This window comes from Manis javanica, chromosome 15, assembly GCF_040802235.1.
Source record: "Manis javanica isolate MJ-LG chromosome 15, MJ_LKY, whole genome shotgun sequence".
NCBI lineage: Eukaryota > Metazoa > Chordata > Mammalia > Pholidota > Manidae > Manis > Manis javanica.
Window position 1 is genome coordinate 39,837,160 of NC_133170.1, and position 72,089 is coordinate 39,909,248.

Here is a 72,089-nt window from a genome sequence, read left to right on the forward strand (position 1 = left end):
ACTTTGTGAGTAAATAAGTGAAGTTCTCACTCTGCCCTGACATTAAGTGGGCTTTCTGGAAGCTCTCAGTCTCCAGGTCTTTGTCTTCTTCTAGACAGTACAAGAAGATCCGGAGACATATAATTCAAACAGAGGTAGAATGAGGCTGCCGAAGCCAAATTTTATTTCCAAGCAAACACAGTCTGTGAATCTTAGTTGTTGTGGCTGGAAGCAAGTGAAGTCATCCATTCCATCCAAGAAGAAAGGTCAGAGGGAAAATAGTCATACAAATGCATGTAGAATAGGTATCAGGAGTCAGGTTTCCATAGCTTTGGCTTCCCAGTGATTATTTGCCATATTGGCCCAGCTGGACCAATCTTAGCCTGCCTGGAGGAGACACCATCAGTTGTCTGGTTTTGAATTAGCTTTGGGCAGCTGAGCTACCTGGGGAGGGTTAGGGCTCAGTGCCAAGGGTCTGATTGACGCTCTCTGCAGGCACCTCAGGGCCCTGGCGCCTCTGCTTAATGGGCTGCGTGTCTGTCCTCTTGAAGTTCTGTGGGAGGAAATGGACTCTGAGTTGGTTTCTGTTTTCTCATGAAGTCATCCAGGGGACTGAGGGCGGGGGAATTAAAGCACCGAACTCCTGCAGCATAGCGTTACCCACAGCCACAGTCCAAGTTGCCTGGGCTGACTACAGGACATTTCAGCTGTGAGACCTGAGGTTGGTGGCCGATAGCCTGGCCACCAGCATCTCCATCTCCCACTGCAGGCAGATGAGACATGCTGCTTCCTCCCTGTGGAGGGAGAGGGTTTGGTGGGGAGCTGAGACTATAATGTCCACAGCGTCAGACCTGCCTTGTTTTGGAGTGTTTGTTAGATAAGAAAGTTACTACTGAATTAGAAAACTCCTCAAAGAATTCAAGACTCAGCAGAATCTGATAAATGCTGAGGTTTGATCTTGATGGAGCACTAGGCTGACAATTTGAAGATATCTTAACTTTCTGCAGAGAATAGATTCATGTGCTTTTGAGCACAGCCATGACCAGGGGAAGGGAAGGGGTGAGTCTGAGGCCCCAAGCCTGTCACTAAGGAGGGCTGCCTTCCAGTACAAGGGGCTTGGGAGTCTGTGGTTGATCCCCCAAGCTGAAGATCTGCTCAAGATAGCTTAAGTTCAAAAGAGGAAAATCTAAATAAGATAAAGTTTATCATTCTCTAAAGAAGGCTACTGACATTAGCAGACAGTCATTTCTCTGTTTCTAAGGTCATTTAAAAATTAATTAAAATTTTATGTGTATATATGTATGTATATATGTACACACACATGTATATATAGAAAAGTGCACAAATCTTACCTGTATAGCTTGATGAATTTTCACAAACTAAATACACCTATGTGTGTATCCAGCACCAGAACACAAAAAAGAAGGATTGCCACCAAAAGCCCCACTTACTCCCCTTTTCCACTCACTATCCTGCAAGGCTACCCTGCTATCCTGAACCATAATGCCTAGATTAATTAAAGGCAGCCATTAAGTAGATTTAAAATGTTTCAAAGTCATCTTATCTCAAGATAAAGGTGTCCTGCCTCCTCCTTTTACTGTTATTTATTGTCTTATAATTTTATTTGAATCATATGACTTCCATATGATAATAATCCATGTAACTCAACTGGAATCTCACCCACTCCTTGTGTTCTGCGGAACTAACAAATCTCTCCCCTTCTCCTACTACTAATAGTGGTTAAGACTTCCACACTGTCGCCACATAACAAGCATTGCTCAAATTACTTTACATGAACTGACTTATGTCATCTTCACAACAGGCTGTTGTAGTATTTTTATTATCATCCTCATTTTACAGCTGTGAACTTCAGAGGTGCTCTTACTGCTGCTGCCAATCACCCTGTATTTCCTGGTCTGTCTGCTTTCACACAGTGATTTCACATCCTGTTCTCTCTCCTTAAACTCCAATTCCACCCCCTCCATCCATTCTTAGCTGATGATCTTGCTTCCAACTTCACAGAGAAGAGCTTCCAGGAACTCCACGCACTACGTCTGTCTAACCACCTGCCAGAATCTGCCTTTCCTGCCTGATAATCTAGGTGCGTTATCTGTGCTCCTCTAGAAAGAAATCTCTTTGTCTGTGGAAATTACCAATCATTTTCCTCTACTCAAAGACCTCACCCTCAACTATTTGTCTCTTCTTTTCTACATCGTTCATTTTTCACTCTTACGGATCATTCCCATTCAGACAAAGTGTTATTCTCCCATTTAAAAGATTTTTTTTGGTTATGTTTTCTCTGCTTCCCTCTGCAGCAAAATTTGAAATTCTTTCTAAATTCATAGTATCTAATTCATCTTCACCCATTTTCTCTTAAAGCACTCCCCAGGATTTTGCCTGTAGCACTAAGCACATCAAGGACAACAATGACTATTGTGTTGCTGAGTCAATGCTCGATTCTCAGGGCTCCTGCCCGATGTGTCTGTGGCATCGGGTGCTGCTGGTACTTCCCTCCTCCTGTTCTGGATTCCAGGCCATCACATTCTTGATTTTCCTCCCAAAGAAGAAACCATTCTATCCCCAGGAGTTGCAGGCTTGAAAGTGATTGGGAAGGTTCTGGTTCTGTGAATTTGCAGAATGGAATGCTAACGGCCAGGCTCGGCCTTTCCAGCAACAAGAGCCCCAGCCAGCTTCCTTCAGTTTACCTAATGGAAGGCCTGCTTCACCACCGCCAGCAACAACTTTTCCCAAGACAACAGAATGTAGACTCGGATGAGAACTGACTGTTTTTCTCAGTTGCCTTTCTGAGGCCCTCTCGGCTTTTGTTTTCAGCTACTCACGGAACAAGTGCTGTCTGGTGCCAGATACACATTCTCTGCTTCTTTTCATACACCTTTGCAGGTTCTGCCACTTCTCTCTAGCCTTTTAACACTGGAGTGCCTTAGGGATCCATCCTCGATCCTTTCCTCTTTCTGATCTTATCCAGTCTGTGGCTTTAAACACCACCCGTAGGCCAGCAATTCACACACATATGCACACAGACCAGATCTCTCTCCTAAACTCCAGATCTGCACACACAAATGCCTTCTTGACATCCACACTTGGATGTCTAACACACAGCTTAAACTTAACAGGTATGAAACTGACTTTGCGAGGCCAGGGTAGGAAAACATGCTCATAGTTGTCTTGTGACCGTGGGGAGGGCGGCCATGGAGACAGTGCTGCCGGCACATTGACATGGCAGAGGAGACAAATGAGTCAGTGTTCTTAAAAATATTGTTGGACCCTCTTATTAACCAGCCTGTGGCTGCTCTGATTCTGAGCTCTTGTTTTACAAGGTCATAATTTTATTTAAGTTGGCTTTTCTGTGACTTGTGGTCAAAGTCAGCCTAATTAATTACCTAGCCCAAGCTGGAGGGCAGTTTAATGGAGATCCCAATATTATTTTCCAGGCTGTGTTCCTTAGTCTGCTGCCCATCAAGAGACTAGAGATAATGCAAACACATTAATGACAGGAACATTTAAACATATTACCTGTAGTGGCCACTTCTTTCCTGTTGAGAGAAGGCGCACTTCCCTTTACTTCCTTCACTAACAAAGTGCTGTCAGTTAATGTGATGAGCTCCTCTGAAGGGTATGGCTAGTGTAATCCTGGGTGGGACCTTCATTTATGAATAAGGATTTATTCTAAACTCAGTTTTCAAATGCTCCCAGTCCATTGAGTGAGTGGGACACATTCTAAGTGTCAAAATTAGGGGTTAAGTTCTAAGAATGGGGGCTAGTGATATGATTCAGGACTATAGTATAGCCACTAGAAAAAGACATGGCTAAGAGACTATAAAATGAAAAACTATCTAAGACATAGTGAAAGGAAACGAGTCCAATGCATGGACCCCGGTGTAACTTTTCCAGAAGCAGTTTGAAAATGTGTATCAAAGTCCTTAACAATGTTCATATCTTTTAACTCAGTACAATTTATTGGAATGTACAGCAAGGAAATCCTAATGAAGGGGGATGACATCATATTCACCCTTTATTTTTTTGGTTCCCCTGCTCCTCCATACTCAGCTAAAACCATTCTCAGCTAATTTGACAGGATTTATTGCATGAGAAGCTGAAGATGAAAGCCAAGAGAGCCTCAGAAAGGCAATGGAGAAAAGATTCACCTCTCATCTGCGTCTACATTCTGTTGTCTTGGGAGGAGCTGTTGCTGGCGGTGGTGAAGCAGGCCTTCCATTAGATAAACTGGAGGAAGCTGGCTGGGGCTCTTGTCACTGGAAAGGCTGACCCAGGTGGCATTCTGTTCTGCAATGCCGGGAGGTGGGGCATGGCTGGGTACCAGAGACAGGACAACCTTATTCTTCAAGCAGCCTCCCCACACATGCTCCTTCATGACTCCAGGGGCCTTGAAGTATCCTCTGTGCAGTTTTCTCACAGCCTAGCTGTAATATTCTTGTGTCCGCGTAAGTTCCTACTTCCCCCTCTCAGTTCTGGCAACAGCCTGGGGGCATGTGGGAAGTTCTTGCCACTTGCCTGGGGTGTGTACAACTCATTAAGGCCCTTCACAAGCCTTAAGATTTGGAGTTTTAGGGTCTCTTCCTCAATTTCACTTTCTGTCTCCTTCCTGGGACTCCCCTGGTAGGGTAACACAATGCCAGTGACTGGGACTGACAGAGGTGAGTGTTGAATAAAGACGGCCAAGTGGGAAACATCTGGGAGATCCAGGAACTTCGGCTGGGGAGGTGAAAGGAATAAAAAAAGGACTCACCAATTCCAGCTAAGAAAAGGGAACTCCTGATATATCAGGAAAGGCATCTTTTTCCACTAGGTCCCAAAGGAGGTGTGTGGAAGACACTGGACATCTGTGGATTGGGCAGAGCTTCCAAACCAGCTGATTCACCCTTCTTGGCAGTATTGTCCAGATTCCCCCATGTGGTAAAGCAGCAGACATGATGGCTGCCACAAAGTTATGCTGGGCAGTACTGAAACCCCTCCTCTCAAACATGCCAGGTTTCTGCCGGGAATCATAAAATTACTAAGTAATAGGAATCCTTTCCCTGCCTGGCCAACATCTCAATCTACCACAGAACTCACAACTTGGTATTTATACAACATCACCAGGATTTTTCTCCCTAGGAGATTCTCCCCCACAAATTTAACTCACATGCTCTCTGCAGGATCATCAGTGAGTCCCAGAAATGGGATTTGAAGAAAAGTATGTAGCGCTGCAAATAAATTGTCTCCAGAATTTGGAGACAGTCAGGAAAAGAGGAGACTCTTAGAGAGGAACTAGTATAAATTAATATAAATGGAGGAAAGTGACTTCTTCAGAAGACTTCAGAAGGATGTAGGATACAGCCTTATCAATTTAAAGACTTTCAGAGTTGGAAGGAATAAAGTCCATGAAAGCACCTGGTACCTCATAGGTTCTCAACAAATGCTACCGGCACTATTTCGGTCTCTAGTCCAAAATGCATCTGAGGTGTAAACCACTTTGGACCTGCTAGAATCGTCTTTACTTACACTGAACATAAATATTTTTCTCTGTACTTTCCTCTTATTGTCTTCTATCTATTCCTGGAGACTTTATAGAACAAGCCTATCTCTTTGCAAGGTGACATACTTTCAAACATTTGAAGGGGGCCATTTTATTTCCCAAATATTCTCTTTAATATAAAAGTCTCCAGGGTCCTCAACCATCCTGCTAATGACCTGCTTTTGAGGTCTTCATGATCTTACTCTCTCCCTCTGATTACACACATTTGTTTCCCCTGAAATGTGACCATGAGTTGGATACCACGCTGTGGAAGAGTGTTAAACAGCACAGACAAAATGGGACTGTCACAGGTCTCATTGCTATTTGTGCAAGCTGGCATACGATTTGCTCCACTGTCTAGTTTGTTTTCAGAAATTATGTCATAATGATAACTCATACTATGTTGGCTATCCTTGAACATCTTCTTAGATTTTTTAAACCATTTTTTCCCTTCTAGAAGTGGAGATTGCTAATTGTTCACCAAAAGCTATTTCCTCTGCTTCTGTAGTAGTTGGATACATACCTATAGAGATTATATGTCCCAGCCTCCTTTGCAGTTAGGTGTGGTCATGTGACTACATCCTTGCCAGTTGAATGTAAGTGAAAATACTGCACTCAACTTTCAAGTTTTGGCCCATGTGCTTCTCCATGCACTTTTCCTCACCCAAAAGCTGCAATCTGAACAGGCCTGTAACTAGGCTCCAAACATGCAGATGAGGACCATACTTGAGAGGCTGGTGGAACCACATGATGAAGGAGACTGAGGCCCTGAATGATTCATGGAGCAGAGAACTGGCCAACCAAGACCTTTAATATTGAGATTTGTATTAGTCAGCTATTAGAATAATAATAATAATGTTGCATAACATGAGAACCTCAAAATATCAGTGGCTCACAGTAAAAATATTTATTCCCATGACCATGGGTCTGCTGGTCAACTGTAGCTTGGCTGACCTAGGCTGGGTGCCTGTCTATGTGTCTCTTATCCTCATTGGCCCAGTGGCTACTGGGGCCATAGTCTTCTCTGGCAGATCACTGGGGTAACCAAGGATGAGCAGAAACATGTGATATGTACAAGTGAATGGCTTATAGTATTTATTTTATTTTCTGCAGCTCTTTAGTACCTCATTTTTTGCCACTGTTTCTCAAAAATTCTCAACTGTGGTTTAACAGCCTCATTCCTTTCAGGAGTTGGGACATATTTCAGAAGACATATCCCATATTAGTATCCAGGATCTTCTATAATTTCTTCACCAGTTTAGATTTTAGTTCTTTAGCATCCCAACTCTGATGTCACAGGAAAGAATTTGATTAGGCCAGCCTAGCAAATGGCTTGATTTCCTCTGGGTCAGGTGTTCATGCTGGTCCAGTCATCTGGTCAAGGAGACAGGATCTTGGAATAAAAACATGACACATGACAACCTGAAGTCATTTCTTTGACAGAGTCTGTGGATGAGAGGCAATTTCAAAGAAAAGGATCGTTCTAGATGCAACCCTAATCATGGCGAATTTCTGGAACTGCACAGTCATAGGCCAGATACTGGATCATGCATCCTCATCTACGCACTGAAAACTGGGGAAGCTCAGTGTGAGCAGCTTCCCCCCTCTCTGGGGGTAGATTGTTACATTGGTGGCTTCCAATGGACCACACCTCTGGTGTTTATACCTTCATGTATTCCCCTCCTGCACTGACTCTGAACTTGACCATGAGACTTTCTTTGGTCATTAAGATGGTAGTAAAGAGACGTCAACAAAGTCTTGGTAAATGAATTCAATTCTGGGCCTTGTCCTCTTGAAATGCTCCTTCTTGGAAGCCAACTACTATGCTATAAAGAAGCTTAGGCTAAACTGCTGGATGGTGAGTGGTCCTGGAGAATGAGAGGCCATCTTGAATGACCCAGTTCCAGTCCAGCTCCCAGCCAAACACAGCCTGTGAGTCCCATGTGAACAGGAGAACCACTCAGATGATACCAGTTAGTCCACAGAATCATGAAAAATAATAAATTGCTGCTGTTGTAAGTCACTGTTTTAGAGTAGTTTATAAGACTGTAAAGGATAATTGAAACATATCCCCTCTCTAAAATTCCCTTGGCTACAAAACTCATCTGGAAATCCAGATAACTGTCCCAGAACCTTCAGAGAAGATTTTCTGGCACTGGGAATGTAAATAAATGGCCCTGGAAGTAGAATCTGGAGTTGTCTTCATTCTCTCCCATTCTCCTAAAAATTAAGAATATTTTACCCATCAATCTTGAAAAGAAAAAGAAATCTTAAACTATGAAACCTAAGAATATTGCCCTACCTAGCCAGATAGGGCCATGGCATGCCACATTCCTTTCTTACACATCTTATTTCCACCTCAGTAAATACATCAGCTTTAAGGAGAGGCTATAGATCTTTCTTGCATCTTTTGAGGTCATTAAAAATAGTACTAGGCATGAGATCTCAGGAGTATTTTGGGGTTGTACCTGGCTAAAGGTATATGACTCCTAGCATCCCCAGTTGCTGGCTGACTCCATAAGACTAATTCAGGATGTGTGGTTCCAAGTTCTGTTAAATGCACCAAGAGATTTACACTCCAAGGCACCAAGACCAGCATTCACAGTCTCTTCTTGATGCACATACATCATTGAGCACGTTCTGAACCTTGCCCAGAAGCAAGTTTCAGTCAATCACCGAACAAATATTTCACTGGGTAGCTACCCTGTCTGCCCATCTAGCAGGGATCAGATAGTGGCCCAGGAGATACCTTGTTTGTCTGAGGCTCACCAGGGTACAGTCCCCCCTCTGAAAGAGCAAACCAACAACTGGTTTCTTTTTTTTTTAGATCTAATCTGACAGGGCTGCCTTACCTCTTCAAGCTAAGGGTGAGCCCAGGATCCAAGCCAGGCCAATTCAATGTTCTCACTCCAGATTTTAAACCAAAACAGATTAGGAAAGAGATTTAACACAAGTTGGCACCTGGGGATCGCACACCCCATCCAACTGCTTTTACTGGAACATTTACTGCCATTTAACTTCTCATTTTTAGAGCTGCCTTGTTCCTGCTTGTTTCCAGGCCCTGTTCCAGGGCCTGTTAACCCCAGATGTCCTTCCAACAAACTCCCTTTCCCTTAGACTAGCCAGAGTGATTTCTGTTGCTTTCATCCAAAACACTCTAATACAATAATGAATGAAACAGACATAATCCTGGCTTTCAGAGCCTATTAATTTGATCAAAGACATACCCTAAACAAATGAGAAAATGTGTATTACAAATAGTTTTGAAATAAATGGACAGGGTGTTATGAAAGAGAATAATAGAATGATCTAATTTAAATTGTGGGGTCTCTGAAGACTGCAGCTGAGATCTGAAGGATGAATAGGTGTAGAGAGGGCAGAGGAAAAGAGACTTTCTGGCACAGGATGGAGAGCAAAGGCCCTAGGGCAGGGAGAAGGTGTTGCACCCCAGGAAGGAATGGAGGCTTCTGTCTTTGGGAGGAGTCACCTGAGCCGAGACTGCAGAGATGGGCTGGAGTCCGATCTCGCACAGTCCCACAGCTTATGGAGAGAACCTCAATTTGATTTCAAGACAATAGGAGGAAACTATTGGAATGCTTGAAGGCTGTGAGTGAAATGATCTGCTTAGATTTTTAAACAGTCCTTCTGGCCACTGTACGAAGACTCAGCTGCTAAATCACAAAGGGATTTACTGAGTGGTCTGGGAGGACCATGCTGCTGCTCAGGCTAGACGGTAAGGAAGGAAGGAGAGAAGCAGGCCCATTAGGATTTACAGGCATCTGTATGCGGAACCTCCTGCTCCAGACTGTGGACAAGGACGCAGCCCTGCTTATTTCTACATCCCCTGAAGCACCTGTGTGGTCTGGGCTTCTGTAGAATTTCACAATTTACAAAGTGCTTCTCTGCCCAAATCTCACTTAGTGCTGGCAGCCATCCTGAGGGGTGGTCAAAAATAAAGTAACTAAGGCCTGGAGGCAGAGGTTAAAGGGCCGAGGCATGCAGTTGAGAGCTGAACCGGGACTCAGACCCCGCTCCTTGGATCACAGCTTCGCCGCCTCTAGCTCAGCGTCTCCCCTGTAAATTGAGAAATCCCCAGAAATGTTTGTAGATCTGAAAATGAGCAGAAATTTTCCCCACTTCCCTTTGGTGGCCATTCCTTGTCAACTGAACCTGGGCTCTGTATGGTGGTCATAGCACCTGACCTGTCTCCATCACTCAGCCCGTGACTCGTACAGCCACAGTCAGCCTGTGCCCAGCACCTGCTGAGCACTCTTTGGCCAAGGAATGCATTCCCATCACCTCTGGCCTCATTCTGCCTGGTCTCCTTCAGTATGGGGTGCCTGCTTTCCCTTGCTGGATTAGTGTCTGGACTGGCAGCGTCAACATCGTTTGGCAAATTGTTAGAAATGTATTCTCAGGCCCCACCCCAGACATATTAAATGAAAAACTGGTGGTGGCCCAGCCATCTGTGCTCTCTTAGGCCTGCGAGGTTATTTTCATGCATGCCAAAGTTTCAGAACCACTAGCCTAGATCTTTCCAGGAACAGCTCCTGAAGCTGCAGGCTGCTGAGCTCAATGAAGAATGCATTATCTATAAACCCATTCAGGGGCTGAAGTCGCTGATGGAGCTTCCCAAGGCTCGGGGCCCACGTGGCTGGACGGGGGTGACAGCTCCAAGCTAAACAGGCTAGTGAAGCTTTAGGGGGTCTTTGCAGGACCGTTCTCTGCTTCTCTTTAATGCACTGCTTCAGTGGGCTATGTCTCTATTTTAGGAAGAGTTGTCTTTGTTATATTTTCATAGATATATGTGGTTTTGGGAGGAGATTTCCGCTGCTCTACTCACGCTGCCATCTTGGCTCCACCTCTCTGAAATCCATTTCTTAAAAGCTCTGGAGCTTTCCCCTGAGGTCTCCCTCTTTGGCTTACAGATGGTGCCTGCTCGCTGGGCTCCCATGTTGTCATTTGTCTGTGCACATGCCTCCTTGGTATCTCATTTTGTGTCCTCATCTCTTCTTTTTATAAGGACACCTGTCAGATTAGGTTAGGGCCCACCCAGATGACCTCATTTCACCTTAATTACCTCTTTAATGGCCCCCTCTCCAAATACAGTCACATTCTGAGTTACTGAGGGTTAAGGCTTAACATATGAATTTATAGTGAGACAGCCTTTGACAAGGTCTGACCAGAATTCTCCCCAGTGGGGCAGAGAGGCAACTGCATGGGCAGTCAGAGAGGGTTTCCCAGAAAAGGTGATGGTTTAAGCTTAGTCCTAAAATATGTTCCCAAGTGGACCATGTAGTAGGATATTACTTCTGGGTAGGGCGAAGGTATCTTGAAAAAAGACAGGGAAGTGGGGTCATCCTGGTGAGCTCAGAGACAGGGAGTATTTCAGTGTGGCTACAGGGTGTGGTCCATGATGTCATATCTTGCTGCTCAGGTCAGGGATGGCCAGGTGCCCAGTCTAGAGTCCCCAGTATCTTTGAGGTCTGGGGATCCATCAGTTGGATTTTTTGGTTACAAGTAGCAGAAACTGACTCAAACTAGCTTATGCCAAAATGGACTTTATAGGAAGGATATTAGGGAGCTCAGAGAACTGTTGGGAAGGCAGAAGGACTAAGCATAGAAATGTGCTACAGGAGACCACGTATCAGGAATCACTTAACTATCTTGGCAGGATGATCCCATGGGACTGAACTAGCTCTGACTGCTTTCTCTGCCTTGAGACAGTCCACTCAAGACTCAAGATCCCATTAAAAAGACTGATAATAGGCAAATGTTGGTGAAGATGTGGAGGAACTAGAACTACATTATAGTATTGATGGGAATGCGAACTGGCACCAAAACTTTGGAAAGCTGTTTGGCAGTATCTGGTAAAGGTAAGCTTACTTACATGTAAGCAATTTTGTACTTCCAACCATAAGAACTCTTGGCAACAACTGAAGGAACTAGATCGTTGAGTCATTGTGCTATTTACTTGTTTTTCCTTAAGCATCATCCCTTTTCAGTGCTTTTTCATATTAAAAAAAGAGGTGTGCGAATGAACACACAGGGTTTTTGTGTGTGTGCTGTGAACCACCTCGTCTCTCACAGCCACTTGTACCCTGAGCATATCACACCAATCACTCTACTCCACAGACTGGAAGTTGTCACTGGAACAGAGGGTATGCTCGTTGTAGAAACATAATAATAATACATTTTTTTAGGGATAGAAACTTGTCAGCATCCCCTGAGGGTTCTCTGTACACTGTGTGCTTCTGGCAGGGGCTAAAGACCACAGAGCCAGTCTGTGTTTCTAGCAGGGTCTAAGCACATGCAGTAAAATGGTATTCGTGGAATCGAATGACTCCCTGTTTTTTCACCTGGGGCAGGCTCTGCTTGACTTCCACTGGTCTGATTCCAGGCTGGATAACTCAACCAGTGCTCTGATGCTGCTTGACTCAACTGAAAAATAATGTTCAATTGAACACTTTGCTCCATTGAAAAATAATGTTCAGCTTACCTTTTTAAACTTTTTGGCCAGTTTTTCCAACCTTTAAACTAAGATCCAAGAGAGCTTCCATATCTTACATGCCATTCACAAGACATCCCAGTTATGGTCATTTTTGGCATGGCTGGAGAGCAGCATGCCCACTGTTGGTTTAGACCAAGGTGTAGTTGACTCTTGTTATTTGTGGTAGTTGTGTTCTATAAAGTTATCAGAAGCACTGAATTAGTGGATACTGAAACATTGCTCCCATGAAATAAAATGAAGTTTTTGCCCCATGCAATGGCCCACAGCCAAGGTGAACTGCGCAGGCTGTGGGGGCCCTAAGTCAGTAGGACTGCTCACGCTGGGCTGTGAAGATGCCATGCAGCTGTTCTCGCCCATGTCAGCTAGACTGCGGCAGCCCCCAACCCAGATCAAGAAGAGAAACAGCCTGGAATCTAAAATAATTAATAAATAAACTGTATGGGAGTCCATTTCTCATGTCTTTGGTAGAACTTCTTAAGAGAATGATTAACAATCCTGATCCTTGCCTCCTCACACATAAAAAGCATCAGAGTACATTCTTTTAAGACACTAGTCAGGTATATCCAACACACCACTTTGATGTATTCATTAATATAACTCCTTTCCTATATGTATCCCTATATATCCTTTCCTATATGTATACCCAAAGGTATACAAGCGGTTCTCCAGATAATCTGATCAGAACTCTCTCTGACTGTCTGACATCTCAGGTCATGGTCCTCAGTTAGTTAGACTCTGAATAACTATTTCTTAATCTAACAGCCATGTTGATTTCAGTCGACACTCTTAGGAGAGATACACACACATACACATCTCACATACATTATACTCCTAAATCCTAAAAACAACTTATGTTGGTAGATTTTATCTTCTTATTTTTACAGAAGAGAAAGCAAGGTTCAGAAGTGACGTGCCTGAGGTTGGCTCACTAACAGGGGCTGGAGTTGGGATTCAAACCCTGTTCTTGGCCCTAGGGCCCGAGCTTCTTGTGCTACACCGTGCTGCCACCTACCATCTCCACCCTCCAGTCACCCCTGTGTGCAGCTGAAACCAGAGGGCAGAGGACTGCCTCAACTGGCCCCCTGGAAGCATGTGCACTGGGCTGCACACACCTTTGGCTTCTCTGCACCTGTCAGCAAATGACTCTGAAGGCACTGCCAGTATTTGATTTGGGGGCTAGAAATAAATTTTAGTAAGTAGGTGCTCTTTGCAAATACAGAATCTGTGCACAATGAGGATCAACTGTATATTGTCTATATGCTTCATGAGAGTGTCTATCTTTTACCCTATCTTTCCATCTCCACCCTTTCTCTTCACACTATGCCATGTCCTCAGCATTCCAGACTTTCCTGTAGTCATTCATTTTGATTTCCAAAAAATATTATCAAAATGTACCTCTATGAAAGCTGACGGTAATCTTAAAGAAAAGCAATGGATATGTGTGTGTAGACATACAAGGCCACCTTTGACCTTAATGGGCCAGCACCACCCTTGGAGCATCCCTGGTGCTCTCAGCCCTGGCTTTGTGAGAACCTTGAAGGCATGGCAGAGCGCAGGAATGTCTATGGCCCAAATTATTTGGCCTTCAAAATAAATAGGAAAAATGGTCCTAATTTTAAGCAAAGGAATTAGGCTGCATGGAAACATATAGGGTTGAATGAGGGAGATCTGCCCAGATTGGATGGAATATTCTGCTAAGGCAGAATAGGTATCGTGGGATTTGGAGAAACAAAGCAATGTCCCAGTACTTGTATCTAGACAAGTCGTGCAGTGATTCTCCTGCCGTCATCCCCTGCCCTGCCTCTTCTGTTCCAATCTCTTTTCATTGTGGAACAGAAGTTTTTCTTTTCTGAACTACTCAGAAGCCACATGCCAGCACATCCTGAACACTACCAGCGGTGCAGGTTGGCCCTATCCAATAGGGGATGGGGCCGCACAAGAGCATGGGAAGCCAGAATCACTGGGGCCACCTCTGAAACCAGACAGCACACGGCTACACTGAGCTATCCCATGCTCAGGGACTGTCAGGGGTTCCTTACTGCCTGGCTCTGTGGCACCAGTTCAGAAATCTACTGGACCCCTCTCACCAGCCCCGGTTCTCTGAACCCCAATCCAGAAGCTCTGGGTGCTGTCAGGTTTTCAGCCTGCTGCCAGGCACATGTCATCCTACCCCTGCCTGTGCTGTTCCCACCAGCCCAAAGCATCCTTCCTAAGCCAAGACGGTCTTCCTCTGGGTGGAGTTCAGAACAGGGAGCAGGGACATCTGCAAAGCGGGGAGAGGACGAAGCTGGGTCTCAGGGAGAGACCACTAAGAACCAGTGTGGGGGCTGGGGAGAAGGTTGCTGTCAGATCTGCCCTCAGCCAGGTCCTTGGGGTTTGTATCTGAGTCCTGAAGGAGGCTAAGAAGATAGTACACACCCTAAGAACTGCTATCACCACCTACACTGTGAGCCGTGAGGATCAAAGCAACACGGAGTTGGTCCTTGTGTAGCAAAGTGTGACACCCAGGGCACTGGGGTCAGCAGCAAGGAGAGCGCAGCCCAGAGTACACACCGTGGAAATATTCTCACAGGCACCAAGACATCCCCACCCAGGCAGCGGGCCTGGGGCACAGGGTGGCCGCCCAGGCAGAGCACATGGGAGAGGTGACAGCCTTGCAGGAGGCTGGAGGTCCCAGGGAGGGAGCAGGGGAAACATGGGTTTTCCTGATCAATGTGATGCCACCTGTGCCCCACAGAGGAGCCCGGGCTGTGCCCTATCCTGCTGAGGCTGGCTGTGAGGGCAGGCCCTGTCCTCTGCAGAGCTTCTGGAGGTTTGAGAAGGGCAAGTGGGCTGTGAATGCCACCTTGAGCCCATGCCCATTTAACTTCAGCAAACAAAGAAACACATCCCCCACAACCTCCCAGAGTAAGGCCCCCCAGAGGGGTCCCTGGGGTCCTGACAAGGAGAAGCAATAGACTAAAAAGGGGTTCTTTCCCAAAGACAGGGGTGAAAAGGAATGGGGAGGAGGAAGCACCTCTGCCTTGACCCCTGTAAGAAGGGTAGCATTCCTTTGTATCACTGAAGATAGAATTGGATGTTAATTCATCATCCATGACAACAGCTATGAGTAACCCTTGACAAGATTTCTGCAGAAGAAAACGGGCCCTGGACAGTAAGGGTGGCAGAGCCCCAAGAGGGTGACGTCTCTGACAGCTGCATTCGTGGGCACTTGGGCGGGCACGGGGCTGGGCCCCAGGGGCGAGTTTGGCAAGCAGAGGTGAGGAAAGGTGGGTGGGGGAGGCATTCGGGGCTCATGGGCAAGGGCACAGAAGTTTCTCTTTTCAAACCAAATCCAGTTCATAAAATCTCTGCTGATGCCTAAGAGACATTTAGTCAGTGCCTTTCTTTTGCTGTGAAGGTTCAAATGCTGGCTTCAGCTCAGAGTATAAACTGTGTGTCTCCCACAACCGTCAGCCCTTTAACTCATCTGCACACCAATCAATGGTAATTACGCTTTCAAGCCACTCACATGTTTTAGCCATCAGACCATAATGGCTAACATAATAAATCTCCATTGTGGCAACTAAATATTGATTTTCTTCTGCAGAAATCTTGTCAGGAAGCTGCAGGTACGATGTTCGTTCTGGCAGATCTGCTTGCACATGCTGGGAATGCATTAGGAGCTATCTAGAAAGAATGTGTTCTTCATGTGTTGTGGGTCAGTGTGGCGACCATATAGAAACCGCAGACACGGTGGGTGGGCCATGGAGGTGTGAGGGAGCAATGGGTGGGAGGTTTGGGGGCACCGCAAGGCCCAGGCTTGGAAAATGGTCTCCGTGCTTCTGGCCCCTGATACCCCAGCGGAAAGAGGCAGCTGGACTGTGACATGGTGGGGTCCTCTGCTGTTACGTCTTGCCTCAGCTTCATTGTTCCAGTGTGCTGGGCCTTCTCTAAATGGAGCAAGGCATGCCACCCTGCACGTGCCCACCCTGGGGTGCCATGCACATCGAGTGGAACAGTCCCATTGACCTTTGCCAAGGGGAAGGTGGGGAAGGATGTTGTTACAGTTGAATGTTTTCTACTATCAACCACTTGGAAAGTTTGTATTCCTTCACTTCAGTGTTTCCCTGAGGGAGCATCTTGTCATAGTGCCTGAGGCCAAGGTGCCCACCTCAATCCACTGGACATGAGCCTGGGTTTCAGCTGTCCCGGCTGGAAAGATTTCACTGGGGGTTCTGGGACCCCATGGATGAGCCTTCTTAGTCCTCATGGAGCCTCACTGGTCTGAAATGGCTCTGTGTACCGCCCCTGGGGGTGCAGGAGGGCTCAGCAGGTGGGAAATGAGCAGGGGCATGAGGGGACAGAAACATCCCGCTGCCTCCCACGTGGTTTGGTGTCACTCCACCTTAAGGCCCTGAGTGACATGGCTCCGCAGCTGGGTGGCCCTGCCTTCTTCTAGCAGTCTGGGGCCCCAGTGGAGATGATTTGTCCTGAATGAAATAATTTTGATGGACACAACTCAGACTCTTACAAGTTACAAAATGTAAGCAAGCAGTGTTATTTCTCTAATTGTTTTGGAAATTTTCTCTCCTACATTGTTTTTCTGTTACACTGAGTCCTACATTCCCTCTATTACTGTAACAGTCAGTGGGACACTGCTGGTCTCTGTCTGGGTTTGGCCAGTGAGGACCACTGGAAGGAGGGGAGAAGCAGGGTGGAGGTTTGCGTGGGCTGAGTGTCCCTCAGCAGGAGGCTGAGTCTCCTGTCAGGAAACCCTTTCACTCAGCCCTTTCTTTCTCTGGATCCTGACGTGTCCATGTTTACCAGTCCCTGGCAAACATTCCCTCTCCTGGTATCTTCACGCCTAAAGGTGGGACCAGAGCCCTGTGTTTACCAGCCTCAAAATACTGCATTGTGCCCTGGGGGTTCCCTACATACTTTGAAAATAGTACCCTTATCAACTCTCCTCATGTTAAGAAAAGAAGGATATAGGTTCTTGAAAGAATTAACAATGAGCAGTAGAGAGCTGCCTTCCCTTAGCAGTCAACTGGGAGGTGGCGAACCTTGGGCTGCATTCTGATTTCTGAGGGCAAAGATGACTTCACTTTCCTCTGTACATGATCAACAGCGAGCACTCAGGCAAACCACCACACATTCTATGCTGTTTGCTTACTCTGCTGCAGGTTCACAGCTAACCAGCTCAAGGGAAAGATGACCAAGTTTGTCCCAGCTGGGCAGGTGGCAGGAAGCGCGTGCCACAGACTCTGGAGAGCTCACAGGTTTGCTTTACCACTCCAACCTTTCAGTTGTTGAAAACCTTGTAAAGTGTAAATTATAAAAGGAAAATCTATCACATCCTGCAAGTTCCTGCCTGATCCAGCCATGCTCACCTCTCTGCTCGCAACTTCTGCCAATTAGCCTTTTACTCAAACTACAACTAATCAGTCCTTTCAGTTTGTCAAACATGCCAAGCTCCCTCCCACCTAGGGTCTTTACACATGCTGCCCTTCTACCTGGAAGGCTCTTGCCTCATTGTCCACTTGGATAGCATCTGTTCATTCTTCAGGTCTCAGTAAATGTTATTTCCTCAGAGGCCCATCATTGGACTCATCGGCTGGGAATGTGTTTAACTGAGAGAGAATTCAACTTCTCTAGCTTAAACAAAGGGATTTGTTTTTCCTCACTTAAGAGGAGGCCAGAGTTGCATAGTCCAGGGTTGATGCAGCAGCTTGATAATGTTATCAAGGACCAGGCTCTTCCTGTCTTTCTACTCCTCTGTCCTTAGAGTACTCAGCATGCTGCCTCATCGTGGCAGCATGGCTGTCAGAACTCCAGGCATCACCTACATATTTCAGTCTAAAAGAAGGAAGAACAACAAAGAGCAAAGGCCATTCCAGCTGGGTTTGTCCATTTTTTATCAGAAAAGCAAAATTTTATAATAAAGGCCTACCCAGCAGACATTGACTTTTTTTTTTCAGAGCACATTCATGTTTTAGTATTATTTCCCCAGCTCTTGTGAACAAGTAATAGCCAAGTTCATTGTTGATCAGAAACATTGATCCTGAGCATGGTTCTACAGAAGGGTTTCTGAATAAAAAGAATTCTCCTTAATTAGTGATTTGTAGTAGCTAATGTCATAATGGTGATCCCACTTCAGCAAGTTGCTGGCCCTCCCTTGGTGGGTAGTGTATTAGTCAGCAACCATTATAATATGCTGTGTAACAAACCACCCCCCAACTTGATTTTATGCCTGTGAGTTGACTACAGTCACTCTACTGCCAGCTGAGGACCAAGTTGACATCTGCCCCCCATGTGTCATTTTGGACCTGAGATGAGGAGAAAGCAGTGACCTGGGGCATGACGTCCCATGGTAGAGGTCTGAATCTCCCAGAGGAGCAGGCACACACCTGATGCCCCTTAAGACACAGGCTTGGAATGAGCAAAGTACTACTCAATTGCACTGGCCAAAATCAAGTCACATGGCCAAGTTCAATATCAATGTGTATGGGGGGCGGGTAACTTCCTCTAGGCAGCTGGGGTAAAGGGAGTGACTATTTGTTCTAAAGTAATCTACTCTGTGACAGGTGGTCGGGGGAGTCCTGGAATGGAGGGCATCAGCCTGGAGGATCATGAAAGCTGGGGTTCCAAGCAGGGGTTGGACTCCAGGGAAGTTGGGATCAGATAGACCCAGAGGATGAAGCAAATCTTGTTTGAGGGAGGGGATGGAGAGTCAGAGCCAGAAAATTCAAACTTGTGGAGGGGGACTGGTCCACAAGGTCAGTGGCGTGCCCTAGGCGAGCAGAAGCCTGAGGGAAAAGGAAATGAATCCAGGATTACAGCCTGGGAGCCTGCAGCATTTTGCAGAATACTCAGTGTTTGGTGTAAAGGTTTATATAAATCTTTGGAAATATATAACCAGGTTTATATAAATCTGCTGGAAGGCTGTAAAAAATAGCCCCCAAGCTCTTCTCCACCCCGTGCATACAGTCCTTTTCTTCACATTCGCTGTCCTTGGTCTTTGACATGCCTTCCTCTTGCTGCCTGCTCCTGCTCCTTACCTAACCCTCCTGTCAGGCCATCTCTCTGCCCTATTTTCCTGGGCCCCTTCCCCCCAAAAGGCCCATGAAGGCTTCCATGCGGACACTTTGGAGAAGTTGCTCACTTGCAGTTTGCATGAGTGAAGCTGCCCAGCTGGCTAGAGACTCTGCCCTGACTTGGAGGCTGGGACGGGTAGGCCCTCAGGGTGATGACTTGCAGAGGCCCCAGAGGCGCTGATACTGGTTAGAGCAGGGCTGGGACCACTGCTGTTGGTTGGGGGCACTGCTGCATGACACAGCACTCTAAAGCTCTGTAGCTTAAAACATGTATATATTATTTCTCATGAGTCCGTGGGTCAGCGGGGCACCAGGGACTGCAGGGGCTGGGCTCAGCTGGGTGGTCCTGCTCTTCTCTGTTTGGCTCACTCATGCACAGCCAGCTGGTGATATGCTGACACAGATGGACCCGTTGAAGGTGGCCCTGCTCCATATGTCTCTCTTTCCCCTCCTGGGTTAGTGGGCAGACCCAGGCATGCCCTTCTTAAGTCAGCTGCATGAGTGCAAGAGAATGCTCAGAGACCCCTGTCTGGCCTCTGGAGGTCTAGGCTTGGAATTAGCATACTGTCTGTATTTGGGGAGTACCCAACACCACTGTCAGGTTCACTAGAAATCACAGAACTCAGCAAAACTGTTACATTCAGTGTAAGAATATAGTAATTTATCCTCCATTTGCCCCATGGTCCCAAGCACATAAACCAGTGAGAATTATGCCTGGGCTTGCCTGGGTTTGCCCTGCTTTATCTCTAAGCATCCTGACCCTCCCCCAAAGCAACAGGCCAAGCAGATCTGCCACAATAAAAGGCACCACGCTGCTGCCCTCTCTCTCTGTCTCACTCTGCTGCTCTCTCTGCCTCTCTCTCTGCTGCTCTCTGTCTGTCTCTCTACTGCTCTCTCTCTGTCTGTCTCTCTGCTGCCCTCTCTCTTTCTTTGTCTCTGTCTCTCTGCTCTCCTTTCTCTCTCTCTTTCTCTGCTTTCTAGGTCCCACTGCTCTCTCTGCTGCTCCCTCCCTCTCTCTCTCTCCCCACCCCCCTCTGGGGGCAGCCACTCTCTCTTTCAGATAATAAAGTCTCTTTCATGGGCCCCTGTCTCCTGAGTCATTCTGGGTAAGGAGGGTCGCTGCGAGATACCCTTTCATTCAGGATTACAGTTTACTATAGCAAAGGATGCAGATTAAATCAGCAATGGAAAAGATGCCAAGGGCAGGGTCCAGGAGACACCAGGGGCAAGCTACTGGCCATCCTCTCCCAGGAGAGTTCTGCAGTGCTAGCTTCTCCCTACAGCAATGTGTGACAACTTACATGCTGTGTTGCCAATTATGGGAGCTCACCTGAGCCTCGGCATCCAGAGTTCCTACTAAGGGCTGGTCAAGTGGCATGGCTCATTGCCATGTGACTGACCTCCAGGGGCCAGGCAGACACTGTGCAGCCCAAGGTTCCCACCATAAATCACACTGTTAGCATCACTACCTGGCCTGGCCTGAGATGCCCTTTTATCACGCAGGATATTTTGAGGGCTTAAAGGTTACCTCCCAGGAACGAGGAAGCAGCCTAGGGCTAAAACTTTCTTTGGAATGTACAGGGGTTGGACCACTCAGACTTGCTGAGTTAGTCCTTCATTTTATACCGTCTCTTCTGTGTCATTCTATTGGCCAAAACAAGTTACACGGCTGAGCCCAGAGTCAGTGTGGCAGGGAACCACAGTTTCATAGCAAGGGCTGGGATGCAGGGAGTGGTGGGAAAGTGGGGTCATTAGCCAGTCCACCACAAGGGCCCTGCTGGGGGTGCTGCCTGAGCCAGCACAGGGGCAGGCATGGTGGCCCATTGTGGCGCCATCATTCCTAGGACACAACACACATGCTCACACACCTGTTCTTGCTGTATGCTATTCTCCACGTTGCCACAACACCTCATCTACCTGGAAAATTCCAACTCAGGCTGTAAGGTTTCCCTGTGTCCTGTGGCTTTCCCTGACCCCTGACACCCAGCAAAGTCAAGGGCCTCCTCTCGGACCAATGATGGTCAAACTGATGGATCACGCTCAACCTTGCCTGATACTCCGAGGTGGAAGACAACATCTTTACAACTCTTTCATTTCCTCTGTCCCCTTCTCCTGACACCCCAAATGCGATTTCACCCAGGACAATGATTCATCCGGCCCCAGCCTGGCTTCAGAGCCACCCTGGCCCTGCCATTGGCTCCTCCTCCCGACAGCCCTGCTCTTGCTGGGAGCAGAGAGTAAAGATCGGCTCTTCCAGCGGCTGGTTCCAGTCCCCAGCAGTCACATCACCCACCTGGTTCTCCTCCTCCCCATGCTGAAGCTGCTTCCACTGCGGTGCTGAATTAGTTAGCAACTCTTACAGTGCATGCCCACTGCTCAGGCTTGACAAATGCTTCATAAGCAAAAGTATTGCCTTCTCCTTGGCCCCCACAGTGTGGAAGTGGGGTTGTAGCAAACATGGTCTGAATCTGAGCAACTCCAGGGCCTGTCTCACAGCAAAACCGAGCCACCTGATTATTTATCTGACTCCGAAGATGTCAGCTGCCTCCTTCCAAATGTCACCTCCTTCATGAAGCCTGCCTTAATTCCTTAGTGAGAGGAAATTTCTCCCCAGTCTAAAATCATGATTGTCTCCAAACACATCCTTCCTGGTATTATTTCCTTTTCCCTGAGTGCCTTGTCTTCTCCGTGTTGTAGGCTGTCAAAAGCCAGGAATCCTATCTGTCCCCTCCCTGGGACTGAAGGCCTAGTGCACAATAGGTTCCCTTTAAATGTCTGATGAATGACTAGTTGATGATAGCTGATAGATAGCCCCAGTCCCTAAAAACTAGGTTTAAACTGGAGAGAGAGAAAAGAGATCATATAGGCTCTATGTCCGACCCAAACCCGCAGGTGCAGAGCCACGGAGAGGGAGGGACCAACAGGCCACCCACGTGGGTCCAGAGGCTGAAGTGGGGACATTAAAACATCACGGTGGCCAGTCAGGAAACAGGGAACCAGACTCCAGGCTCCACGAGGGTGAGAGCTTGTCTTAGTCGCCTCTGTATCCTCAGAGCTTAGCAACATGCTACCCACTCGGCAATACCGAGACCAAACGAAGCCTCGAGGAGGAGCGAACCCACGCGGAGAAGCAAGTAATGAAAGGCACCGAGATCAGAGGGGAACTTCGGCGACCTGGAGTGAGGGTGGGGAGTTGGTGCAGAGGGAAGCTCTTTGGCTGCTTCTCTTCCTGTTCTCCAGGGATGGGGCCAGGGCCTCGAAGCAGCACCCACCCACCATCACAGGATCCAGCAAGCTCCTGAAGACACGGGCACTGACTCACGCCTGCTGGAGCCACACTAGCAGAGCTGCGAGTGGCCAGGTGAGGTGTGGAGACGCCTCCAGGTACCCTGGAGCAGTGCTTCATCGTGAGCGCAGGTCCCTGCAGAATTTGCTTAGAGCTGATTTGGGTTTGGTGGGTCTGGCTGTGGCCTGAGAGCACTCACTGGTCACTGGGCTCTAGGTGGTGCCAGGGCTGCTGGTCCAGAGACCATCTCTGTGCAGTGAGGCCCAGGCTGGGAGTGGCTCCCAACACTGGCTGCACCTTCTAGTCACCTGAGCAGCTTCTCTAAACACTAATACTTATGGCCAGTGCTGGGGCAGCCTGCCAGCAGCCAGTGGCTCCCCAGACTGGGTCCCTGGGCTGGAAGCATCTGCATCCCCTGGAAACCTGTGAGACACGCAGATGCTCGGCCCCACCCCAGACCTCTGGAATCAGAAACCGAGGGAGCAGGGCCCAGCAACCCGAGCTTGAACAAGCCCTCCAGGTGCACACTAAAGTCAGTGAGCCACTGCATTTGTTACCTCCTGATGTGGTGTGATGGGAGGTGAGAACATCAAAAAGAATCTCCTATGGGGTTCTTGCCAGAAATACTTGGCCTGAATCTAATCACAAGGCAACTAACTGCTTTTTCTCAGGCTTGGTAAAGCTGTATGGTTGTATAAGAGAATATTCTTTTTCTAAAGGGAGGCATGCTGAAACAGGAGAGGTGAAAGGCCCACGTCTGCAGCTGACTCTAAAATGGTTTGGCTAAAGGGAAGTGTGTGTGTGCGTAATAAGATGGATGGCCTGGGCATGGCGAGAGGTTAATACTTGGTCAGTTTAGATAAGAGGTTTAAAGGAGTCCAATGGACTCTTCTTTCAAATTTTCTATGTTTTTGGAATTTAAAAAAATTAATGAAGTATTAATCATGTTGGGCATGTCTCTTGTGTTTTCTAATTCAATTGATTTGGAGTAAAAACTGAATATATTATAAAATCCCCCCTGGTGATTCAGATGTGTACCCAGTATTGAGATTCTTGATCCTACAGTAGCTTTTCTTAAACTATGGTCATAAAACCACCTACACTGGAACCCTCTGGGCTGCTGGTTTAAAATGCAAACCCTGAACCTTATTTATGCATGGAAATCAGTATCACTTGGGTAGAGTCTCAGGCAAGTACCACAGGAGATCCTGTTGCTAATATTTGAGAATCATTGTTTGAAATCCTTTGCCAGAGTATTAGGCCCCAATCCAGAATGCTCCAGGGCCCAGGCAGCAGGCTGGACAAGTGAAGCTGGCTGGGAAGGCAATAGGGAGTGGTGGGGACCAAAGCAGACCATGGAGTGCAGCCCAGTGAAAAGACTGAGCATCTGGCTAACTGGCAAGAGTGTGCTGTCAGCAGCGTCCAGCGTTACTAGATCTCTTTTTTCCAAGAAACACCAGAAATCTAAAATTTTTAATCTCCTAATGTAAAAATGTTGGTGATTTACTCAAAAAATATTTAAGCTCTATGCAAACTAAATAACACATATCTGAGGGTAACGTTTAGTCTACTGACCACCATTTGCAACCTCTGGCATGGACTTAGCTGAACACCCAGAGTCTGTGAGGGCTGTGATTCAAGGGCTCTGTAGCTCAGCAGAGCCGTCCCACTGCCCGCATTCTCATCACATTGCCATGCCTTCAAACAATGGCTTCCTCTTCAGAAATCCTCAAATATCCAGCCTCTATTTCCTCAATGAAAATTTCCTCTATTGCCCTTTAATGGTATGATGTGTCCACGGTGTCCCTTTGTCCCTTCTGGGGAATTAGCTGAGCAAGAGAGGAACATTTAGCAAAGGTGAACTCCAGCTGAGAGCACGGTGGCACAGCATGCCAAGGGTCCCTTCGTCAGCTGTGCAGAGCCCACTGAGGCTCCAGGACATTTCCTTGGACCGTATCACCTCTCGCTCACTGAAACCATTACAGAGCGGACAGCCAGAGAGCTGTGAGCTGAGCCCGGCCTGGAGCTGGAGAGCAGGAGAACTTGTGCAGACAGCCTTTCCATTCCACAGGGTTTTCTCCTTTTCTGGGGACTCTCTGTGGCTCCCAATCCAGCAACCGGGCCAGCGGCCCCCAGAGCCAGAGACGCAGCTCCAGTCCCAGCAGCTCCACTACCCCACTGTGTGATCCTGGGCCAGTCACACCCTCTCTGCACCACCAGCTCCTCCCTGTAGCAGGAAACCATTGTCATTGGTTCTGTAGCAGCAGAACTTTTTTTGAAATTTGAATGACATTTTACAGCAAAACCCAAATATAAAACAAAGCAATACAGAATTCAGTTCTTCCAAGACTGGTGGGGACAGGTCCGTGCTTGCCAAACATCTCACAAAGCCATAAAGCTCCAGGGAACAGAGTTTGAAAACCATAGGGTTTGCTTATTTTCAAGCAGTTTTTCCAGTTTGGAGACTTGTTTATTTTTCCAGTTTGGAAATGCAGTGTGTAAGATGTTTATAAGCAATTTCCTCTAAGCTTCCCACTGGTTTATATTTTAACTATAACTGTAAGGAAGGCTACTTTTCCAAGATATTTACTAAAGCCTCCTGGTTACACAGAACTGTGCTAGATGTTATAAAGAGCAATAGCCACAGCCTCCAATTCCCAGGTATTAGGATTGTAATTCTGGAAGGTAAAGAGGAAAGGGATTCTGGACAGATTCTAACCTAAATTTTATGATCTATTCACCCATGACCTCTTTTTATTAAACATACAAATCTTGCAGACTGTGAGTCTGAAGTCATTTCTGCCCTCTGATTTGAGAAAACTTCTGTCCAGCTTGGCTTTCTGTAATTTATATTATGAGAACAATAGGGTTCTTTTTTTCATGTTCCAAATAAAAATTATATATAACAGTGCGTTGTCGGCCTGGCTTTTTCTAAAACACACATAGGGCATACCAGAGAGTGTGATAAATTCCTCTGCTCTTTCCCACTCCCTGTTCATTGAGAATAACTAATCTAATTTATTCTTCCTCATTTATGCTTAAGCCTTGGATTCCTTAGAAATGTGAAGACATAATACAGGGAGTGAGGTGAGGTGGAGGGATTGGTGGGGGTATAGATGAAGCAAGATTAGCCCTGAATCGATAACTGTTGAAACTGGGAAATTGGAATATATAGATTCTTTAAATATTCTCTCCATGTCTGTATGTTTTGAAAATTTCCATAATAAATGGTTAATGTGAAGCTGATATGACCTGCGTGTGGGTTGTAACTGAGTATGTCACCTAACCTAGGAGCACTTTGCACAACACCTTCATTTGTGCAGCGGAGACTGATCTTGGCTCCAATAACTAAGTCTCCACTCCCTCATTCCAACCATTCTGTCACAGCAGAATCTCACTCTGCGCCCCCTGTGGACAGATGAGGAAAGGCAGCAGTCCGAATCCCAGCCAGACTGGAGGAGGCCCCAGACTCTGGGTGCGTACTCCTCACCTGCCTCCTGCTAGCAGCAGAGGGGGCCGAGCCTCACCACTGAAAGTCCTCTGTCGCCCTGAGCACAGAGGGCTAACGCTCCGCCCTTGGGCTGATGGGATAGGGTCTCCTTCCGGCAGTGCTGCCTTTCAGTCTCACACCTTCCTGCTGACTTGGGGCAGACCAATGTCATGGACAGGTTTTGGTTCCTGAGTGTATTGTAACTGACTCAGATTATGGAAAATTGAGAAGCGATGACATCTGGCTTCTGCCTCCAGGTTGGAAAAATTCACCTGTATCCTGGGTGGTGGAGAAAAAGAGAAAAGCTTCTATAGCACTTGATGCATCAGAGGATGGGTGGTGTAGCCTCGAGGGGGAGAAGAATCAGAGACCCAGACAATGGGGGCAGGAGCAGGATGACCAAAAGGACGGACACCTGAATAATCCATCTGTGAAAAATGGCCTCCAACGAATTAAACATAGAAAACCTCTTTCAGAGAAGATAATCTTATTGGATAAACTTGCAAGATTTTTCTGGCCAGCTTCTGCCTCTCAGAGCTTAAATTAAAAGCTGTTTAGCAGATGGCAGTTTGTGAGTCACGGAGTTGGACTCTCTGGCAACCACGTGTGCTTTTGGTTTCCCAGGGTATCCTGACCACATATGGCCCTAGAAGAGGCATGAGAGCTCTTTATTGGCACACATTAGAGAGCTCCTCTCCTGCCTTAACACACAGATGACAGGCATTTCATTGTAACCATCAAGGGTGGTTAGCAGAAGGGACTTTCCAGATACTTCAGGAATTCAGGGCACTGGAAGCCATAACATACTGGAGCTACAAGGGAGCTTGATCATCTTTGTTTTACAGAATGGGGAAACTGAGGCTTAGAGAGGTTCTGTAATTGCTCTAAAGTCACCCAGCAAGGGAGAAGCAGTGTTAGGACCAGTCTCATTCTTACTTACTATAAAAACAACTTCTCTATTTATCTTGGGGACCTATTGCCTGATACCCATGGAACCCCTAACGGATGTTTTACCAATGATCTGACAAACTGGTCAGGAGAAGGGCTTGAAAAGGTCACTTTGTCCACCTTGCTTTAGCGCTGGACAAAACCTCTGAAGTGGAACTTCATTGCTCCTCTCTTCAAAGCTTTCTAATAATGTTGAAGTTGCAGCTGCCCTTGAGTGTTGTCAAAGAGAAGCGAAGCTGGACACTTGTTAAAGGCAGTAAGACAGATTTTATTCAAAGCTACTATAGTAGGGGAGAGACCTCAGCTCAACTACACCAAAGCAAAAGACAGGGGGCTTTAATGAAGTTGCCTGAATCAAGAATCTACTCTGAGCCTAACTCCTAAACATGTCAAAAGATCATAAAATATTTTTGTTGTGATAGCGTGTGTGTTAGTGTATACCCAGATGTGACTGGATGGTTGACAAATGCGCAATTAAAAAACAGTATCCAAGCTCCACGAATGTTTTGTATAAGCAGCACACCCTTCTTCACTTTTCTAATGACAAAAATAATTGCAGGAGAGGCAGCCCCTGTTGGCAGAGGGTGAATCTCCGGAGAAGGATGTAGCTTTGAGCTGCTGTGAGCACCCACCATTCACAGCAGCTGGTGGCTTGAATACCTCCTGGAGTAGCAGGGATCTGGCTGGGGGGCCACCTGTCTCTACTACAACACTGAACTGGTTCTTGAAAGAAGTCAGTGTTGATTACATGGGATATGCAGTAGGGGGATGGTAGGGCATTTCAGGGCCAGTTACAGGGGAAGAGACCATGACACATTCAGGAAAGATAGTGGGTTTGAGGTATCTTAGTCATCTCAGGCTGCTAAACAAAATGCCATAAATGGGTGGCTTATACACAACAGAAATTTATTTCTCATTGTTCTGGAGGCTAGAAGTCCAAGATCATGGCGCCAGTGTGGGTGGGTTCTGACAAGAGCCCCCTTCTGGGTTGCAGACTTGTTTTCTTGCTGTGGAGGAAGGAGGGTGAGAAAGCCACCTGGGTCCCTTTCATCAGGACACTGATCCTGATCACCTCCCAAGGGCCCTGCCTCCTAATACCCTCCACTGGGGGTCAGGACACAAACATTCAATCCGCTCCACTACAAATGGGGTAGACAGAATACTGGATTTTAAAAGAAGGGGCTGTGTTCATGGCAGTGGTTAAAATCAGCAGGTAAGGACCTCTCTCTGTCTTGGATCAATGATGGTTTCCCTTCTCCAACCTCAAGGGAGGCTGGAGATACAGTCATTGGAGAAACTGAGCCCAGGACTGGAAGAGAGCTCTGACCAGGATACACAGGATGGTCAATTGAAAGAGTGTGACATTGACTCCACTTCACAAGGTTGTGTGAGTTTCTGCCCCAGTAGTAGGAGATACTTGTCAAATCTCTGGAGCCCAGTTCTTTGAGGAGGCATTTGATCTGTCCACCTGCAGTCAAAGGCCCGAGAGGCCCCAGTGCAGTCATTCATCACCCTGCGACTGCTCACAGAGCCTGTCACTCGCTGGGGGCTGGCCATGGCCCTGAATCTGTCTTCTTCTAGCCAAGTTGGCTGCTCAGGACAGCGAGGTCTGTTTGGCATTTGCAAATTGATAAATTAGTGTTTTGTCCTGTTTTTCTCCTTTCTTGAGAAGTATTTCCTTTTGGAAAGATGGGCATTCTTGCAACTTTTTCTTCCCTCTGGGACCTCCATCTTCCACATGTTCTCAAAAATAATAGCTTAGTTTTTGCAATAACATTTGTCAACTCTTTAAGTCTCCCACTTTGCTGGTTTGAAATAACCATCTTCAAAGAACTTTGCCTCTATGGAGTTTAGTTTGACACACATCTTTCCACCTTGGTGTGTGATTATACTTAAATCTTTTGTAAGTGCATAAATGAAGTGCATGGACCAAGAATCTCCTCTGAACCTCACTCTTGAAGGTATCAAAAGATTACAGAAAGCTTTTTTGAGATAGTGTGTGTGTTTGTGTGTAGCCAAATGGGATTGGATGGCTGATAAGTACAAAATTGCTAAACAGCATCCAAGCTCCACAGATATCTTATATAAGCCATATACCCTTCCTCCCTTTTCTAATAACCAAAATAATTATTTTGTATCCTCAGGATCTTTTCTGATTTTCATTTTCACTTTGGTGGCTTTCCCACATACGTTTCAGGCTGTTACATTCATTCATGTCATAAATATATATAACCGTGGACAAGGTGCTCAGGGGTCTGGCTCACATTGAGCTTACAGTTTAGAAAGAGAAATAGACATTCAGCAAATCATTTTAAAAATATTTATGTAATCACATTGGGGACAGTTTTAAGAAATAAAAATGAAGTGGTGTTCCGATGATCTATTGTTGCATAACAACCATCCCAAACTTAGTCGTAAATCAGTAGCAATGGTCTATAGAACTCAACAGGGACAGCTCATCCTTGTTCTGTTGGGGTGGCTCAAAAGCTGGGTGCTGGACCTGTTTGAAGGAACATCACTCCCCTGCCGGCAGGTCAGCACGGCTGTCTGCTGGGACCTCAGCTGGCGCTATCAGATGGAACACACACATGTGGCCTCTCCATAGAGCCTGGGCTTCCCTCCGCGGTGGCTGGGCTCCCAGGGCGTGCACCCTGAGAGAGAGCACAGTTGAACCATATCATCAGAGTCTGAGTCCTGCACAGTTTCAAAGGGAGGGGAAGTAGACTGCACCTCTTGATAGGGAAAGACAAGGTTTTAAAACAGGATGTAGGATCAGAAATGAGGCTGTGGTGATTTTTGGAAAATGCAATCTCTCACAAGTGGCTATGAGAGCTAAGACCTTATCAGGAGGGATTTTTAAGCTGGGACCTGGAAGATGTGGGGAGAGAACATTCGAGACAGCGGGCCCTGGCTCCCAGGGAGCCCGGCTCTGGGGCAGCTGGTGGGAGCCAGTGCCCATGCAGCACAGTGAACGCTGGCAGCAATGGACGCGCCCTTGGCAGGGCCTTCGGGGGGCTTGGCCAGCCCACACTCAGCACCTGAGTTATCAACTGCTGCATAACAAACCGTCTCAAGCATACTGACAGAAAAGAACAGTATCGCTGATGATTTTCTCTCAGCTCCTGAGGGTTGCCTGGGCTTAGCAGAGCAGCCCCTCCTCGGCATCTCTCACGCAGCTGTGGTCAGATGAGGGCCGGAGCTGGAGTCACCCTGAAGCCTCGCTCACTCATGCACTGGATGCCTGGACTGGGAAGATGCGAATGGCTGGGGCTGGCACAACTGGCCTCGTGGGCGTCTTCTGCTTTCATTCCCTGCTCTCTCCATGTGTCCCTCCAGGGTAGTGGCTCCTGGGAGGCTAGGCTTCTTACAGGGTGGCTGATGGCTCCCAGAGCAAATTCCCCAAGACAAACCAGAAGTTGCTTGGTCTTTTCTCACCTGGGCTTGGAAGTCAGGTCATGCCTCTGCAGTCACACACAGCTCACCCTGGTGGTCACAAAAGCCCACCCACTTTCAAGGGGAAGGGACATAGACTTCTTGATGGTAAGAGCATTGAAGCATCTGCAGACATATTTTAAAACTACATCTAAGGTGACCATAAATCACTGTCAAAAGCAAGACATTTTTGAGAGTGAAAGAGGATGCTTTCTATGCATAAACTAGGACTGTTGTCCACACTAACCCAAGATATATGGTGGCCTCCACTACAGTGTTCACCAAGCTGTCTTAAATTCCTTTGCCTTTCTGACATCCACTGTGTCGTTTTCAAACATAATCTTCATGCATTGAAATTTGTTTAGAATTAATTTTCTTGTTAACTTCTTGCTTCTAGATCATAAATGTTATCTTGAGGTTGCTTTTTCATGATGAATCTGGAACTTGGTAGCTAGGAATCTTGTCCCACAGTATCTCCATGCAAACTGGGAAGCTTCTGGATATAAGTGCTTAGGACACCTTCTCTCTTAGATGAGAGAAACCTAAGCAATGGAAGAATTTGCTTCAAGAAATGCTTCTTAAAAAACATCATTTTTTTGGCTTAGTGGTAAAAAACACAGTAATGACTCATCAGTTGAAATCAAATCCTTCATCCCCAAAAAGTGTTTTTATAAGTGGGTGTTATTTTTTTTCTTTCCCCAAAGGCAAACTGCATAATATTTGGTGCATCTCTTCTCTGAGCAATATATTCCATTTCAGTGGAAAGTGACAGCTTCAGACTTGAGCCAATAACATTTTATTTTCAGAGTTGTGTGTGATACTTTCAGCCAGGGGTCTGTGTTTGCCTTCACCACTACGTGGAGTTCAGCCACGAACTCCAGCCCTTTTCCTTCTTTCCCTTTGGTCAGTCACTAACCTGTTTTTCCGAAGACCCCGGAGCAGAATGAACACCTAGAGGGAGGATTTGGAAACAGCATCTGGGTGTGAATAAAATGGCAAGTTTATTGTCCTTTAGAGTCCACCACAGTCGATCTCTCTACTCATCCCCACTCACCTTTCAAAAATTCCAACAGAAAACATTTCCTGTCTGTTGTTTCTTTCCTGCAGCTACAAACTCTGCATCATCACTGAAAGAAAGCACTATGATTTATCTCCCATCCATGAGAGAAAACATCTCATTCCATTCCACTTGTCTTCTTGGAAGTTTCCACAAATATCTCCTTGCTAGAAAACAAAAATGCAAGACTTGTATCCATTTCTGTTACAGACTGAAGTACACAGGAAACTTTTATAAGTCCTAAACTATCCCCTGAGCTTCAGGAATTTAGAGGGAATTTAAGAGAGATACAACAGGGGAGTTAAGACTAGGAAACCCAGAGGTGGGGACACACAGGTAGAGTTCAAAGAACTGCCAGGGGCAGACGGCAGTGTCCAACAGCTGCTCAGAACCACACAGGACCAGCCCTTGGGCGACCAGCTGTCCTAGTTTGCCTGCTGTGGAAGGGATCCCGGGATGTGAGACTTCCCATTGACCAATCTAGAAAGTCCCAGGACTCCCTGGACAAGTCCTTCACCCTAACTGGAGTCCTCTTCCTTAATCAGTACTGCCCCCTGCCCTGCACAAAAACCCAGGTTCTGCTGCACAACAGGAGCTGAGGCCATGATGGCCTGGACGTGAAAGAGCAAAGCCAGAGGGACAACCAGCCACTGGGGCTTCTAGGTTCCAGGGACCAAGGGGTGTCTGGGATAAGAATGGGGCAGTGGTGGAAGTCAGCAAAACTGTTAATGGCTCAAAGGTACACAGGCAGAGCTCTGCTCTGCAAGGAAGGGATTGCTTAAGTTGGTAAAATGAACAGGTTGCCCCTGAGTTTTTAAGGTCCCTTCCAGTCAGCCTTCCAAAGGGTCCTTGGGAGTCAGGGGTGATCTGGGTCTCTGGCTGAGTCCCAGGGCCCCACCTCCGGTCTTCTCCAGGCCAGGCGCCCTCCCTCGCAGTCCATCCCTAGCAGTAGCATGTTAATTATTCAAGCCCCCCTCCATCCTCACTGGCCCTCCTACCCCGTGCTGCTTCAAACTGACAGAAGTCTGGCTGTGCCTCCTGGGCTTGTGTACCCACAGCAGGTTCTCTCCTGGTTGCTTCTCTCTTCAAGGAAAAAAAAGTCCAAAATTTGGAAATAAAGCACAAAAGATGCATGATTTTCATTGTCAAGCCTGCCTCAGAGTCACTTGACTTTCCAGAACAATGTAATTTTGACTATTTACTCTTAATCCATTATTTTACCTCTCTCTAAGATTAGCTGTGAATTTGTTGAAAACTATTAAGATACAACTGGTGTTACCCAATAATGTTACAAATGATTTTTTTCCTGTAGAGATAAAAATGACTTCTCCTTGTTAGAGATCATGACATTGAAGGTTATAGTTTTATTGCCTGGAAGAAAAGTAACCAGTTTTGCATCTCATTTAGTGATCTCATTCCACATTTTTTTTTCATGCTAACCATACATACATCAGTTCCTCTCATACACCTGGTTATCTCACTAATGAATCAAAATAAAATTTTGACATGTACTCATTATGTATGTGTATGAGAATTACGCTGTTTGAGCATTTAAAAAATTTTACTGAGGGTGGAGCCAAGATGGCGGTGTGAGTAGAGCAGCAGAAATCTCCCAAAACCACATATATTTATGAAAATACAACAAAGACAACTCTTCCTAGAATAAACACCAGAGAACATAGGACAACATCCAGACCACATTCACACCTGCGAGAAACCAGTGCTTCGCGAAGGGGGTAAGATAAAAGCCCCAGCCCAGTGGGACCCAGGTGCCCCTCACCCCAGCTCCCAGCGGGAGGAGAGAAATCAGAGTGGAGAGGGAGAGGGAGCCTAGGACTGCTGAACACCCAGACCCAGCCATCTGCACCAGAGCGCAGACACAGTGCATGCATGGGGTCCTGGATACTAGGGAAACAGGACAGCAAGACCTGTGAGTGGGTCTCTGAGGCCAGGGCCCAGGGACAAAGAAAAGTGAGCAGCTTTTTTTTTAAATTATTTATTTACTTTTTTTTTTCTTTGCAAGTGCTTTTTGGAAGTCTTAAAGGGACAGGGACCCCAAAACCGGATGGAAGCATCCCGGGACATTTACATCTGGGGATCTCTGGGCACTCTAACCCCCTGGGCAGCAGGGAGCACGGAGGCCCCTCACGGAGATAAATAGCCTCTCGGCCGCTCCCCCTCCAATGGGGCTCCACCATTTTGGAGCAGCAGCCCAAGCCAGGGCACGCACACAACAACAGCGGTGATAAACTCCTTGGCAGCCGGGCAGGAATCAGAAGCCCGGTCTGCGTGCAGCTACCCAGCACAAGCCACTAAACGTCACTGTTCTCCCAGGAGAGGAAGGCCACAAACCAACAAGAAGGAAAGTTCTTCCAGCCATCACTCGTGCCAGCTCTGCAAACTATCTCTATCACCATGAAAAGGCAAAATTACAGGTAGACAAAGATCACAGAGTCAACAACTGAGAAGGAGACAGACCTAACCAGTCTTCCTAAATAAGAATTCAAAATAAAAATCATGAACATGCTGACGGAGATGCAGAGAAATATACAAGAGCTAAGGGATGAAGTCTGTAGGGAGATTACAGATGCCCGGAAAGAGATTACAGAAGTGAAACAAACTCCGGAAGGATTTATTAGCAGAATGGATAAGATGATGCAAGAGGCCATTGATGGAATAGAAACCAGAGAACAGGAATGCATAGAAGCTGACATAGAGAGAGATAAAAGGATCTCCAGGAATGAAACAATATTAAGAGAACTGTGTGACCAATCCAAAAGGAATAATATCCATATAATAGGGGTACCAGAAGAAGAAGAGAGAGGAAAAGGGATAGAAAGTGTCTTTGAAGAAATAATTGCTGAAAACTTCCCCAAACTGGGGGAGGAAATAATTGAACAGACCACGGAAATACACAGAACTCCCAACAAAAAGGACACAAGGAGGACAAAACCAAGACACATAATAATTAAAATGGAAAAGATCAAGGAAAAGGAAAGAGTTTTAAAGGCAGCTAGAGAGAAAAAGCTCACCTATAAAGGAAAACCCACCAGGCTATCATCAGACTTCTCAACAGAAATCTTACAGGCCAGAAGAGAATGGCATGATATATTTAATGCAATGAAACAGAAGGGCCTTGAAACAAGGATACTGTATCCAGCACGATTATCATTTAAATATGATGGAAGGATTAAACAATTCCCAGACAAGCAAAAGTTGAGGGAATTTGCCTCCCACAAACCACCTCTACAGTGTATTTTAGAGGGACTGTTCTAGACAGGAGCACTCCTAAAACTAAACAGATGTCACCAGAGAAAATAAAATCACAGCAAAGAAAGCAGACTAACCAAATACTAACTAAAGGCAAAAAAATAAAATCAACTACCAACTAAAAGCAGTTAAAGGAAACACGAAAGAGCACAGAATAAAACATTTCAATAATCACCCTAAATGTAAATGGACTGAATGCACCAATCAAAAGACACAGAGTAATAGAATGGATAAAAAAGCAAGACCCATCTATATGCTGCTTACAAGAAACTCACCTCAAACACAAAGATATGCACAGACTAAAAGTAAAGGGATGGAAAACATATTTCAGGCAAACAACAGAGAGAATAAAGCAGGGGTTGCAGTACTAATATCAGACAAAATAGACTTCAAAACAAAGAAAGTAACAAGAGATAAAGAAGGACACTACATAATGATGAAGGGTTCAGTCCAACAAGAGGATATAACCATTCTAAATATATATGCACCCAACACAGGAGCACCAGCATATGTGAAACAAATACTAACAGAACTAAAGAGGGAAATAGAGTGCAATGCATTCATTTTAGGAGACTTCAACACACCACTCACCCTGAAGGATAGATCCACTGGGCAGAAAATAAGTAAGGACACACAGGCACTGAACAACACACTAGGACAGATGGACCTAATAGACATCTATAGAACTCTACATCCAAAAGCAACAGGATATACATTCTTCTCAAGTGCACATGGAACATACTCCAGAATAGACCACATAGTAGCTCACAAAAAAAGCCTCAGTAAATTCCAAAATATTGAAATACTACCAACCAACTTTTCAGACCAAAAGGTATAAAACTAGAAATAAATACTACAAAGAAAACAAAAAGGCTCACAAACACATGGAGGCTTAACAACATGCTCCTAAATAATCAATGGATCAACGAACAAATTAAAATAGAGATCAATGAATATATGGAAACAAATGACAACAATAACACAAAGCCCCAACTTCTGTGGGATGCAGTGAAAGCAATCTTAAGAGGAAAGTATATAGTGATCCAGGCACACTCGAAGAAGGAAGAACAATCCCAAATGAATAGTCTAACATCACAATTATCGAAACTGGAAAAAGAAGAACAAATGAGGCCTAAAGTCAGCAGAAGGAGGGATATAATAAAGATCAGAGAAGAAGTAAACAAAATTGAGAAGAATAAAACAATAGCAAAAATCAATGAAACCAAGAGCTGGTTCTTTGAGAAAATAAACAAAATAGATAAGCCTCTAGCCCAACTTATTAAGAGAAAAAGAGAATCAACACAAATCAACAGAATCAGAAACGAGAATGGAAAAATCACGACAGACTCCACAGAAATACAAAGAATTATTAAAGACTACTATGAAAACCTATATGCCAACAAGCTGGAAAACCTAGAAGAAATGGACAACTTCCTAGAAAAATACAACCTTCCAAGACTGACCAAGGAAGAAACACAAAAGTTAAACAAACCAATTATGAGCAAAGAAATTGAAACGGTAATCAAAAAACTACCCAAGAACAAAACCCCTGGGCCGAACGGATTTACCTCAGAATTTTATCAGACACACAGAGAAGACATAATAGCCATTTTCCTTAAAGTTTTCAAAAAAATAGAAGAGAAGGGAATACTCCCAAACTCATTCTATGAAGCCAACATCACCCTAATACCAAAACCAGGCAAAGACACCACCAAAAAAGAAAATTACAGACCAATATCCCTGATGAATGTAGATGCAAAAATACTCAATAAAATATTAGCAAACAGAATTCAACAGTATATCAAAAGGATCATACACCATGACCAAGTGGGATTCATCCCAGGGATGCAAGGATGGTACAGCATTCGAAAATCCATCAACATTATCCACCACATCAACAAAAAGAAAGACAAAAACCACATGATCATCTCCATAGATGCTGAAAAAGCATTTGACAAAATTCAACATCCATTCATGAGAAAAACTCTCAGCAAAATGGGTATAGAGGGCAAGTACCTCAACATAATAAAGGCCATATATGGTAAACCCACAGCCAACATTATACTGAACAGCGAGAAGCTGAAAGCTTTTCCTCTGATATGGGAACAAGACAGGGATGCCCACTCTCCCCACTGTTATTTAACATAGTACTGGAGGTCCTAGCCACGGCAATCAGACAAAACAAAGAAATAAGAGGAATCAGATTGGTAAAGAAGAAGTGAAACTGTCACTATTTGCAGATGATATGATACTGTACATAAAAAACCCTAAAGACTCCACTCCAAAACTACTAGAACTGATATTGGAATACAGCAAAGTTGCAGGATACAAAATTAACACACAGAAATCTGTGGCTTTCCTACACACTAACAACAAGCCAATAGAAAGAGAAATCACGAAAACAACTCCATTCACAATTGCATCAAAAAGAATAAAATACCTAGGAATTAACCTAACCAAGAAGTGAAAGACTTATACCCTGAAAACTATAAGTCACTCTTAAGAGAAATTAAAGGGGACACTAACAAATGGAAACTCATCCCATGCTCGTGGCTAGGAAGAATTAATATCATCAAAATGGCCATCCTGCCCAAAGCAATATACAGATTTGATGCAATCCCTATCAAATTACCAGCAACATTCTTCCACAAACTGGAACAAATAGTTCAAAAATTCAAATGGAAACACCAAAGACCCTGAATAGCCAAAGCAATCCTGAGAAAGAAGAATAAAGTAGGGGGGACGTCACTCCCCAACTTCAAGCTCTACTACAAAGCCATAGTAATCAAGACAATTTGGTACTGGTACAAGAACAGAGCCACAGACCAGTGGAACAGATTAGAGACTCCAGACATTAACCCAAGCATATATGGTCAATTAATATTTGATAAAGGAGCCATGGACATACAATGGTGAAATGACAGTCTCTTTAACAGATGGTGCTGGCAAAACTGGACAGCTATATGTAGGAGAATGAAACTGGACCATTGTCTAACCCCATACACAAAAGTAAATTCAAGCTGGATCAAAGACCTGAATGTAAGTCATGAAACCATAAAACTCTTAGAAAAAAACATAAGCAAAAACCTCTTAGACATAAACATGAGTGACCTCTTCTTGAGCATATCTCCCCGGGTAAGGAAAACAACAGCAAAAATGAACAAGTGGGACTATATTAAGCTTCTGTACAGCAAAAGACACCATCAATAGGACAAAAAGGAACCCTACAGTATGGGAGAATATATTTGTGAATGACAGATCTGATAAAGGCCTGACGTCCAGAATATATAAAGAGCTCACCCACCTCAACAAACAAAAAATAAATAATCCAATTAAAAAATGGGCAGAGGAACTGAACAGACAGTTCTCCAAAAAAGAAATACAGATGGCCAACAGACACATGAAAAGATGCTCCACATCACTAATTATCAGAGAAATGCAAATTAAAACCACAATGAGGTATCACGTCACACCAGTAAGGATGGCTACCATCCAAAAGACAAACAACAACAAATGTTGGTGAGGTTGTGGAGAAAGCGGAACCCTCCTACACTGCTGGTGGGAATGTAAATTAGTTCAACCATTGTGGAAAGCAGTATGGAGGTTCATCAAAATGCTCAAAATAGACTTACCATTTGACTCAGGAATTCCACTCCTAGGAATTTACCCTAAGAATGCAGCAATCGAGTTTGAGAAAGACAGATGCACCCTATGTTTATCGCAGCACTATTTACAATAACCAAGAAATGGAAGCAACCTAAGTGTCCATCAGTAGATGAATGGATAAAGAAGATGTGGTACATATACACAATGGAATATTATTCAGCCATAAGAAGAAAACAAATCCTACCATTTGCAACAACATGGATGGAGCTAGAGGGTATTATGCTCAGTGAAATAAGCCAAGTGGAGAAAGGGAAATACCAAATGATCTCACTCATCTGTGGAGTATAAGAACAAAGGAAATACTGAAGGAACAAAACAGCAGCAGAATCACAGAACCCAAGAATGGACTAACAGGTACCAAAAGGAAAGGGACTGGGGAGGATGGGTGGGTAGGGAGGGATAAGGGGGAGATAAGAAAGGGGGTATTATGATTAGCATGCATAATGTGGGGGCTGGGAGAAAGGGGAGGGCTGTACAGCACAGAGAAGACAAGTAGTGATTATACAACATTTTGCTATGCTGATGAACAGTGACTGTAAGGGGGTTTGTGGGGGGAACCTGGTATAGGGGAGAGCCTAGTAAACATAATGTTCTTCATGTAATTGTAGATTAATGATAACAAAAAAAAATAAAGAAAAGTGGGATTACTCCCTGGTAGGATAAAACTAACTGCAAATCACCGATTAACGCATGCTTTAAATATCCTTAATTTTTATCATTTAAAGGGTGTCAGATGATCAGCTATGGAAGTACATTTTTCTGATAATACTCCTTTCTCTTTAAAAAAAAAAAAAAAGCAGTTCCTGTGTGATGATCTCCAATAAGTTCTTCACAATGGTATAAAGGTCATATCAAAGTGTGGGCAAAAGGTTTGTTTGTGTTTATACAGATGATCAAAGCTTCATTTGGCTACCCAGAAAACGAATTAAGATACGATCTGAAGAAGAACTTCCAACATCAACATCCTCTGGAAGAGTCATTCCAGAAGAGGATCATCAAAAAACTTCAACAAAGATCCTGGCGCTGTTGCAGTTGTAGCTGCATTCATCCCACTGGTTCCTGGACTTGCCATTGGAATGAAGAAGGAGATATATAAGCTGGCCTGTGCATACAGTAAAACAACAAATTTGACTGGATCTATACTGTCAGAACTCAACCAAGAATTAGAAGAAGTGCAAGTTGCAGCACTCCAAAATCTTGCGACTATAGTTTATCTACTGTTAAAAGAACACATGGGATGTGAACAGTTTCCAGGAATGTGCTGTTTTAATTTGTCTGATTTTTCTCAAACTATTCAAATTCAGTTAGACAATATCCATCATATCATAAGTTTTCACAAATGCCTAGGGTGCCTAACTGGTTTTCTTGGTTTCGCTGGATATGGCTGTTAATTGTAGGTCTGCTTTGGTTATGTAGCTGTAATATTCCTATTATGTTAATGTGTGCATACAATTTAATTAGTAATTTAAAACCTATACATGCTTATGTTACACTACAAGAAGATATGTCAAAGAAATAATCAATCTTCCCATGCTTTCTTCCATCTGCTACTTCTATAGCTTCTCTTCTTCCTTCTTAATTACAACCCCTAAGTAGAATTCGTGCCTCATATCGAAATTACCAAGTATCATAATTCTTCCAAGTGGTAAAGATACCTCAAGACAAATGCTGGGCATAGAAGCCACAGGGCATAAATCTGCAAAAGAAGTAAAAAGCTAACCTTTTCAAACAATATTGCTTCTCTCTCACTTACCAACTTTACATTTCCCTGTATGGCCCCGGAAGATGACTGTTTAGCCAGAGACGGGTAAGATTCCTCAAGGGAGGAACAACCTAAGACAGGCACAGTCGCATGGGGGCCATCAGGTGAGAATTTGGGGATCAACAGAGGTGAGGCTCAGAACCTCACCCCCCCTGCTTTGAGAGAAATCTTCTGCATCCGTGGATGTCTTGCTGCCCTTGTCTAGCCTGGATTAATACTTAGTCCATAGGCACACACCTGATCATCTGATCATCTACATTTGCCCTCTTACAGCACTAAACTATGTTTTCTACCTTTATCTTGCATCTACCTACCACTTCAGCATTTTATTAAAAATAAAAATAATAATAATAATAGAGGGAGAAATGTGGGATCAACATATAAATCAAGTACAAAAATCAAACAAATATTCATATTTGACCTGATTGTTTATAGGTCATAATGCGTGATCAAAACCGAAAGTTTCTGTGATGAATGCCCTTGTACTGTTCACCATGTAAGAATTTATTCACTATGTAAGAATTCGTTCACCATGTAAGAACTTGTTCGTTATGCTTCAGAAGATTGGAGACTGACGAGAATTAGGCTTGAGATGGATTAATGATTGTACATTGAGCATTGACCCCCCTATACTAAATTTTATTGTTGTTAACAAGCATTTGATCAATAAATATGAGATGCCCTCTCAAAAAAAAAAAAAGATTCCTCAAGGGAGGAACAACCTAAGACAGGCACAGTTGCAGGGGGGCCATCAGGTGAGAAACTGGGGATCAACAGAGGTGAGGCTCAGAACCTCACCCCCCCTGTTTTGAGAGAAATCTGCATCCGTGGATGTTTTGTTGCCCTTGTCTAGCTTGGATTAATACTTAGTCTATAGGCACAGACCTGATCATCTACATTTGCCCTCTTACAGCACTAAACTATGTTTTCTACCTTTGTCTTGCATCTACCTACCACTTCAGCATTTTATTTAAAAAAAAAATAATAATAATAATAATAATGAGGGAGAAATGTGGGATTCACATATAAATCAAGTATAAAAATCAAACAAATAATCATAATTGACCTGATTGTTTATAGTTCATGATCCGTAATCAAAACCAAAAGTTTCTGTGATATGACTGCCCTTGTACTGTTCACCATGTAAGAACTTATTCACTATGTAAGAACTTGTTCACCATGTAAGAACTTGTTCGTTATGCTTCAGAAGATTGGAGACTGTTGAGAATTAGGCTTGGGGTTGATTAATGATTGTGCATTGAGTCCCCTATACAGAATTTTATTGTTGTTAACAACCATATGATCAATAAATAAATATGAGGGATGCCCTCTCAAAAAAAATAAATAAATGAAATAAAATAATAAAAAAAATAAAGAGATGCAGACACAATGTGGTCAGAGATCAGCATCTACAACAGTCCTCAACTGACTGGGAAAAGACAAGTATTCAGCAGAAAGGGCCTCTTTTAAGCCAAGAAAAAAAAAAGGAAAAACTAAACAAAACCAGCCCAAACACAAATGAACAAAATCAGTAAAGAGAAGTCCATGTACAAACACATTATTTGATCTCATTTTTAAAAATTCTTCTATTAAGTCCAAATCTGTTTTCTTGTTACCATTTTATTCTTCACTTTGGGGGAACAAGAACATTTTTAAGTTCAATAAAGTAGAAGTGAATAAAGTTAAAAAAAAATTTTTACTTTGGGCAGTTTGCCCCACTGCACCTCCACTTCCGGTTCCCTCTGGATCCACAAAAAGCTGGTCTGAGTCATGAGTCCTCTTCATCTTCCTCTCCTTCAAGCACTGACGACACCTTGGGCCTCCCCCAGGGCTGTCAGAAGTGGCACCTTTGGGTAAAATTTCTCTTAATTGCAGAGTTACAGATAATAGCAAAATCTGGACACAAAAATATTCAGCAACAAAAAACAAAATTAAGGTACATCAACATTAAGTATTATGCAGCTGTGAAGTGTAATCATTATTAAGACTATTGCAGCCACATGAAAAATGCTGAGGTGAACCTGTGAAAAGCAGCATATAAAATATGAACTGGGAGGGTAAGACAGACATGAATGAAGTGTCTGTGAGGAGGGTTATTAGTCATTAACCAAGAAGCTCTCTCTTTCTCTCAACAAATTTTATCTAACATGGTTTTTGTCCTTTCAGTGAAAAAAATTGTGAAAAAGAAAGTCTGATACCAAGCAAGAGGAACAGCAATATTACGTGGAATTATTGATACTACACAGCTAGTCACCACCATCATCATGGAAGTGTGGTCAGGAGATCTCCCTGAGCAGCCTCCTTGAAACCTCCCAAGCTAATCCGTTCTGTCCCACCCCCACCCCCATGCTCAGGCGCCCCAAGGTCACTCTCAGCTCCATCATGCTAAACGACCAGGGCAGGGAGAGGCAACGCCCTGAGAAGTAGACGGAGCTTGGAGGGCAGGACTCAGGGAGGTGAGTTTCTCAAGGTTTATGGAAACACATGGGACCTGAGCTCTCAGACTCATGGACAGGGGGCAGCTTTGCCCATAGACCCCTGGTGGACCCTCAGATCCCCCAGGGGGGCTCTCAAGTTCCGGCTGCCCATTCCTTATGGCACTGCCCTTGGTGCCGGAAACTCTACCTGACTCACCCAAACCCACCCCTGGGCCAGAGCAGCTGGACATATACCCACTAGACTCCAAGCTGGGACCCAGGACCGATACTGTGCCCACCCTGCCTTCTTGCCACTTGGAGCATCTACACCTGGCCACGGAGAGTCCCTGCTGGCCATGCCTGTAGTACCTCACTGTCCTGAGGACAGAGGACAAGCCTCTCCCTCCCCACCCTCTTGGGGAAACCACAGAAGCAAAGCAGAAGCCAGCTGTGTTCTGAGGGGGATGTTTTCACCCTACTCCCAATTAATGAACCTCTTTGGCTTGGAACATAGGCACTGAAGCATTTATGAGGCTCTCCAGAGGTCCCCATGTAGCAGGCCCACCTGCCTGCCAGCTCTGATGTCACGGGGAGCTGCTTTGGCTCTCTGGCAGCTGGCTCATCTTCTAAGTGTGTGTGTTTACAAACAACTTCACTGGTGTTCCTTAAGAACGCCCTCCTGAGTCCCCGACTCAGGCTCTGTTCAGTGAGTCAGAGTCATATTTTGTTTGTTATGTTGGTGCATTCTTAGCTATTTTTTTAAGTGTGGATCCCAAGCATAAGTTCCTGATGGGCAGGGGCCCATTTACATTTTTTGGTAGCCCAGGAATAATGTAATAATGCCCTACACAGAATAAATCTCTCTTGGCAAACTGGAAACAATCCAAATGTTCACCAAGAGGAGATCGGATACATTATGGTTTGCAGAGCAGAATATGACTTGGCAACAAAAAGGTATGAAGCACTGGCACATGCAACACTGTGGATGAACCTCATAAATGGTGCACTGAGCAGAAGAAGCCAGATGCAAAAGAGCGTGGAGATCAGCAGCCCCCATCTGTGTGACAGAGGTCTCCAACGGACTGAATGTGCGGGCCCCCAGCACATTCCTGTGTGTAGCCCTGACCTCAGGGGCAGCGGTAGTTGAAGGTGGCGCCTCTAAGCAAGGGGTAAGTCTAAAGGAGGTCCTAAGAGAGCGGCCCTGATCTGGTAAGATGATTAGCGACCTTGCAGGAAGAGACACCAGAGGGCTCTCTCTCTGCACATGCAAAGAAGAGGTCATGTGAGGTCACAGTGAGAAAGCCGCCATCTACAGACCAGGAGGGGGGCATTCACCAGGAGCTGAATTGGCTAGAGCCTTGGTCTTAGACTTCTAGCCTCCAAAACCATGAGAAAATTAATTTCTGTTGTTCAAGCCACCTAGGCAATGATACTTTATTCTGGCAGCCCAAGTGAAGACACACTCAGAAAGGGGATCACCTCTGGGGAAGGTGGCATTAGACGGAAAGTAGGTCACTTTCTTGGGTGAAGGAAACATTCTACACCTCAATCGGGGGCAGTCATGTGGGTATTTCATTTGTCTACGCAACAAAGGGCTGAGCTCTGCAGGTAAGAGGTGTGTATCTACTATATGGAAATCATTACTCAATATAGAGCTGAAAAAAATGTCTGTTGGTAAGAATGACTCTCCACTGTAACCCTCCAACTGGTCAGCTTGGCATGACAGTTTATCAAGCACCCACCATGGACAGGTTCTTGCAGTAACCACAGGTATACCAAGACAGAGGGAAAACAAGCAAGCTTGGTCTCTAGTTCTCAGGGAGGCATTTTCAGTCCAAAAGCAATATCTGGAAGTCCTCAAGTCACAGTCACTGAACCAAAGGATACCAAATGCTACTAGCTTGTTAAGAGACTTTTGACACTCAGGAAGTCCCATTAACTCCATGTTTCCCCTAAGGACCTCTCCCTTTGAACTCAGCCAGACCCCTGAACTCAGCTGCTGGCAAATACCACCAGGAAAAACAAAAGGGAAAAAGGCAAAGCCAGCATGGAGTCTCAGTGAGACCTTAAACTGTGCAATTCTGACCTTAAACCCTCCCTCTACCCAAGCAAATGGAGCTGAAAAGCTATTCAGGCACACATTTCAGCCGCTGACTTCTCTGTAGTGTGCAGTATTAATGGAACTGTTAGCACCTTGGGACAAAAATGAGAAATTCCTCCCCAGGTGGTTCTCACTCCTTCCCCTCCAGGACTTGGACAATGCTAATGAGATGCAGTCAGACACCACTGCAGAACCATCATAAGCCAGGGACTAGAGCTACCTGCTCCTTCCCAGGAAGAACTGTGCCATTCATTTGGTGATACCAGGCTTTCTACAATTAAACAGCAAAACTGGTTTCATAAAATCACTGACATTCTAACAAAGGTAAACAGGTGACACATATGCCACCTCTTTTCCCATCTGTCTCCGTAGCAGACATCGTTAATTGATCACAGCACTCTTAATCACTTAACTGGGTTCCAGAACCAGCAAAGTGCTACAGCCAGCTGGTACTAGCTCATAAGAGCCCATTGTTAAATTTCAGGAGTCTTGTTAGCTGGTTGTTATACATACTCATTATCAAAAAGTTATATTTTATAAATTTATACTTAAATGAATTATATTAAAAGAAAGGTAATCAATACTCAAAAGTCATCACTTCATAATCATTTTACCACATTTTATTATTATCTGTGTGCCTGAGGGTAATTACATGTGTGGTATCTGGAAATGCTGTATAATGGTGCACTACTCTACATCTTTTCCCAACTCTGTGTTGAGAGATACAGCACTAGTAGCTTGAAATAGGCCATAATGATAGTATCTGCATCACAGAAATTGGTAAATCCACAAGTCAGGATGCCCACCCCACTGCCCTGGTGAGAACTGGTTGTTAAACACTTATAATCACACTGAGATCAGACATCAGCATCAGATGATAGGAGACCCTAGAGGAGGCAGATCATGTCTATCAAATTCCTGGCTCATGTGATAGAGGGAAGGAGAGTGGTCACCATGCCTTTCCTTTGGCATCAAAAGATGCAACTCTAAGCACTCATAGAGGAAGTCAAAGACTGAGAGAGAGAGCCTAGATCCAGCCTTCCCTGAAGCAGGTACTACTGTACATTTCACTACTGAGAGACTTGCTTAGGGGCATTGTTTCCTCACCCTCACAAAGACACCAGATTGGACAGGTGCCCAATCACACAAAGGACTAGCAGATTGGACCTGGAGGGACAGGCAATTGTTTGCCTCGAGTCTTTCACAAGGGTTCCCGAGGGAGTCATCCAAGGATCATGGACCAAGATCAGTCAAAATCAGAAACAAACTTAGAGCTGGAGGGGTTGAGCAGAAGGTAGGCACTCGGGAAGCCGTGAGACCTGAGAGGGAGGCCAGCAGGGGCATAAGGCTTTAGAGCTGGTCTCGGGGTTCTTCCTGGGCAGCTAGCCTGGCTGCAAAGGGCAGCAGAGGCTGAAAGATGGCCAGAAAGCAGGCCCAGGGCTCAAAGAAGTTGTTCACAGGAATTGTGATAGACATACTTTTCTCTTAATCTCAGGCATTCCCCCAGTTGGGGCCCATGAGGGAACTAACTGCAAGCTGAGTGCAGTGCCCTGAAGTTCTGCCTCCAGGCTCGGCAACTCCACGCTCTTACCATATCTCACAGCTTCTTCCCTTTTCATTTCTTTCTTTCTTTTGACTTAAAATCCACCTCGGCTGTAGAACACTGGAGCCCATTCTTTGTCATGCCTCAGAGCCTCCCAGGAACCTCTCCCAAACTGAAGATTTGGGGCTGCACCTCTTGGAAATTTGAGAGGTTTTGGAAGTGAACTGGAATTGGCCAAGCATGTGAGTCCCAAGGTGAAATCTCCCCATTTTACTGTTGTTTTTCCCTGGTGGTGCCCCTGGCAAAGGCAGCAGGAGCCAGTTTGCCGGAGTGCAGTGAAGGTGTGCCCTTGGGCCAGGGCCGCAGGCAGGACTGGCCTCGTAATTTGCAGGGCCCAATGTGAAAGGAAGTGTAGGGCCCCTTGCTCAAAGATGGTGACAGCAGAACCTTAAAGCAAGCATGAGTCCTTCTGAGCACGGGTCCCTGCGCTAGGGCGCAGGAGACCAGCCCTGCCCACAGGGGACCATGTGCCCGTGGGGAGCCCGCGTTATCTGAGGACTTGTAAGCCAGGGGCCGCCCACCTGATTTTCAAAGACAAGATTCTAACCCGGTGTCCTGACTTTGGAGGAAAGCCACAGTCGTGGAGGTGCCAACAGAACAGGTCTTCGGGATTTAGGGACCAGGCCTCCGAGGCTCCAGCGCCCTGGGCCCCTGCTGGTATCTGGAGCAGACTCAGCCATGTCTCAGGGAGGCAGGAACAGAGGTGGGGGGACAGAACCTTGCATCTGGCAGCTGTACTAGAAAGAAGGCCACAGCTGACCACCATGAGAAGGTCACAGCCCCACCTTGTCTCGGCCTGACTCATCCTCCTTGGTCAGGTCACGCCTTTCAACTCTCTGACCCTCTCTTGAGAAGAAGCCAAGCCAGCAGGTGTCCAACCAGTCCCAGTCTGCCTGGGACTCTCTTGGCTTAGCAATGTCCCATGACCTGGTAAGCCTGGGCACACTGGCATGGTGGGTCACCCAACAAACTGGAGTCACAGCACATGTCAACACATCACCCCATTCTGAAAGAGCTCAGTCATACCTGTGGGCAGGTGTCCTTGGACTTATGGCTAAGTCCAACAATCTGATGCAGCTTAGCTTGCTCGCTCTCTCCAGGTGCGTGTTTCCCCAGTGCTCAGCAGGAATTCCATCGCAAACAATCAGGTAACAGTAAGGACACCTTGCCGGCCACGGCTATGGTCAGTGATTGGTAGCAGATACTCTGGGTTTTTCTTGACAGAAAAAATCCACCCATGCTCTTGGCGCTGGTCCTCATCTCTGGCTACACACTAGAATGCCCTGGGAACTGGGTTTCAATGTTATCCAAAGCTCCCAGGTCCTTCTGATGCATGACCAGAGTTAAGACCCACTGCCCTAGAACCTAGAACACTGGCCATTTGATTGTCCAAAGAATTCCCTGAAGAAAATCTGGGCTCTACCAAAGTGGGTCTCCACATGGCATAAGTTCTGGCTTAAGCAATTTCTTTAAAATCAAAAAGAACATAACCTTGTATTATGTTTTCCTGATTGTCAAAGCTTTTGGCACTGCCTCTACTATGAGGTATTTGCTGCTTAAAGACTAAAGCCCTGAACTCCAGGTTTTATGGACAATGACCAAAAGGATCTGTTGGTTGTCTAACCGAACGTTCTCATTCTATGGAAACTATAAATCTGATGATGACTCCTGCTCCCTTTTTACATTGGCTGCTAGGAAGCTCAGAGTGACTCACTTCGAGTAATTGCAAAGACTGTATGATGTACACTTCATGTGCTAACTTTACTTCTGGCTTCATCTTACTCCCTAAATTTATTTCCCTTTTGACCCACTGTTCTTAGCTATTTATTGTATCCTACTGAACTGAATGTACATACAAGCAGCCACAAGTCCCTTCAGAAGAAACACTTAAAATACAATCAATAAAATGCATATGGTAATTGCTATCATTAGGAAAGAGCAGAGCCAACAAATACTGGACAGACTACAAAGCAGATCATACCAGTTCTCACAATGCAAGCCTTCCAATCTTTGATGCAAAGCTGCCTCTTCAGGATTCATGCTTTTCTCCTTGACTCCTGCAGATAAAGTGTGAATGCCCCAAAACTCAAGGGACTTCCCCTCGGCCTTCTTTCTGAAACTGCTTCTGGCCTCTCCATACAGTCCGAGCTAAGAGGCAGACAATTACTTTCAACAGCACATTTCTCCCCAATCAAGGACACAATTATCTTCATTGGTTTATAAGCTCAACTCTGCACTCTGAGAGTGACCGTGTTGCTGGGCTGGGGCGCTGCCAGAGTCAGCGGCTCAAAGGTATCTGATTTACTTACTGAGCTGTGTGTGGGTCTTTCAATATCAATATGCAAATGTACTTTAAAACATAAATCAGTCTTGTGCCAAGAGCATGGGCTTTTTAAATGGTAATACATTGTATGGTTACAGCTCTCTTGGGCTGATGACCTGGCTCTCCATTGGGTTACGTTTGCAGGTGCCAGGAGCTTGGTTACTCCAAGAACTCTCTTGTTCAGAAAACAAGGAGGCTGTGTAGGATGTTCAAGATTTCTACTTCCCTCCAGCTGTGTGGCTTTTCAGAGGCTGTGTGTAACTGGCTCAAGCAAAACCTCCATTTTATAATGCATGTCTGGTATCCATCAGAGAATCTTAAAAATCTCTGAATTTAAAAAAAAATTTTTTAATTTAAGTATGCTGAAAAAATCTCAGGGAACACTAATCCAGTCCTGTCCTTCTGTGAATAATAGGAACTTGTCCAGGATCACACAGAGAGTGTACTGCAGAGTTTGGGCTGGGATCCAATCTCCATCACACATGTGAACCACCCCAAATCAGGAGCATAACCTTCAGTTTCAGCCTCTAAGAAAACCTTTCAAAGATTTCCTCCAAACTTACCTCCAGTTTACTCAATACATTCCCAGTGCCCTCACCACCGTATCCTTCTAAAAACTGTAGAATTGCCTGGGGGATCTACACACCAAATGACCGGATGCACAGTCTTCTGAACACAAGGCCTGATGGAAGGCTCCTGCAGGCACTGAGAATTCTCTGTGTGGGAGTCCAGCCCTGCCTCCTCTTTAAAGTCAGGGGAGACCTACCTTTCTGCCTGCTCCACTCTTGCTTAATAGCAAACCACTGTTGTCAAGAGTCATGTCTAGCCTGTACATGCTCCCTCAGGGATCATCCCATGCTTTCAAGGAGATCACACACGGTTCTCAAAAGCCTACTTTGGAGGCAGTCCTGCCCTTGCAAATTAGGACATGGTGCAAGAACATCCAAGAAGTAAATCCCAGCCCCCCATCTTGGGGACTGTTGTCTTCCTACGCCTCAGTGGCCTACAGCACCCCACCACTCCCCTTCCAGGGACTGCCTAGTATTTAGGGAAAGTTGAACTCTGCATTGAAAGCATCTGGATACTGTAAGATCATCAGACATCAGGCTACATGTATTTCCTAGTCTTTCTCTGATGGCTAAGCCTGGACTGCCTGTAAATCCATGCCTCCCTATCCACTTGGATTTTACACTGTAAACGTTAACAGACTAGCTGTTTCCTATGCCTTCCCATCTCAGATGGCAGGTAAAAATGGAAGAGCTCAGGCTCAGCCACGCTGCCAAGAAATCACAAGTGGTAGACATGTGGCCCATTGTTTGGGTGTTCAAGGTTATAGTAACCCTGGCTAGAGTTTATTTCACACATCTACCCTGCTGTCTCCAGCTCTGATTCAGCCTACAGAAGGGAGGCAGAATCTTTTAAAAATAATGATAAACAATGAGGTCACATCCCAGAACAGCCCAGATTTCCTCATGCAGCCAAGAAAAAAACAGTCTTGGTGGCTACAGAAGCCCTACAGGTCACTGTGAGTCAAGGACCTGCTGGTAGGACTGTAGGATCTAAGCATTCAGTGAAGACAACAGGTTAGCCTGTTAGCCTAAGCACAGCCATCTTGAGAAGCTCAGAGGCCACTTTCTGAATATGTTCAGAAAGCCCTTGAAAAACAAGGTGAAAAACAAGTTAATCATAAACACCAGGTGGTGGGCAGCTGCGGCCTTCAGACAGCTAACCTTGGTCAGTTAGTCATACATACCAAGCCTATCTTGCTGAAACACTGTATGGCTGAGGGTGTTCTTATCTTGTGAAACCCCCGGGTTGTGGTGCCAACCAAAGATTTATGCGTCCTTGGAAAAAAAACCCTGTTACGTGCTTGTAGAACAATACTGTCTTTTTAGAAAATGCTATAAAAACCTCCGGCTTTGACTGCTCGGGGTCCTTGTTGAGACCCGCTGCGTCGGGCTAACTTGGACCCCAGCTAGCTGGTTCCTGAATAAATTCCTCTTGCTTGTTGCATCAAGAGACGCCTTTCGTGAGTGATTTGGGGCGGTGTCCTCCTCTGGGAGAATCCAACATTTGGGGGCTCATCCGGGATAATGCGCTCACCCCGCTTCACTCCCGAAGTCGCTCTTGGAGGAAGAGGTAAGATTAGTGGCGCCTTGAGTTTTCTGTGTTCTGTCTTCTGTTTTTCAGCGAGACCGGTCGGAATTCTGAAAGGGGGTACCCACTGTCTGGCAGTCGTCCCGATCCCGTAAAGGGGTCGAGACCGCGGTTGGTAGACGTACTTGGAGCACCGCAGGCTGCAACCCTGGGGGACGCCTCGGGGAGATTGGAGGGCCAGGGACGCCTGGTAGCCTCTCACCTGTTTTTCCGGCAAGGTGAATCTGATGAGATAGGGTTGATTTTAGGGCACCAAGAGTATCAACCCACCGATTCTTTTCGGTTTTTAGTCAAAAATCTGAAGAAAACAAAAAGCGTCCGCTGTGTGTCTAATCTGTGTGTGTCTCTGTTTTTTGTGTCTTTCACGTGCCTAATAATTGTTATACTGACAATGGGACAGACTCAGACAACCCCCTAAGTGTGTAAATGAATATATCTTTCTACCTCCAGATGGTGTTAATGAAATTGATTTAAAGACAAGCGCTTGTGAAAATTGAGTATTGTAAAACTTCCAGAAAACCTGATAAAAAAAAGTGTTAAGCATTAAAGCTAATTTGAGTTTGCCTAAGGCGGGCATGTCTTGGTAGTTGTAGGCTGCCTGAGTTTACCTAGAGTCATTTGAGTCATGTTATCTGCTAAATCTTTTAAGAATAGAATGCTTAGAAGCTTGGCTTTGTCTAGTGTTCAGTGGGGGTCTTGTGAGTAGGCTAGCGTAGTTGTTGCAGGTAGGTGAGCTGAATAAGTGTGGCAAGTGAACACCTTTTTAATTGTGTGTTGCAGTGTGTATGCCTACCTGAAGCCTGAGAATCTTTGTAGTAACTTAAAGCCTTAGAGTTTTGTTAAGTTGAGAAGATGTGCTCTGTGTTTGCTGGGAGATTGTGCTGTGAAGCTCATGGTTGCAGAAATTGTAGAATGTGTTCGTAAGTTTGTCGGTCTAGAGAATGTTAGTTTGACAGTTTGCAGTGTCCTGCTTCTCAGTGTTCACTAGAAGTTAAAGTTTCTAATGGTTTTAAGTTCTAATTAAAACTACTTAAAGTAATAAAGAAAACATTTCTCTATGCTAAAAGATGTACGTTTTAATAAGAAAAAGTATAAAGAATGAAAACTCTTCTGCATGCTAAAGAATGTGTTTTGTGATAAAAGAAAGTAACTTTGTTCTAAAGTACAGCTATTTATTTAAAGAGAGAAAACAGCGTGGTGCCTTTTGTTGTGGAAGATCCGCTCAGCCTGTTGCTTTGGGGGGAGGGTCAGGATGTTTAGAAATAAGGTGAGATAAACGCAGGCAAGCCGCAGGCAAGCCCAGGCATAATTCTCACTGGCTTATGTGCTTGAGACCATGGGGCAAATGAAGAATAAATTACTATATTCTTACAGATATAGTCGTGCCTAGTGAAATTAAAGCAAGTGAGTCTTGATATCAAGTGCACAGCAAAATTAGAATCTCGTTTCCAGTTAAACAGTTTTCTTTAACTGTTAGTCTGCTCTTAATGTTGAAAGATCAAAGCAGTTTCTCATGCTTAAAGTCTCAGTGAGTTGCCATGAAATCGTAATATTAAAAAGACTAAGAGCTAAAGTTTCTTAACAATTGTATAACCTTTATTTGCCTTTGAAATATTTTGTTATTGAAAATGATTGCATGGCCTGAGAAATTGAATTATTTATTCCATATATTTTTATAAGTGGAAAAATCTCTAACCAACAAATGATTAAAGTTGTTACTGATTATTTGTTTTCTTAATTTATCCTAAGCAGAATGGTAACAAAGCTTTTTTCAGCTGATTAAATGCACTTAGTTAACAAACCAAAATTTATTCTTAAAAATTAAACTGTAGAATCTGGACAAGATTATGTTTCTCCCAGAAAAACAGGTTTCACTGTAAAAGTTTAGATGGACAAACGTGTGACCACTTTTGAGAAAGGTTGTAATAGATTTTTTTGAGAACCACCAGGTCTTCTTTAATTTATATGCTGTATGTTTTAAAAAAACATGGGGGACTCTCCATATTTTTTAATGCAAATGATCTTAGAGCTTTTAATGGAATTTGCATAGCAGCTTATATCTACTATTAAAGAGTAAAACATTCTTGAAGCTTTCAGGGAAGACCTGTAGACTTAAGCACTTTCTCTGCTTTTTTTTTGTATCTGGTCTTGGACACTTATGCTAAGTTCAAAAAAGTGCTTTTACCTCTAGTTAACTCTGATATTTTCCAGAGGGCCCCTGGAACATGTCAGAAGAATTTTTTCTCATTAGAGAAAGTATTTGACTAATTTGGCTTATTTATCTGATTGATATATATATAATATATATATTTATTTACCAGGAAAGCACTGTCAAAGAGAATGATGCTAAACTTTGTTACTGAATGTTTTGTATTACAGAAATATCAGAATTTCCTTATGTCAACTGTTTTACAGTAAGCTCTCATCAGATCTTTAACCATTGTCATTTGTAAGTCTTTTGTCATTTATAGTATTATCCCTAAACTGGTAAAGAACTGGATTTCAGCAGAACAGGTATTAGTTACATAAGATTACATAAACTAAAGAAAATGATTTTGTGTCTTTTTGTTTCAAGTGTTGCTAATAAAGTGTTTTAACCTTGTTCTCTTAAACTGACAACAGTTTAGTAAATGACTATCTTTATGAGCAGAATTGAAACGTCCTTCTCTCTACTTGATCCCTCCAGAGTTTAAAAATTTTCAGTGACTGTTTTTGTATTCCATGGCAGTATGTTTATTTGCACGAGTTCAATAAGAATCTGCTTTCCTTGTGAGAAGACTACTTAAGAACACTGGTTATACTACCAGGGCTTTGACTGGAATGTCATACCTGAGAGACATGTGTATGGACTCAGATGTGAACAACTTTAAAGAACTAAGATTGACTTTATAAAGCCAACAAAGCCCCTTGGAAGAACTGGCCTGGTACCTTGCTTACAGAGTTCCCAGCAGCCTTACCAGGTAAGTAAAGAAGGTCACTTCCTGGCAGGTGCAGAGACCTCGAGAAGAGAAGAATTCATCCAAATCTACAGGTACTGCAGGCAAAGCCTGATGGCAAGTCTGGCTTGGCTGTCTGGCCTCAAGAGGCCTTTAAAAGTTCAATCTGAAATTCCTTACAAAAAGTTCCAGCAAAGCATATTTAAAAGAGCCTGTGTAATCAATTGCTCTTCTTGCTGCACATGTGCAAATAATCAAGCCAGCTGTTAATTATTTTCTTAACCTGGCTACTTCTAATAAAAATGAGAGTGATTTTAGAGAAAAGTATTGTTTCAATAACGCAGCCTCCTTCCAGAATAGAAAATCCAACTCCAGATGTTGCTACATAACCTAATAACACAATTTGTTTTATCTTGCCTAGAAGCCACAAAACTGCAAATAGTAATAGAAATGAAACCCAGAATAGAAGCGCCAGCCTTCTGAGGCCCTCTCAACTGACCAGTGATGGAGACCTAGCTGCACCCTTTACTGCACCCCCTTCTCAGCACGAAGCAGCCAGAGCGGTCATCGCCCCTTTTCCCTAGCAGCAGCTAGAGTCTCTATTTGTAGAAGAAAGAATGAGACCATACCCATAGCCTTCCCGGGTAAAAACAGGTATTTAATCCCTCCTCCCGAGGGATGGTGGGCTTGTAATACTGGACTAACCCCATGTGTCTCCACTTCCGCCTTCAACTCCTCCCGTGACTTCTGCATTATGGTCCAACTAGTACCAACTGATGTACCATGATGATTCATCATTCATAACAGAATTTGAGTCCAACCAGAGGTTTAGAAGAGAGCCAGTCTTACTAACCCTGGCCAAGTTGCTGGGAGTAGGAGTTGCAGCTGGAGTAGGAACAGGGACAGCCGCCATTATTCAAGGAAACCAACACTATGAGGGACTAAGGGCAGCTACTGATGAAGATTTGAAAACTATAGAACAATCCATTACTAAACTTGAAGAGTCCCTAACCTCTCTTTCTGAAGTAGTGCTGCAGAATAGGCGAGGACTAGATCTACTGTTCTTAAAAGAGGGAGGATTGTGTGCAGCCCTAAAAGAAGAATGCTGCTTCTAGGCAGACCATTCCGGAATAGTAAGAGACTCGATGTCTAAACTCAGAGAAAGACTAGATCAAAGGAAGAGAGAACGGGAGGCTAGCCAAAGTCTATTTGAATCTTCGTTTACTCGATCCCCATGGCTTACAACCCTGATATCCACCCTAACAGGACCCCTGCTTATTCTTGTATTGCTTCTCACTTTTGGTCCCTGTGTTTTAAACCGGCTAATATCCTTTGTTAGAGAAAGAGTGAGTGCCCTTCAGGTACTAATGCTGAGGCAGCAGTATCACTCACTCACACATCAAGAAGAAACGAACATTCCATGATTGGAATGATCAAAAAGAAAAGTGGGGAAATGTAGGATCTAAGCATTCAGTGAAGACAACAGGTTAGCCTGTTAGCCTAAGCACAGCCATCTTGAGAAGCTCAGAGGCCACTTTCTGAATATGTTCAGAAAGCCCTTGAAAAACAAGGTGAAAAACAAGTTAATCATAAACACCAGGTGGTGGGCAGCTGCGGCCTTCAGACAGCTAACCTTGGTCAGTTAGTCATACATACCAAGCTTATCTTGCTGAAACACTGTATGGCTGAGGGTGTTCTTATCTCGTGAAACCCCCGGGTTGTGGTGCCAACCAAAGATTTATGCGTCCTTGGAAAAAAAACCCTTGTTACGTGCTTGTAGAACAATACTGTCTTTTTAGAAAATGCTATAAAAACCTCCGGCTTTGACTGCTCGGGGTCCTTGTTGAGACCCGCTGCGTCGGGCTAACTTGGACCTCAGCTAGCTGGTTCCTGAATAAATTCCTCTTGCTTGTTGCATCAAGAGACGCCTTTCGTGAGTGATTTGGGGCGGCGTCCTCCTCTGGGAGAATCCAACAGGACCAGCTAGGCTGGGACTCACAAACCAAAAGCTCCACTTAAGAGTAATGGCTTAGAATCGAAGAATCTCAACACCAGTCCCAGATTATCTTCTATCCTAGGTTTTAATCTTGAGCACTTAATGCAGCACCTGGCACATAGCAGATATTCGATAATCCTTAGACAGCCTTCAATGCTAGCTCTAAGTTCCAGCACGTAAAGCAGCACCTAGCATGCCGTAGGTGGTCAGTAACCCCAGGTGCCTTTCCCACTGGGCTGTGATTCCAGAACCCAGCAGAGCACCTGACATGTAATAGGTCATCTGTAAATGTTGGTTAAATGACTGCATCCATAAATGAGAAACTGGATGGGCAGCTGTGAGGAAGGAGGGAAAGAAGCATAAAAAGATGGATGTTATTAAGTATCTGCTTAAAGCTAACAAGTCAAAAAACTGGACTAAGTTCTTCACAAAGCACTCCCTTCAGTTGAACCTGACCCTCACTGAGCCCAGGCCGACCGTCGGGCACCTTGCCCTTGGCAGTTCTGGTTTTCTTCTCTGTCTTCCAGCTCTTTCTAGAGGGTCCTTCCCAAGAGGACTCAGACCTTCCCATCTGCATTCTCTCTCTTCATTAGCATTGGAAACTAGTGAGAAATGCTGTAGGTTTCTAGCTGCAGAATCACAAGAATGGAGGGTTTTAAGAAATCAACAAGTCTTTATTTCCTATAAGAATCCATCTGCTTTGGTTTCCCTGGCATCTGTGGAACTTCTCTGAAAAGACCTAGGTCTGGGATCCTTGTTCCCTATACCAAGATGATGACCAGAGCACGGGGATCTGTGGACACTGTGGTGACCTCATAACGTGTCAATTAGCTAGGCTGACCTACATTTCCCAGAATTCTCTTTCTTACATGTTTTTGGTTAGGGTGGGTATATTTTTCAGATATTTGAAGGATTCCGCAGAGTGTATTCATGTAGGACTTTTATTTTAAAGGCAAAAGATGTAGTGTAGAGAGAAACAGAGAATGCAGGGAAGCAGTGTAGATCCAAGTGATGCTCTGCAGCCAAGATCTACGTATAAGGCCCCAGCCTTTGTCCACAGATGCCACTGAGTCTTGGGCTTGACCTGCCAAGATCTGGGGTAGGACTCAACTTCAGGAGAATCCAGTGAAAAGAACTAGGGGGCTTTAAGTAGTCAAGTCAGCCTCATCAAACTAGTGAGGCCAGTTGCAAGCTGCCAGTAGAGAAGATAACTCTGGGGCTTTCCAGGAGAACTTCAGACCTTAAACAGCATTACCATACATCCCACTGCCCTTATCTTAGTAAAGAATTAAAAAACAGACATTCCAGCATCCCCAGAGGTAAAGACAGAGCTTTGCCAGTATCTCCACAGTGGGACGTAGATTCTCAGGAACTCTGGAAGACAGAAGGGAGCAACAGGCATTATGTGGCTGAGATACCTGTTGCTGATCTGTTGGCTTACCTCACTGGCATGAATCAGCTGCTGGGCCTGTGACTGCTCTGTTGTCCCCAGATTCTCCTTTAGCCGGTGGTCCATGTTTATTTAGCTCTATGCCAAAGGGCCTCAGCTTCTGCAGGATACTCACAGCATCTGTGTCAGAGCAGTAAGAACTGGCCGGTTTGAACCCATCTTTGTGGGGTCCGTGCTTGTATTTATGGGTTCCAGCATGATCTTGAACTGCCCCACTTTGTATCTGTCATCCCTTCCTTACTGCCTGTCCTGTAGACTTCAAGCCCCAGCATCAGATGTGAAGACAGTAGCCTCACAGAGACTGCTTATCCAGCTCCCATGATCATAGAAGGCCACGTCTCTGGAAAAAAGCCCCTAAAATATATGTATATGTATGTCTGTTTATCTCACTAGCTATACACCTAGATATATATATATCTCTCTCTATACCTTTACATCTGTCTCCTAGCGTTTCTGCTTCTCTGGTCGACCCTGAGCCCTGACTGACCGGGTGCCCTGCCATTCACCTGGAGCACAGCCACAGGCCCCTCCTCATTTCTACATCTCAGAAAACACCAGGTGGTGGCCAGGTCCCCAGGCTCCACTTCACATGGCCTGCCACTTGACATACATGCTTCCCTGAGGACCTCTATTCTATGTGCAGGTGGGAGGTTGGGCAGGCAGCCCTGTTCTCAGCTACAGAGTGGGCTGACCGACTGTGTGGACTAGCAGACACCAGGCAAACTGCCCAGTGGGCTTGGCTGTTTTCTCATGAGAGGAAAAATGCTGAAACAGTGACAAGAAATCACTGGGAAACTGCACTCGCCGGGATGGGTGGTGGTCTTCGGACCTCCAACAAACCCCGAGGCAGGTGAGCATGGCCAGTGCCCATGACGGGTGCCAGCCGTATGGTGTTAGCGCAGACCTGCAGGCATTGCCTGCGGCTCCCAGCATGCCTCAGAGCGCACAGGAGATGACGGAACATTTCCTCCAGGCTCCTACCTGATGGTTGGGTTTTCAAAGCTTCTATCAGAGAGGTCGCACATGGGCATCTATGAGCTGAAGCTGGCCTGCCAATGTGTTTTGCTTTGCCTTAATAGTGTATTTTAAACGTTTTTAATTCACTGCCAGTTTTTACAAATTGGGGGTTTCACATTTTTTTAAATTTGAATTTCCCACCTTTCTTGAAAAATCAGATTTGGCAAGCATAGGCCTATCTGACTTCCTTCCATGGTGAAAATTGGCCGTAGCTGAGTAACAGCTCTTCTCGCAAATGGTGCAGGAGAGCTCCAGCCCAGCAGTCCCTGCTCTGGCCTGGTTACCTGCCTGGCTTCCAGGGCACCTGACCCATAGCACTAGTCATTCCATCTGGAGCTGGTGTCCTAGCCTCTCCCACCGTGGAAACCCAGGCTGGACTTCCTTTGCCAGGGTCTGTACCTTGGCCTGAGACCATTCTTAGGCAGCCAGTCCTGTCAGAGCCCCAGCAGGCCTCTACTGGTGGGCGTTGGTGTGAAACCACCCCAGCTTCCTCCCCCTCTGTTGGCACCTCTCCAGGCACATGCCAGGCCCCAGCTGCCAGAGGTCCCTGGCAGTCGCAGCTCTAGAGCTCCCCTCCGGAGGCTGCCCTGGCGGCATGCCCCCTAGCGGCTGCTCTAACCTCCGCCCGCGCTCTTCCCCTCTCCCTGCCAGGGTTTTTTTTTACCACCTGAATGAACTCCTCGGAACAAGGGTCCCTCGTGGTCACGTTCTGTACAGTGGTGGTGAGCAGGGCAGCAGCAGCTCCTGAGCCACTACTCCCAGGGCTTAGGCCCCTAGTCTTCTGTACACAACGTTTCCATCAAGAAATCAATATATAACCTGGGTTTATGTGTTTATGTTCAAAGTCATCTGATTCAATATATACTATTGATTCATTAATGCTGAGCTCACAGCCAACAGCACTATGACTCCTGCCTGAATGAAGCTTACCTAACACACATATTTTCTCCAAAAGGCACGTCACAGCCTTGGGCGTTTGGAAACAGCTGACCGCACTCAGCACAAGGCTTGGGGCCATTTTAAACAGCAGACCACCAACAGAGAGCACAAAAATGCGAACAACGTGGCACTAATGGCACTAAGTACACCGTGCAAAGACAAGATTCAGATTCTCCCAGAGCAAAATAGAACTTGGGAATTTCCCAGACACAAGAATCTACTCAATGTCCTCATGCCTTTTCAGTTCAGTCTCTCTACCCATTTTCTAAATCTGCAATACAAAAAGTCTAGGGACCCTGCTGGTGAAGAACCAACTCTCCCTGTGATCAGAACTCTTCCTATAGTTACAATGAGCTGGTAAAGACCAGAATTCTCCTTCTCGATGGACCTTCTGTGGATCACAGACCCAGCGGGAGAACGCTACAAATGAAGTCATAATCAGCCACGGGCAGGGGCGTCCTCCTTCCCCAGAGTCACCTGCTGTCCATTCCTTCTCAGTCCTGACTGTGTCTAACCGAACCAGTGCGAGGCTGTGCTAGCGGCGACCTCAACATTAGAATCAGTTCAGCTTTAACCTATTATTAACACACTGATAAAAAGCCTTTTTGAGTCACAGCACCAGCAGATGCCAAGAACACAAGACCCCACACAGCTTGCAAAGATCTTACAGCCTACGGTGGGGAGGAAATTACACTGCTCTTGTTCATCAACAACCTTGGAGAAATGTCAGACTTTTACTTTAAATTTTGTTTTCTTCATACATATTAAGTTTGTACACACCTCTGTGATTACTCCCAGCACAAGTACATGATTATAATTGTTGGTGGACCTGTCTCACTGTGCACCTGTCTCCCTATCATATTCATCTTTTTGTCATCTGTGCAGATCATCTTGTCTGGCACATAGTGGATATTCAGTGTTTGCAGAACAAATGGAGACAACACAATGTTAACTACACCCAGAAGAGCTTCATGGTGCTTTTCCAAAAGAGTAATTATAGGTATGATACACCTAATATATTGGTAGCATAGCTCATCTTCCATGTAGTTTCAAAAGCCGGCAGCATCTTTAATCCCTTTGGCCCCACATCTTGTCAATGTAATAATCTGGAAGGTCTATTTCAAATGTGTGCTACAAATGCCTATGTATCCATGGGTACACACTCACACGAGCTCCAGGTTTCCTAATTTGAGAGTAGAGGATGGTGTGTTCACCCTGCTTTCTACATCAGGACAGTAGGTAGATTTCGGTTCTCCAAATTAGAGGAATGCTGAAGGCAGAGGCACACTGTCCTCTGGGACCCCTCAGACCCTCCACGACACTCACATGGCAGGGTGAGATTTTGAGGTTCCAGCAGATGTGGTTTGCTCTCCACAATTTCTTCTTGCCCTTTCCTCATTCTGACAACTGGCATGTATCCCCATCACTGTGGGGAAAAGATGGAACTGCAGAATGCTGGGTACAAAGGAGTCAGACCTTGGAATTTGAGGTTCAGGAAACAGAACAGAGACATAAACAAAAGAATCTGGAAGAGTACCTGAAGAGCTTCAACAGAGCCAAAGGTCCCCTGAGCAGAGTCTGCTGAGGAGATCATGGCCTTGACAGTGACTGATGTCACCCACAGAGGGCTCACGTGGCAAGTCTTAGGGTGGTTGCAACAAGAATTTTGGTCCCAATTCAGAAAGACAAGAGTCATTGGTGGCTGAAAAGTTAAAAGAAATAAGGAGAGACTCTCCTGGAGTGTCCTCAATGTGGAACTGAAATGTGCACCCCTTGAATTTGTATGGAATCATTTTCCTGGCACATCTGCTGCTGGTTGCTGCCAGGAGCTCTATGAAGGTTTATTTCTGGGCTCAGTGAGGTGTGGATGTGAGACCTGCCATTGCCTACATCTAGGCCTCCCAGACAGGCAGCGTCGGCACCTTGCCCCCCATCACCTGTCCCGAGGGACCCACATGGGATAAGCTTAGTGTCTGTGACCTCCCTCCCAGTCGGACACTTACCTGCTATTACTGAGCAGTCCACTGAACAAGAAAGAGGGGTAATTTTCTGAAAACGTTTGTGTTTAGGAGAAAACTTGTTGCCTTTTAAAAATATAAAATCACTACTCGAAAACAAAATAACAAGATTTTTTTTTTACATTTTGTTAGGGTCACTCTTTCTGCCCCCCACCCTCCCCCTTTTGTGTGTGTGTGTGTGTGTGTGTGTGTCGTGTGTGTGTGTGTGTGTGGAATTGGGTGACTACAGTGAGTTCCAAAATACTGTTAGGGTCACTGGGATTAACTGGGTTTTCAAGACAGGTCAACTTTACAATGTCAGGCATGGCCTTTACCCTCTGCATGTTACTCTTGGCCTAACGAATGATATCCTGAAGAATGCTTTGCTCTTGCTAGGGCTTCAGCCCTTTGAGACGGCCAGTCACAGTCAAGACACTTCATCGCATAGACTACGGATCAGGAGACTTGTCAGAGTCAGATGTACATAAAAAGAACAGAAACAATACCAACAGGATGTTATTTCCTTTAGCAATTACTGTAAAATAATAGGAAGAGATAACATATTCAGGGCCTTAGTTTGGATTCCCCTGAAAGCAAGCCCTGAGATGAGAACGTGGATGTAGGTAGATTCTTCGGGAGGAGAACCCAGAAGCGCAAGTGAGAGGGTGCAGAGAATTAGACAAAGGAGGGTGGAAGTAGCAAAGGCTGGGTTGAGGAGCAGAGGCGGAGGACAGCAGCCACCCTCCTGTGAGGAACTCTTCAAAGAATTAGGTGGCCCGCATCCTAGAATAGCCTCCCCAGGCCTGCTCAGTGCTCCCCACTGAGGCATTTATCCACCAGTTTCCTCTCTGCTGTGACTGAAGTTGCTCCTGAAGATAAACCCCTGGCACTTCTGGCCTGCTCCGTGTGAGAGGTGAGCAAGCTCCCAGGGTTGGAGACCCCACCAGGCAGGCAGGCCGATGCAGGGCGCATGGTGGTATCCTGCTCCAGGCGCGGCAGCCATCCAGCTGCAGCTGAGGGGCTCAGAGCCTCTCCAAGGGGCTCCAGAGCCACCACTCAGCCATTGCTGCTACAGTCTCTTTGGGAATTGAAAAAAATATGTTAAATATGTTTTTAAACCCCTAGCTGTGAGAGGAATGGTTGAAGGGAAAGCAGAGACCTTGGCTTCCAGGGGACCCCTGAAAAGTGTCCTGAGCCAATGCTCAGGAGAGAAAGAGCATTTGGAGGTGAGCGCAGAGTCCCCAGAGTGAGGGGACAGTGTCCCCATCTTCAGGTACAGCCAGGGCAGTGACAAGACTCTGGAGTCCTCTTCAACCAGTATGGCAGGGAAGCAGAAGAAAAGTCTTCTGTGGGCTTAGGCTGGCAGTGTAAGGGTCTCACAGAACTCCCCATGCCTCCCAGAAGAATGGCACCATGTGTCCCAGAGAGCCTGTGACCCGAGGCTGCCTTGGGTTTGGCAGCAGATGGATACAGATGTTCCCGGGCAGGAACAGGGCCCTTTCAGAGGACTTTGGCACAGATATATGGCCGTGATGAGGGCAGATACGCCCCATCCCAGGGCCTGGGCCCTGTGCAACACCTATAGCTTGGGCCCTGCCCTTGGGGAGTGAAGAGGTGGAGAGACTTTGAACCTCCTGAGATTGGCTCATGTGTTTTTATTTTTGTGATTAATGAGCTCATGACTTCCCACGGAGGAGACCATGGCCTTGCACACCTGAGGTTTACATACACACCTGAGGTCCCCTCTTCACCCTCATGTCCCAGCAGAACATATACTGGGCCAGAGAGAGGCGACCTGAGCTTGAACCTCTTGTTTGTCATGTTAAGAGACGTGTACTGTTTATGAGAGGGTGCTCAAACCTTCACAGTCGTTAGATTCATCTGGAGGGATTGTTAAAACACAAATGCATGTACCCACCCCCATACACTCTGGCACAGTCTGCCAAGGGCCTTTGCATTTGGAGATGACCCTGCTGGTGATGGCTGGGCACCGAAAGGGCACTTAGAGGCAGCATGGATGCACCCCTACCCCTGGGGTAGCCCTGTGTGAAGCTGTTCTCTGCCAGTGTTCCCCACTGCGGCACTTAGACAAACGGTCACACGCTGATCAGCAGCGCTGTTCTTTTCCCATACAGTCCATGTCCCGAGTGAGCACAGGAAAGCAGAACCACTTGTTGTATCAGAGAACCAGGACCTGGGGGCCACCTCAGTCTCAGTCCCCTCAGGTGGTCTGAGGAAAGGCGGTTGGAGATACGGTGGCATGGCCTCCTGCTCCTCTTCACCCCTTTCTCAGGCCACACGTGGATGCCAATCCCTGGTGTTACCTCATCGTGAACACCGCAGACAGCACACAGCAGATGGCATACATCAGGCCTTGTCTCTGAGAGCCGCTTATCTGGGTCACTTTTCTGAGCCAGGAAGTGTTGGATGTGCAAAAGCTGGAGCTCTTGTTAGCAGGGTGACTGAAGGCGAGCAGCCACCACCGAGCTCTAAGGCAAACAGAAAACATGTGGGGGTAGAGGCCAAGAAACTGCCTCCCCTCCCGCCTTACTTCTCGCTCTTCTCTCACATTAGCCTGGGAAGCGGGACCGGCTGAGGACCAGGCTCGCAGCTGTTGCAGGCCTGGCCGGCTCTCCCGCTGTGGCAGAGCGTTTATCTAGCAGCTGCTCTTCTCCGAAGGCTCTGGCCTATGATTTGTTCAGGTGCAGCTATAAATGCTCCCCAACTGAACAGAAAGCCTCCAACTTCTTTCTGGGCAAATAGCAGACTTTTCCACATCAAAGTCTCTATTGGTGGTGTAAGTTAGAAAAATTAACAAAATCGTTCCAAAAATTACAACACCAAAAAGAACCCAACCAAATGGTGGACCACCATTTTAGACTCTGATTGGTATTTTCAACAATTCAGGGCTTTAAAAATCCCTGTATTCAGAAAGACAGAAGCAAAGGCCCTTGAACTCTGAGGCCAGCTGCCTGACCACACCTCTCAGGAGGAGCCCAGGGCCCACATCTGAGTCTTCACCATGTCTGGCTTAGAACAGACCGACCCAGCTGGGGCCACCACACACCCAGTCCGCAGAGCTGCGTCTGTCGGGGGAAGGCCAGGTCCAAAATGGGCAGAGTAAGCAGTGTGACAGGAACAAAGAGTAGAGTGGGAAGGGGACTGTGGAGGGACTGGGGGGAGGGAGGAGGAGAGAGGAGGGCAAGGAAAGGACCTGCCTCGGCCTCCTGAGCTGCTGTGAAGTGCCACAGGCTGGGGGCCTAACAACAGAGATTCATTCCCTCAGTTCTGGGGGCCGGAAATCCAAGAGCAAGGCGTGGGCAGGGCTGGTACTTCTGGGCCCTGAGGGAGACACGGCCCCAGGCCCCGCTCCTCCTCAGCTTGTAGGCAGCCCTCGGCCAGCCACATCGCCCTCCTCTCTGCCTTCTTTATATGGAGTTCTCCTTGTTTGCACCTCTCTGCCCACATTTCTCCTTTGCATCCAGGGAATGTTAGATCACAACCCACTTTAGTGACCTCCTCTTAACCTGATCATCTGCAAAGACCCTATTTCCCAGTGAGGTCACTGTTAGTCTGGGGAAAGGAAGTCCTGGGGCAAAATACCTCTAAAAACTGCAATCAGTCAAAGGGAGAAATAAAATTTAAAATCCGTTTATTGCTTACGAAACTGCAGTCTGACTCATCTCTCCTGTTCAAGCTGCAGCAAAACCAGCCCTCCCCTCACCTCTCAGGTACAGATTAGCCCTCCTTGCTCAGGTAATTACTCACTGATATGGAGATGAACTTCTCCACCCCTGAGGAAAGATGCAAATGAACTAAAGCCATACTTCTTTCCACCTCTGAATATCTGTTGATATGCAGATGTACCAAAGCCAGGCAAGATATTCTGGAAATGTCACTGGTGCTGGGCTGTAGGACTTGAACACCATTTGAGGTGTAGGACACAATTCAACCTCTAGCAGGAGCACAGGAGAGGAACAGAGGAGGTGGACAGCCCCAGGACTGTGGGCAGCCCCTCCTCCCCCACAGAGCCCTGGACAGGGGTGTGGGATGCCCCTGAGGCTTTGGCAGTAACAGAAGGGTGTCCTTGAGGGAAGTCTCACTGCTGAGATGGAGAGAAGTAAGGAGACAGGATGAATTTCTGTGCCGTATTCGGGGACCCATGGCTGACTTGGTTTTGTTTCTGAGCAGAAGACATTGAAGAGAAAATTCTAGCCACATGAAGACAGAAGCTAAGAGATGGGATTGTGGATTCAGGGCAGCGCTGCAATCCGGGAGGCTCTGGCTAAGAGAAGACCCAGAGCAGCAAGGTGCTGTAAGAATAGAAATAGGTTAGCATAAGCGTAGCCATCTTAAGAGCCTAGAAGCCATTTTCTGAGTATGTGACTTAGAAAGAAAAACTGGAACTGGGTAAGGCCTTGAAAAACAAGTTAATCATGAACACCAGGTGGTGGGCAGCTGTGAACCTGGGTCAGCTAACCTTGGTCAGCTAATCTTACATATCAAGCTTATCATGCAGAACCTCCCTAACAATTGAGGAGTGGTCTTATCTTGCTCTTGCCTAACCCCAGGATGTATGTCTTGCAAGAATAATGTGCAGCTGTGGAAAATTACTATGAGTTAAGTGTTTTGAAAATGCTATATAAACCCTTGACTTTGAGTGCTCGGGGTCCTTGTTGAAACCTACTGTGCCGGGCAGACACTTGGACCCCAGCTAGCTGGAATAATAATAAACCTCTTGCTTGTTGCATCAATCTGCTGTGGCCTTCGTCTCCTCACTGGGGGGGAGCGCAGACTGGAATAAGGCTGTTGGGTCTTACATTTGGGGGCTCGTCTGGGATCGCGTGCCCCCCACCGGAGGAACGACAAGCCAAGGATCGGAGGCTTGCCCTGGCCAGGTATTACTGTGTTTGTGTCCATGTGTCTCTTGTCAAACCTGTAAGAACGTTCTGTGTTTAATCAGAAAGTGCTTTGCCGGATGGTGAGCGCACCCAGTGTTTGTTCGCGAACAAGCCTGAAACCTGTGTAAAGCCTGTGGGAGCTCCAATCTGTATCTGGGTCGGCATTGACTTAGGCGGACGCACTGGCAGGTCACCGGCCAAGGGTCTTGGGAGACGTCCCTTGCTCCCATCTGGAGGACTAGGTCCTTATCTGTGAGGAAAGTCGGCTGCCGCTGCAGTCCAACAGGCCCTCAACTCAGTTTTGGTTTTGCCTCCGCGGCCGCGGCAGATTCTTCTCTGTAGGCGCCTGTTTGTTGTTTGTCGTGTTTGTCTTAGTCTTGTTGACATAAGAAATGGGACAGACTCAGACGACCCCCTAAGTGTGTAAATGAATAAATCTTTCTACCTCCGGATGGTATTAATGAAATTGATTTAAAGACAAGCGCTTGTGAAAATTGGGTATTCTAAAACTTCCAGAAAATCTGATAAAAAATGTTAAGCATTAATGCTAATTTAGGTTTGGCTGAGGCGTGCATGTCCTTATAGTTATCAGCTGCCAAAGTTTAAAGTCATTTAAGTTGATGTTACCTGTTAAGCATTTCAAGAAGATGCTTAAAGAAAAGCTTGACTTTATCTAATGTTTAGTAAAAGTTTTCTAAGTAATCTAGCATGGTTGCTAAAAATAAGTAAACAAGTGAAGGGTTCCCACCAGTAAGATGGCAAACTTCCGGCTTCTTTTCGGGATCCTCGGTTCCCGCCGGCGCCACCTGAAGCCCAATCAACTCTCACCCCCCTCCCAATCCCAGCACCTAGCCAACAGCCACCAGCCCCGTAGAAGTAACACCACAATCACCCTATGCCCCTTCCTATATAACCCAGCACCTTTCCCTAATAAAGCGGAACTCTCCGGTGAATTGCTGCTATGTGTCGCTCCTTTCCTTTCATTGGTGCCGAAACCCGGGGGACAGAACACCCCAACTGGGCCCCTTCTTCCCCCTGACACCAGCAGCAGCTTGCCCTCGTCCTCTTTTACCGGCGCTGGCTCATCACACTCACCACTCCTCTCTGGCCTTTAGGTAAGTTTTCCCCCCGGAGTGGGCCACTCTTCTCCGAGCAATCGCAGTGCCATTGACCGTGATCGTCCGGCAAGGCCCTGACGCTCGGGGACGAGGAGGGAACGCTCCCCGCCTCAGGCCTTCACGGCTGCGGCGGACCCTCAGGCCCCTCCTCCAAAAGCCATAAGCCCCCGCTTCAGCTGAAACTTTTTAAGCAAAATTTCCCCGGGGTGGGCCACTCTTCTCTGAGCTATCGCAGTGCCATTGACCGTGATTGTCCGGCAAGGCCCTGACGCTCGGGGACGAGGAGGGAACTCTCCCCGCCTCAGGCCTTCACAGCTGCGGCGGACCCTCAGGCCCCTCCTCTGACAGCCATAAATCCCTGCCTCAGGCCTTCACAGCTGCAGCAGACTCTCAGGCCCCCCCCTCCAACAGCCATAAACGAGGTGATTCCTTTGCAGATGAGAACGCTCCCTTTCCCCGCCCCCTCCTCCTTCTGTTCCGTCCGCCAAAATCTGTTCGGTCTGCCGAAAATGCCTAGCACTAGGTACCTCATGACTCCGGCACTCTGCCTTCTTAGGGAAGTCTGGGTGACGACCCACACTTCCCAAGAAATTCCGACTCGTATACGAGTTTCTGCAGAACACCAAGGATCATCAGGGACGCCCTTTGTCTCCTTGTGGTCTGCTTCCAGTCTGAGGATCTCCGTTTGTCTTCCCCTGTTTGTCTCCTTCTCTGTCCTTTAGCCATGGGAGCCTCCTCATCCCTCCCTGAAAGTTCACCTCTTGAATGCCTGCTTAAGCATCTGGCTACCCTCTCCCTGACGCCTGATATAAAACCAAAACTTCTCCGTAAATATTGCTCCCAAGATTGGCCAACGTACCCCCTAGACAATAACAACCAATGGACTGCAGGGGTAACTCTTGATCCTAACATCACTCGCAATCTCTTTAACTACTGCCAGCGCCTGAAAAAATGGAAGGAGATGCCCTATATCGAAGCTTATCACCTCCTAGCTCAAAATCCCAGCCTCTGCACCACCTGCTCCCCGCCCCAAGTTCTCCTAGCCTGCAAGCCGTCTCCCTCCCCTCCACACACTCCCAGTCCCTCTTCAATTACCTTTGACCCAGCCGACGAGCCTCTGCCATACAGACTTCCCCCTTCGGCTCCTCCCCCTCCTACAACCCCTCCATCCTCCGCCACCGCTGCCGCCTCTTTCCCAGGGGTAGAAGCCTCCCGTCCTCTCCTTCCCCTTCTCCTACAACGGCCCCTCCCCCTTCCTCTACCACCGCCACCGCCGCCTCCACCCCCACAGAAGCCTCCCATCCTCTCCCTTCCCCCTCATCCACCATCTCTTCGGGCACCTCACCCCCTCCTCTTCCATCCCCCTCACCTTCCCCCCTCCCACAAATCGAGCCTGAGCCTTTCAGCCCCCGTATAACTAAGTTCCAAGAGCCTCGTCCGTCTTTGCCCCCTCAGATTCGGTCCCAAGGGCCTCCCAAAATTATCGCGGCTTTGCCCCAATCACCTGTTTCCCCTGCACAGATTGAGCCAGAACCCTTCAGTCCCCCTCAGATTCGGTCCCAAGGGCCTCCCAAAATTATCGCCCCGCTCCGGGAAGTAGCAGGAGCCGAAGGCATCGTGCACGTTCAAGTCCCTTTCTCCTTAGGAGATGTAGCCCAAGTAGAGAAATGCCTAGGTTCCTTTTCCACTGATCCCACGACATACATCAGGGAGTTTCAATGGACCCTCAAGTCTTACAGCCTCACACATCATGACATTTTCATGCTCCTGGCCAATACTCTCCTCCCTGAAGAGCGTAGACGAGCTTGGGACTTTGCCCAAACGCATGCTACCGAAACCCACAGGACTGACCCCACCTGTCCCCCTGGCCCCACTGCTGTCCCCGAACAAGACCCACACTGGGATTATAACACTGCCGTGGGTCTCCACTCTCGAGATATTTTTGCCTCCTGCTTAATAGCAGGTCTAAAAAAGGCAGCTCGTAAAGTAGTCAATTTTCAAAAACTCCAAGACATAATTCAAAAGAGAGACGAAATCCCCTCCGAGTTCTTAGACAGACTCACTCAAGCCCTATTACAGTATACCAGCCTGGACCCAGAAACACCTGAAGGAAGACAGGTCCTTATGACATACTTCCTATCTCAAAGCTACCCCAACATTAAAGCTAAACTCAAAAAGTTAGAACAGGGCCCCGCTACCCCACAGACTAAGATCCTAACAGTGGCCTTTAAAGTCTTCCATAACCGGGAGGAGAAAGAATGTCGTAAACAAAAAGCTGATCAGGCCAATTTCCAGATGTTGGCCCAGCTGATAAAACCACAACCTGGGCGCCCCTCTACAGACAAGGCCCCCAAAGGAGCTTGTTTCAAGTGTGGAAAAGAGGGACATTGGTCAAGGGCGTGCCCGTCCCCCAGATCTCCTACCACCCTATGCCCCAGATGCCACAAAAAGGGCCACTGGGGGTCTGATTGCCCAACCACCCGAAGGGGAGGCTGGAAGAACAACCCCCATCCTAAGCCCGCCGTAGTGGGGCTGGCAGAAGAAGATTGATGGGGCCCGGGGGCTTCTCGTCCGACCATTTCCATCACCAAACAGAAGCCCAGGGTTACTTTAACAGTAGACAGTCGCCCCATCTCCTTCCTCCTAGATACAGGAGCCACCTTCTCAGTCTTGCGAGAATACCGGGGCCCTACCACGCCAGCCATTACTCCTATAGTCGGGGTAGGAGGTAAACAGATTTTACCATTAACCCCCCCCCTTTTATGCACAATCCTAGACAGTCCCATACCTTTCTCCCACACCTTCCTAGTTATGCCCCAGTGTCATATCCCTTTACTAGGATGGGACATCCTTTCCCTCCTCCACATTTCCATAACTATATCCACTCCCACAGCCCCCAGTACTCCCTTTCTGATGGCCCTCATAGCCGACAACCCCCTCTACCCAATGAAAGCTCCGGTTCCGCCTTATACACCCTGTAAATCCCAAAGTTTGGGACATTACAAGCCCCTCCGTGGCCCTATGTCGCCCTGCCTCTATCAAATTACGTGACCCATCTCAGTATATCTGTCAGGCCCAATACCCCCTAACCACTTCAGCCCTCATAGGCCTCCAACCCATCATTCAAGATCTCTTAAACAAAAACTACCTCAGACCCACTCACTCCCCATTTAATACCCCCATATTAGCTGTTAAAAAAAACAATGGATCTTTCCGCCTTGTCCAAGACCTTCACCTTATCAACATGGCCATTGTCCCTATCCATCCCTTAGTTCCAAATCCATACACCCTTTTATCGCAGATCCCTGCCTCAGCATCCCACTTCTCAGTCCTAGATCTCAAGGACACATTTTTTTCTATCCCTCTAGACCCCTCCTCCCAAGATTTTATTGCCTTCACCTGGACGGACCCATAAACCAGACATTCTGTACAACTTACTTGGACAGTTTTGCCACAAGGCTTCCGAGATAGTCCCCATATTTTTGGACAAGTCCTAGCTCAAGACCTCAAACAGTTTCACCATGATAACCCCGAGTCCACTTTATTACAATATGTAGATGATCTTCTGCTCTGCAGTCCCTCGTGGGAACAGTCTCAACTTGACACTGTGTCTCTACTTAACCTTCTAGCTTCCAGAGGTTACCGAGTATCCCCTGTCAAAGCTCAAATCTCTTCCCCTTCTGTCATTTACCTTGGATTCCTTCTGTCTCAACAAAGAAAGTCCATTACCTTAGACAGAAAACGACTTCTCTCTGACCTGCCCGTTCCCAAAACCAAGACAGAAATCCATTCCTTTCTAGGCCTGGCTGGGTATTTTAGAGCGTGGATCCCAAACTTCTCCCTGTTGGCAAGACTCCTATATGACCTCAGCAAGGGCCCCCCTGAAGAACCATTATCATCCTCACCCCTACACTCCTTCATTAAGCTCCGCCAAGCCCTTGTAGAAGCTACAGCTCTCCATATCCCTGATTTGTCAAAACCCTTCTCATTATACATTCATGAGAGGTCCAGTCAAGCTCTAGGAGTCCTAGGCCAATATTATGGCCCATCCTTTGCCCCAGTAGCTTATCTCTCAAAGCAATTAGACCCCACAGTTCGGGGATGGGCCCCCTGAATACGGGCATTAGCCGCTGGACAGCTCTTGCAGAAAGAAGCTCATGAACTAACATTCGGAGCGCCCCTTACCATTCTGTCCCCACATCACCTAAAAGATCTCTTAACCTACAAAAGTTTACAGACTCTCCCTCCCTCCAGACTCCTGACCTTACTATCCTCTTTCCTCCAAAATCCAAACATTTCTTTCCTCCCCTGCCCGCCCCTGAATCCGGCCACTCTTCTTCCTCTGCCCTATTCTCCACATACTCCCTCGCATGATTGCCTGGAAGCCCTTCACAACTTCCTTCTGTGCCACTCCACGATCTTCGAAGGAGCCCTCTCACACTCCGACCTCATCTGGTTTACTGATGGGTCCTCCTTTAAAACATGAGGGCACCCATTACTCAGGATATGCAGTAGTCTACCTCGAAGATGTCATTGAGGCAAGAGTCCTACCCCCTGGTACAACCAATCAGCAGGCTGAACTCATTGCAGCCACCAGAGCTTGCACTCTGGCCCGGGACACGTCTCTCACATTGTACACTGACTCCAAGTATGTATTCCACATTCTCTTGTCCCACGCGGCAGTATGGAAAGAACGAGGCCTCCTCACCACAAAAGGGAATTCCATAAATAATTCAGCCTTAATTGCTAAACTTCTAGAGGCTTCACAACTCCCACACCGACTAGGCATAGTCCACTGCAAATCACATCAAAAAGATGACTCCCCCATTGCAGGAGGTAACAACAAAGCCGACAGAGTAGCCCGGTCAGTTGCCCTATCAGAAGACACACCAGACAACAATCCGTCTTCCCTTGCGGTTTTAGCCTTATCACAAGACGCCCTCAGCTCTCAGGACAGTCTCTCTTCCGCCTCTTACATGACCTGTTCCATCCCAGCCCCCAATCCTTGATCCATTTTTTACAATCTTTTTTTCCTCTCTCTCCTGAAGACAAAACCCTACTTAACCAAATCACCTGCAAGTGCACCATCTGCCAACGCACTAACCCTAATACCCCCCTCAA

The 72,089-nt window shown here is 46.1% G+C and overlaps 1 long non-coding RNA gene across 5 annotated transcripts; it reads right to left on the reverse strand.

Moving 5' to 3' along the window:
• Positions 1-23,890: 23,890 nt before the first annotated feature.
• Positions 23,891-52,414, reverse strand: LOC108408715 (uncharacterized). Of its 5 annotated transcripts, none has more exons than XR_012125415.1 (5): positions 47,161-52,414; positions 41,714-41,860; positions 32,314-32,398; positions 31,313-31,482; positions 23,891-29,477 (listed from the first exon to the last, which is right to left on the reverse strand). It is a non-coding gene; the product is annotated as an uncharacterized lncRNA (long non-coding RNA). The 5 variants fall into 5 exon arrangements; XR_012125417.1 differs by having other exon boundaries at positions 23,896-29,477; positions 41,714-48,282; positions 49,021-49,151; XR_012125416.1 differs by having other exon boundaries at positions 41,738-52,411.
• Between the last annotated feature and the right edge of the window lie 19,675 nt (positions 52,415-72,089).